This window comes from Cucumis sativus, chromosome 3 (assembly GCF_000004075.3).
Source record: "Cucumis sativus cultivar 9930 chromosome 3, Cucumber_9930_V3, whole genome shotgun sequence".
Taxonomy (NCBI): domain Eukaryota; kingdom Viridiplantae; phylum Streptophyta; class Magnoliopsida; order Cucurbitales; family Cucurbitaceae; genus Cucumis; species Cucumis sativus.
This window is the reverse complement of record NC_026657.2, coordinates 17,307,949-17,380,037: the sequence shown is the minus strand read 5'-3', so window position 1 is coordinate 17,380,037 and position 72,089 is coordinate 17,307,949. Positions and strand designations below refer to the sequence as shown.

Genomic DNA, 72,089 nt, shown 5'->3' with positions numbered 1-72,089 from the left:
ACTAAGTCTTTTACTTACGTTTTAAGTTTTTTCCCTCATCAGGTTGTTAGGCGTTGAAGCCAAGTAAGGGATGGGATTCAGGCATGGAAACCAAGTAAGTGAGAAGGTAGAGGGCGGTTGTGTAGTAGTGTGCAAGCCGTGTCATCCTAACTCACATTTAAGGAGCCAATTGGTAAGTGCACCGCTCCTTAACGCCTAAAGCTTAGTTCAGAGGGAAGGTAGTGCTACACCTAGGTTGGTAAGGCCAAGGCTGAAGAGCAATAGAGTTAGAATGAGCCAGGGAAAGGAAGCTCTTAAGCTTTTCCTTGAGTTGGATTGGTTGGGCGACCAAGGAGAAGGATAAAAGGAAAACCTTACACCTCCAAGTACCTCGCCTCAAGATATAGCATTAGGCAGTGGACGAGAAAAGTGGATAAGACGTTAGCTTTAATTTTATGTTCTACGAGAAAAAGAAATGTAATTTGTATTGCATGAACCTTATAAAGGTGTAAAGTTAATAAAGAGAAGTAGTTATATATTCCGTTGTTTTATTTTCTCTTGAAACTATCATCTAGGAGTTAAAGTTCATTCGTGTTATATAACTGTACTAGGCGGGGGAGTAAGCTTCAAAAGTTGTAAGTTTCCACTATAATGAGAAAGTCTAAATTTGAGGCAAGGGCTTCACAAAAGGACAAGTTAAATAAGATGTTCTGCTTAATAAGCATTAAGTATGTTATCTCGCAAAGAGGTACGGGGTGAGTGTCTAGGCAGCATGCCTCCCATCTGGTTGTAAGAAGTGTCATTTAGGGCAATGGGTGACATCTGTCATGTTCTAGATTCATTAATGACAACATGTTGTGTTGGAATATCAATCTTTGATGGGACATTTGCAGCTGCTATTTGTGATTTAGTTACTTTCTTTGCATCTCAAATGCATCTAGTAACTGATTTGCTATATTTTGCAAATGAAGTATTTTCTAAACTTCAAGTTCACATTGATCTGTACGAGGATCTAAATGAGACAATAATGATACATTCCATGTAATTTCTTTTTCCAACTTCTTAATTTCTCCCACTAATGTTGGAAAATTTATCTCATTAAAATGACAATAAACAAATTGTGTAGTAAATACATCACCCATCAGGAGTTTAAGATATTTAATAATTTATGGGGAATCAAATCCAACATATATTCCTAGCTTTATTTGAGGATCCATCTTAGTAGGTTATGCTGGAGAAATTGGAACATTGATAACTTGTAGAAATACAAGTTATTATGGCCTTTTAGGTAGAGTAATGGGACCAAAACGTGTAGCTTCTAGTGCAAATTCATAACTACTAGAAAATACATCTTACATAAGTCTTTATGCCTGTTTTACCCTGGTTTTCAGTGTTTTAACACAAGATTAATAAGAAAAGAAGAATAGTGAGTCACAGAGGAGCGCGTGTGCAAAGAATTATGTGATAAGAACCTTGTCTGGCGAGTATAATCCCTAGGTGAGGAGCTATGTCATCTCTCGAGGAAGTTTCACTATAAGACAAGAAGGCAGTTGGAGTTTATGTTACTTAAAAAGGCTGCAATCAGAGCTGACATGATCAGAAGAATAGAAGTTTTCCGTTGAAAGTTGACTATAAAATGACTTCATCCCTACCAAATAAAGTGGCCAGCTTTGAAAGAAGTCAGACATCTAAAACCCTAGAGAATTGGTAGAAAGGACTAGCCTTTCCGCTGTCTGTAAAAGTTATTATTCTTCTTCTTCGACCAGTTTGTGAATGAGAGCTTAGGGACAGAGTAAAGAAGATTCCACAATCTCCTCCCCCCAACTTGTAATGTTCATTCTCTTTACTTTCCATTTTTATATTTCTTTGTAATGTATGTTGTTCATATTGTACAGTGGTCTAAGACATATATTCTTTAATACATAACATGTTTATACCTTTTCATTTTTCAATCCAATATTCTTTTACTGTTCATTTGTCAATGTGTTATATGTAGTTTAGGCTTGTGATAAGTTCTTGATAAAAAAAATCTATCTTATAAAGCTTATTGTGTTAGTTGAGCTATAGTCATTGCTTGGCCAGTGCCAACTACTCGAGAGAGTAAGTAGCAAGGATAAGGTTAATGCGTGCAAGGAAGAGTTTGGAGATAAACTTTAACTAAGCGAGATAACTTCCATCACTTGTGTCTTGAAAGGAGAACAAATGTTGGTGTTTGGCGCCGAGAGGTTGTCACCCTTAAAAGAGAAGTGCTATAAGTCTTGTACGTAAACACTTTTAGATAGATCTCACTTAACCAAGCTTAATTGGTTGCATCTCGAGAGGCGAGCAAGTACAATGTTTAAGGCACTGAGAGGCGCTCGCCTTAATCAAAAGTTAGTTGACTGACCACTATCACATCAAGGCTGCTGAAATGGTTTAATCACTTAATAATACGTAGACATTCCTTCACTCTTAATATAAATTAGTTCACATTTCCATCTCACCACTATTCTTATCACCTTTTACAAATTCTCTAGTGTAGATAGTAGCTTAGCTTAAATACATACTTTACTTTATAATGTATAGATTATGTATATCGTCTAGATGAAGAAGTACACCTTAGAACTAAGCTTTGATATCAATTCTATGTGTTCGATCCTAGATTACCCATGAAACCTATTGTTTTGCTTACACTTTGACAAGCAATAGGAAAACTTGTACTCTGCGAGGATTTAGTAACTATGCGAGAGCTAGAGACATAACGAGCATCTCACGTGAGAAGGTTAGCGATATGAATTCAACTTGTATATCTTAATCGCATAAGCATATAGCTGAAATTAGAACATTGAATCCACAAAATCTAAATTTCGAAATTAAACGACCAAACATATATTACACATCCAAAAATTCTCAAATGATAAATATTTGGCTCATGGCCATATGCTAATTGAAATGACGAGTAGTTATGATAAACTGTTGGTCTAATACGCACAAGTGACGCAACATGCAAAATAACATGTCTCCATAGAGATATAGGAAATTTAACTATCATAAGTAATGGTCTAACAATTAATTGCAAACGTTTTATAAATGATTTTGCTAAACGATTTTGTGTATGAACATGAGCTACATGATGTTCAACACTTATCCCAATAGACATACAATAATTATCAAATGTTTGAGTGTAAATTCACCAGCATTATCAAGTACAATGTTCTTAATTGTATAATAAGGAAACTATGTTATAATTATTTGAGTAAGTAATTTTGCAAATACAAGATTTCGACTTGATAATAAGCACACATGCGATCATCTGCATGATGCATCTACTAAGACCATAAAATACTTAAATGGTCCACTTGGTGAGTTAATTGATCCATAAATATGACTATGAATTTGTTCAAAAAATGTAGATGGTTTGATTCCCACTTTAGTTGGTGATGGTCTAATTATAAATTTTCCTTGAGAGCAAGCATCACATGATAATTCATTAGATTGAAAAATCTTCTCGTTTTTCAATGGACGTTCATGTGAATTTTCAATAATTCTTCTCATCATTATAGATTCTAGATGACTCAATCAATTATGCCAAATTGTAAATATGCCTGGATTCATGAACTTCAGGTTCATTGTTGCACATGTTTCAATTAGAGGCACTTGCAAAAATGGCAAAACAAGTTATAATAATTAAGTCCATAGCATATATGCTTTATTATTTGTGAAAATGGCAAAAACAAAGTCCAACCCACGCAAGAGGTAAAATGTCACAAATACCCTCGTTTCTAATATACGTTTGATACACCTTATACACATTTGATACACCTGATACCCTTTGATACACCTGATACTTCTTGATACATCTGATATATTTGATTGATACACTTGATGCACCTGATATTCTTTGATACACTCGATACATTTTGATACACATCTGAAACATCTTGATACACACAATACTCCTCGTTACACTTGATTCTTCTTGATACCCCTTAGGCCTTGATACACTTGATTAGTTTGATACACTTAAATACTTCACTTATAAGATTGATACACCGCTAATAAACTTGTTATGCTTCATTGGTACACTCAACAAATTTGATACGTTTGATGTACATGATATGTTTGATACACCCGATGCACTGCAGATACACTTAGTATTCTTCACTTATATATTTGATTGATTAAATACACTTGATATGCTTGAAGTTCTAGTTGTACACTTGATATACTATTGATATACACTTGTAAACTTGATTCATATACTTGATAATGATTCACTTTACTGATATTCTTTAACAATATATTGTTCATATACTTGATAATGATACACCGAGTTACATCATTCATATACTTAATAATACTCTAATGAACTGCATAAAATTTGAAAAAACAAAAATCACGTAGTAAGTATGTTAACCAACTAATACATATAATATAAGTATATCACAACACTGATATACAAAACTGAGACAAAGTAAAACCAAAACAAAATCAATGTAAAAAAAAATAATTTGGAATGAGATTCAACTGAAAATACATGTACACTTAGAAGAAAACAAGAAAAAAACACAAATGAAGTTAAATTACTCAAATCAACAACCATTATATTTCATATTGCAATTATTGTACTATTGATATTCTAAAATCAAGATTAAGAGAAAGTTTTCTCTAAGAATAATCAAATAATTAAGGCCTTAAAAGTGGGAGAATAAATAAATAATGAGTAGCGCATTAAAAAGAGAAAGATAAATAAATTATTGAAGGGTAAATTAGGAATAATAACAAATTTAAGATGGAAAGTATTTTTATAAGTGAAAATATTGTCATATTTGCAAAATTCTAAAACAATGTGTTGTATTTGCTATATCATATTCTAAAAATGCTACCCTGTGTAATTTTTCTTTGAATTACTTGTATATGAGTATAATATAATCCAAAAGATAAAACAGATAACCTTTCTAATATACGTTTTCATTTAAGACCTTGGATATATTATAAAGATATTATATTCCATTCTTTCTATCATGGCAATCTCAATATGATAACTATTGTAACGTATATCTTTAAAACTCAATAGATTTTTTCTTTGATTGACTTAGAGAACAATGTATTATCAATTGTGAATTTTGTTTATCCGGCAAAAAATCTATAAAAGTTAACTGTTGAAATTATAAGTAGATTGAAATAAGTGACTTTATCAAAATTAAATTAGTTATTGTGTGAGTTGAATAGTAATTTAAAGTTTTTAAAATTTGTATATATTTGTGAACAAGAGATCTCGGGTTCAAATCCTCAACTTCAAGCTCATGAGCTCGTGGGCTTTTTTCATTTTCTCTTAAAAGGTCCGAAAAAGCTTTTTTTCCTGTCATCTCCTTGTTAAAATTGTGCATCTATTAGAAAAGGTTTTCATATTCATTGTAATTTAGCATAAATTAGATCATACTTTCTATCAGGCCTTAGCTTTTCTAGAATGGAGGCTCTCAACAACTTTGGCATTAATATCACTCTACATCTCTATTTACTTCAACTTTCTAATGCTTTAATTTATAATATAAGTTATTCCTTGAGTAACAAATTGAGGATTCCACAATAGTCCAACACTTTTCAAAACTGTCCTCCAATTGTCTTTCAGGTAATTTTTTTATCATTAGAATTTAAATAAAAGTAACTTTTTATTTAAATCAAATTATTGTCTTCAAATTCCTTCTTGTAAACCTATTCAATCAAGAAGATTGAATAGCAAAATCAGTGTTGTTGATGTATTTTTCAAGAATGAGAATAGGAAGGTTATCTGATGCATGAAATTATTGATATGCCAAACACCTACGTTATTTTATTTATATTATTTGGTGGTATTATCTATGGACTATTATTCTAACCCCATTTCCTTTCCATTCTTTCATGGACAAAACCCACCTTCCACACTTAAGCAAACGACTTCAACTTTAGAACAAGAAAGAGAAATAAAAAAAATTCGTTTTTGTTTAAATTATATCAAATCAAGATTTTAGCTAGGTATATAATGACATTCAGAGAATGTGCGTCAAGAACAAATAACTTTTAATGACACATTTTCTTATTCCTACGTGTAATTGAAGCCCATAGTTGTGATAGTGATATTTTTTACCTCCCTAATCTTTGAAATTAAGAAAAAGTGTCATAAAAGTTGTTTCCATAAGTTTTTATTTAAAATCTGATGGAGCATATATACAACCTAATATTGATACATATCAACATTAAATCATATATGGAAAAATACACAAATCATATATGCATGGACATATATTTCCTAATAAAAGGTTTGATCTAATCCCCAACATATTTACAACAATTTGCCTTAATAGACATTGATTCATTTGACCTATGATAAGCTTTTTATGTCAAAATAAAATTATTGAATTGGTGAAAATTTAAGAGAAAATGTCACTTAAAATAAGTAAACGTTAATCTTCTTTTAAATACCAATCGATTTGGAGCCAATAAAATTGAGAAGAATTTTTTTTAGTTCTTTCATAATTAAGTTCCTCATTTCTCAAATGTCCATAGATTCTACTTCTTTTTTTAAAGTTAATACACTACAAATCAACCCAATGTGATTCTCTTATGCAAAATTACTAACAGTAAGGGAATTAAATAGATTATTATAATTGATATATTTGGTGTTTTGAAAAGGAATCAAAGATTATAATCTTTGAATTGTTATTATCCAATAAAACTAGATTAGTGCAGTATCATAGAGAACAAATAAACAAATATTAAACATATAGTTTCTCATATACAAGTTAATGAACAGAGAAAAGGTAAATATACATCATTATTAGGTACTATCTTAGAAAAGAAAAGAAAAAAGAATGAAGGCCAATCTATTATTTACCATTCATGAATGTGTCAAAGAACTTGTTGTTTACTCCTGTTCTAAAAATGAGCAACTCAACTTCACTTGTTAGATTAATCTCAGTTTCAGCAGGTACGAAGAGGACGTCTCCTTCACTAATTACATCGCTTTTAAGTGATTCTTCATTCAGCAACATCATCCCCTTTCCTCCGGCAACCAGAAATATCGACGGTCCGGGGCTCGCTGGAAATAAGACAGATGTCCCCATGGGAAGAGCACAACGATCTACCTCAAATTCGTCAAATGGTGGAACATACTTCGTTATGTATGGATTCACGGGCACTCCTTGGAGGATTTCAGGAAATCCCTGCAGATTAGCATATAAACATGTCAAAACTTTTGAGCTCTGACCTTTTCCTCTTTTTTTTTCGCTCCACATAAGAAAAACTTCATACCGAAACTTTTAAACACGGGAAATTGTTGGACTGGTTCAATGGAAAAGTTTACCTGTTTGTAAGTGAGCATGGCACAGAGAGTTTGAACATCACGAAACTTGGGAGTTAGACCAGCCCGAACAACGTTATCAGATGTCGCCATGCACTCGATACACTCACCCTTTATATATGCATGAGGCTCATTTGCCCCAAGGTATAGAGCTTCTCCAGGACTAAGCTTCACATAATTTAAGAAAAAGGCTGCTATAACGCCCACGTCATCTGGATATTGCTTTTCAAGATTTAAAACCAAAACTTCCTTGGCTGTTAATTGCCTCACCTGAAGAAAGATAAAGAATACAAAACAAGGAGCAACTAGATGAGCACAGATCATAAACATGTATTCGTTGCTCCGAAAGTCTAGAAGCAAGTCTACTTAAAAATGAAGAAATAAGTGTTTACAAAGTTCCATAAAAAAGTATACTTCATAACATACAGTTCAATTTAAAATCAAGTAAAAATCAAATTGCATTCGTAGTGTTATGGTCATGCTTTACGTAGAGCAGAAATAGAGGTTAAAAAAGAGGCTCTTTTATCTTTCTTTCCATAGAAAACAAAACTACAGAGCATATGGAAAGGAAGCACAAACCCTTCATCGGTGAATGCTGCCTATAACAAAAACAATAAAGAGTGTTGGTCTTAGATAAAGTTTGCTTCCTACATTCTCTAAGAAAAAAGGATAGATCACTTGAAGAAGAAAGTTCCCATACAAAAACCAAGTAAAGCATTGCATAGTCACCTCACTTTCAGAGTGCAGTCGCCTTGTCAATTCTGATATCACTTTTGATATCAACAATGTGGGAGCCGACATCAACCGGGTGAAAGCCAACCTTAGAGCAGACTTGAGATCTTCTTCCTCGTCTTCGTCATCTAACAACAATAGTCTGTTTGTGGCTGCAGTGCCAATCATTTCTACACTCTCAGGAACAGTATGAAGAACATCTTTCAACTCCTGGAAAGAAAAGAAAATTAAACACGAGATGGTGTGCATCTAAACAAGACAAAAAAAAAAAAAAAAAATCTTTTTAACATGAGAAGAAAAATAATGGACTTCTCTTGGGGGGGGAGCAACTGAGAAGCAAAAAGTTATCTAAAATCCAGAGAAAAAAGAAGTATTTGTTTTCCCTAGTTAAATCTTGTGAGACATTTGAAAAAGTTTGCTTATCATTTTATTCACCACAAATTTCTTTCATCACCCACATATTGAAAAGTCATACTCAAAAAGTGAAAAGCAATCTTTCTGCTTAAAAGAACAAATCAAATCAAGCCACAAAAATTAAGGACATACATGACATTTCACTACATCAAAACAGAACAATGAATTCAACTGTTCTAACCATCATACACATAAAATATTTTATTACTGGTCACATCAAGATTAACAAGTCTAAAAGAAGGTTATGTCAAAGAAGAAAAAGAAAAGTATAAAGAAGATTGAGCATAAGCCTGACGAAAGAGACCTTTATAATATAATAGTTTAAATAGAATCCAAGCGAATTGAAATCAGATAACATTAAGAAATCAGATAAACATTCTATTTAAAACTGAAAAAAGTTCAAACAAAACGAAAGTAGACAACATCAAGAGAGTATCATTAAAATAATGATTCGATGGCAGCAAAAACTTATCAGAAATTAAACAAATCTAAACAAACAAACAGATCCATGGAACTTCAATAACTCACAGATGTTTGGAAGATTTGGGGTTCCCAATAATTTACCTCGAGACTGATGAATCCACACAAAGCCTCAAAATCAGTAATGGCGAGAGCCATTTCAGGTTTGTGATTTGCATCTCTATAAACTTTAGGGTGCAAGATATGAAGTTCTTTGGCCAATTCCTTATCAGGATGAGCCTGAATCGACAATGGTTTTGCCACAGAAAGAACCTAAAACGAAAAATCGAAATGAGAAAGAAGAGGAATTCATTCATTTGATTAACCAAACACCAACATCGACACCAACACCAACACCAACACCAACACCGACACCCCAGCACGATGTTCATACCTTGAACAGAAAGGGGATATCGGAACCCCATTTCTGAACGACCTTATCACCGAGAACATTGGGATTTTCCAACACCCATGACTTCAAAGAAGTTGAATAGGAGTCAATCCGGCCGCCATTCTCAACAGCAGGAGGAATTAAGAAGGAGGGTCCGGAATCGTGGGTTCCCATCCAGAATTCAGCGTAGGGTTTATCAGGATCGATAAGGGATCCAGAGTTCAAAGCGAAGAGCCTAGCAACAAGAGAATCTTGGCCTCTGATTCCCCAATCGTAAGTCTGAACAGAGCACTTCAATTGGAATACATTGCTCTGTTTCTTGGTGGGAAGAGCGTCAGACTCCATGAAAATTGGAGAGAGAGAGAAAGAGAAGATGGGAAGTGAAGAAGAAGGTATGGGAAATTCAGAGAAGGTTAAAGGGGTATAAATGGAAGTGGAAAGCCATGGGAGAGGGCAAAGAAAATGGAATTTTGCTGGTTTTTGAAGGAGTTTGGAAGAGAGGGAAACAAAGTACCGGAATGGGAGTATGAGAGAGAAAGAGTAAAGATGACGGTTCTCAAAATAAGTCAAATTGTTGACTTTTTTTTTAGAGTTTTCTTTTAAAATTCACTTTCATATTTTCACGAGAAGCTTTGCCGATATATTGTCTCCACATTTCGTCATAATACCAAGTGGTGAGAAGTCCTTCAAAATTGAATTCTCAATCTCTTTGATGTTTCACGTGTCACTATTTTTGTATTAATAATTATTTCACTAAAATCTAAAAGGAAAAAAAGAAAAAAAAGGATCAAATGGAAACAATTAGGACGAAAAAGTAGTTTGTGTTGAATTGGTAAATTTTGTTTGTTTCTAACCATAGTTAGTTCATAACTAGAGGCAGTTAACTTAAGAAGTATTAGTTCTTCCTTTTGACCTCATCTTGTCTCTCAATAACTAATGTTTGTTTGGGTTAGTGAAGGAAAGTTATTAATCCACTAGTTTTTTACTTCTTGTATTTGTACACTTCATTAACTCACTGCCTATAATATACCATCCTACCAATCATCCTATTACATTTAACTAAACTTGTTAAATTAAATCTCAACTCCATTTCTCCTCCCCTAAAAAACAACAACTTCATTTCCTCTACGCTTCACATTAACTGAACGCACCACATAGCTTTACAAATGTAACCATTGTAAACCGACTTCCTTCATCACCCTACTAGTTGAAACACAATTCAGATACATGTGGCTTGAGATGACGTTTATTCCTTATTTGTAAGAATAGATGTTGAGAACAATTGATGTGCCACGGATGAATCATTGTCCTAAAAGTAATTATGATGCGATCGTGGTACTAATTTTGATGTCGATTGCTCCCCAACGTTAACATAATAACTTCCAAATTATGGTGTGCACTCACCAAAATATAGACTAGAACAAGATAAGTGCTCACAACAATAAGAAAGAAATACAAAGGAAAGCATGTGTAGAGAAATTGAGATTTGTATTTTTCATCGTATATGCTAGATTAATAAAACGATCTAAAATTACTAGGGTTACAACAAAAATAAAACGTAAAATGTTATTTCAACTATTAAATCAAACGAATACTTTTAATATAAAGAGTTAATATAATGGCACCTGTTTGTGGACATGGTTATTTATACTATCACCACCAACACAGTTTGAACTCACTACTATCATGCCTTAGTATTTATATGGATAAATGAAACTACCTCAATCACGTTTGAGAACTCCTCTTTATTCTAGGTGAACACCCACAACAGTAATAAGAATAACCCCAATTAAACAAATAGTTAAGTAACCCCAAGAAAGCTAAACAAATTTTGGCTTGGAAAAATTGATCAAAGATCAAGAAGAAAAGAGATCTCGTTCTTAACTTCAAGATTTTGAACTCTCCACGATCTAATTGATCAAACTAGATTGAAAATCTTAAACATGTATTCTAACACAAAAATACAAAGAAAATCATAAAGCTTGAGAGATAACACTTTCATTCAAATACAAGTTGTATTCTTCAAAATGTAGAAATTCGTTAGCTTTCCATAAGTCTTTCATTTTAAATGTGATGACAAAAACATCTTGGTGTTATTATTTCTATGCTTGTTTCAAAGATGAGAATATCATCAACATACAAACATATCATCACACATTTAGCTTCAAACAACTTTGAATAAACACACGTATAAGAGGAGTTTACCTTAAAATCATTGTTTATCAAAGTACCATTAAATTTTTCATACTATTGTTTGGAATCTTATTTAAGACCATCAAAAGATTTTTTAAGTTTAAATATACTTTATTTTCCTGACCAGTAATTGTAAAGTCTTTAGGTTGTATCGTATAAATCTCTTCCTTTTGATCACCATTAAGGAATGTTGTTTTTAGGGTTTACATCCATTTGGTGTACTAAGAGACTATGAATGGCAAATAATGCTATAAAAGCTCTAATTATAGCTATCTTTGTTTTATGGGAATACGTGCCAAAGTAGTCAATACTTTGTTCTTGTGTATACCCTACTACTACTAGTCTAACTCTTGTATCTTTCAATTGAAATATATGGCTTAGTTTTTTTTTTTTTTTTTGAAAATCCGCTTGTACTTAATAGGTTTATTTTCTTTAGGAGTTTGGTTCATGGTTAGAGAATCTAGTTCACTCTTAACAACAAAGTTTAAAGTTTCTTTGTATGTTTTAAGATCCTCATCTATTATATACATATATGCAATCTGAGAGTCAATATCATTTGGTCTCTTTATTAGAAAAGTAGTAAAAAAATCAAAACTATTTTTTTTCTCAGTTCTTTGTTTCTTACCTCTTCTAGGTTATATTCCATGTATTCCATTAAAAATGTTAACATTTTCCGTTTCAAGAATACTACTAGAAGCTATACTGGTTGTAGTTTCATGCATATTACCTGAACCTTGATCAACTTCATTTTCACGCCTACTATTAGATGAAAGAAGGCATAGAAACAATTAATACATTTTCATGATTAGATTTTCTAACACGAAAAACGTGCTTAAAGAATTAATTATGCATCCTTATATTCACATATGGATTTATCATTCAAACACACAAAGTCTATATGCAACAATTATTATGAGCATAACCAATAAATAGACAATAAAAATATTTAGATCCTAACCATAAATTTCTTGAATGCAGGATATGGTATCTTAGCCAAACATCCCAAATCCTCATGTAAGTAGGATTAGGTGCATAGTCTTTCCAAAGTTTATAAGGTGTTTTATCTAGTTCTTTGTGAGGTACTCTGTTACCAATAAAACAGGTAAAAAACACTGCTTTCCTCTACAAATTGTCAAATAACCAAGAACTTAAGAGCATGACATTCAACATTCCGTTAAGAGTTCTATTCTTACATTTTGTTATACTTTTTTTTTTTTTTTTGTGAATAAGGTGTAGTAAATTCATGAATAATGTCATTTGATTCAAAAATTATTTAAAGGAAATTATCATTGTATTCACCACCTCTATTTGACCTTAACCCTTTAATCTTTTTATCTAATTGATTATCTACTTGTGCTTTATATTTTAAAAACATACTACTAGCTCCATCCTTTGTTCTTATAAGTTAAATTTTAGTGCATATAAAAAAGTATCAATAAAATATATGTATAGTAATTTTTTCCAACTCTACTTGTAGTATTATATTTTTTAAATTAGCTAAATCAGAATCAATCAATCAATTCAAGTAATTTTGTACTTCTAGATGTGACAGATTTAAAAAGTTTGTGGTCAAATTTTGTTTATGCACAAACAAACATTTACTAGTTTCATGTGTTTTAGATGCATTAATCAATTTTAATTTCTTAAGTTTCTTAACCGATGCAATATTCATATAATCTAGACTACCATGTCACATATTAACGGATTCAACTATGTAAGCAAATTTAGAAGTACTTGCATGCATCACAACAATATTCAATAGAAAAGACCATTAGTCAAATACCTATTACCAACAAAGAGTCCGCTTTTGGTGAACCTTATTAGCTTCTAGCACAACCTTAAGCCGAGTCCAATTCAATAGTTCGAGTACAACCTTAAGTCCAACCCAATTCAATAGACTTTTAGACACCAAGTTCCTACGTAGTGAAGGTACGTACAATACATTACTTAAGAATAAAGTTTTTTTCATAAGTTAGTTTTAAAAGAACATGTTGGGTTTTATATCCTAAAACTCATGATTTGTGAATGTTAAAGTATTCTATTATTTAATAAAGTATTTGAAGAATTGTTCAATAAATTATTGTTGATTAAGAGATTTGCTTATGATAAAACATAGAAAGTATGAATATACTTGAACTTTACGTAAAGACATAAACGTGGATCAAATTCGAGTAATAGTCTAAATGGTCTATAGTATAGAAATAAGATTGGACGTTTTATTCTAAGGACTATATATGACAGTCTACATTATAGTTAAACTATAGAAACGCGTGAATAGGGAAATCATATACAATAATAATATTATTGTATAAGATTTGATCATGAAATTAAATACTCACTTCTTTTACCTTATAACAAAGTTAACTGATTAACATATTCTGTCAAACTCAAACAGCAACCTCACAAAAGCAGTAAGTAGCACCAAACTGTTTAGGAATAAATAATAGCACAGCAGAAATAAGAAAAAAATATCCACACAAATAATTGGGAGGGTGTGTCATCAAGAAAAACATCTTAGAGAATAAGTTAATTAAAATAATTAAGGAAAGAAATATTATGGAGAATTAGCAACATGGAGAAAAAACTCTAAAACAAAACCACCCGATAAAGAAAAACGAGGATATAACTCCAACAAGTCCAAACGAAGCCAAAATGGCAGGAGGAGACTTAAACAAATGTATTTAATAAATATCGTGTGTGCTAATTGTCATAATCATAGCGTTTCAACCTCGGAACGGACAATTATACGACACTTGTTCTAACTCGATGAACAAGTCAGTCGATCAAAATTCGAAAGTTGGAGACAAATAGGGTTGTTAATTTAATTTAAATCTTTAACCATTCATAGTCTATATATAAAATAAAATATAATTTAATTTATATAAATGAAGACTTGTTAAACTTGTTTGGCCATAAAATATGTATATGTTTTATGTTTTGATTGGATGGTAAATAATATGGAATAAGATAAATTGGCTTTATTCACATTTATATATATATATATATATGATAAAAAGGCCTTAGAGACAGAAGAATTTGAAGGAATGTATTGTGTGTGTTTGGGTAGGGGAGAACAAATCCTAATTCCTTCTCCTTTATACTATAATTCAACTTGCACAATGGAAGTTCATAAAAGAGAATTAGGCATCTTTTCTTTACTTTTCTTTTTTTCATATCCATTTCTCTTTTATCCTAAAATCTTAAATTGTTAAATCTAGACCATTTCCTTTTCACGAGCACATTGCCTGCCTTTCCGATACGGTTCAATATCCATTTGCTTTAATGGGATCGCATTCTCAACATATATAAAAGTAATAATGCAATTTTTTTAATACAACAACTGCGGAGTGAAAAATCGAACTCCCCATGTCTAAGATGAAAAGTCATGTTAATGACGGTTGATTTAAACTCACTTTGACGATTATATATACCAGTATTAATATATGATAATATTTATTTAATATTATTTTAGCCATTTTATTAAAATAAGTGAAAGCTTTGTAGAGCATATTTGGAAGGTTGAGATAAGTTTGGCTATTTCCTCTAAAGTAAAAAAAAAAAGAAAAGTTTGTATTGTATCGCCACGTACATACAATTTCACCATACAATCTCTTTTTCATGAATTTCGAAAAACCAATTTGATCAAAGAATTTCACAATTTGAGGAAATTATTATAATTATGAATTTTAAGATTTAAATGATCCTCTGCCATAATTTACGTAAGTGTAACGAAACTAAAAAATATTTACGGACTTTATAACAAAGAAAACAAAAATCCATGAAGCCAGTAAAATATTTTCATAATTTTCATATTTGCCCTTAAATATGGCAGATGATTCATCACTTATCTTTCTTCTTCATTCTGTGTTATTTTTTCTTTTTCAGATTTTCTTTCTTCTATTTTTAAACAATTTATTCTTTTGTTTAAATCTCATATTTTTTATTCATTATTTTCGTCAAGATTCTTTTGAAGTTATTTCACAATTGTTTCAATATTCCTTTTCATCTTTCTCGTATTCGAGAACATCGAGATTGTTTAAATATCATTTTAAATGATCAACACGATTGTTTACCATAATCAACATGATCGTTTACCCTAGTCAACAAGATCGTTTAAATTTGAAGTTTTTTTTTTTATCGTTTAAAAAGAACTATACGATCGTGTATCATGATTTAAACGATTGTAGATAATATTCACTTAGACTGTGTCATATACCGTCATTTAGAATAATATTACTAATGTGCGCGTGTAATTGATTAATAACGTGTTTATTGGGGTATTTGTAGTATTTTTTATTGTGGGTTTGTGGACATTTTTCGTTTTCAAAATTATTGTATACAATGTAAATATTTTACGGATTCGTTATCTTTTTTTAAAAACCCCCAATATTTTACTTAAATATACAAATATGACTTTCTTTAATAACATATTTCCAACCGATGTCAATTTTTCTTTTTTTATATTAATTTATATGTGGTCTCTATTCCTTCGTAAATCTATCAACGTTTTCTATTTGTAGGCATCGATTCCTCATACGACCCTGATTTTTCATGGAACAGACGTATGTGTGTGTATATATATATATATTTGTCAGTAATTTGTGGAACCCTTACTTTATGCAAGAACAGTGGTTGGGAGGGAAGATGTCCTTCATCTAAAGTTACTTTCCATGTGAGATTCTTTCATTCTGTTGGCGTACATGAAGAGATAAAAGCTTTTAGCAGAAGTCATTGTTGAATTGGATGTCCTCACTCAATTATTCATAAAGCTAAAGTGATCTTCAATCCAAAACGCATGTGAAAATTTGAGCATATATGCGTGCAACTAAAATCTAGTCTTTTGGACCTAACTTTCAAAGGCTTTGTGTGCAGTTTCCGTACTATATGAACATCTTCCCTTTTAATTTTAACATCTTTTTAAATAGAATAGAAGTTGGAAGATTTTAATCTAAATTGGCAAACAGGTAACCATTTTTTTTAAAATTTAATTTATAAGGTTTAATAGTCTTTCTCTCCAAAAGTGCAATATAAATCTTCACATAATCATGCAAAGTCTTCAAAATAAACATCATCCCTGTACAATAATTGCCAACTATAAGTAGCAACGAGAGTTTTCTCCCCCTTTCCAAATAAAACATAAAACTCAACTTTCACCCGCATTTCCAAAAGAACTAGATGATGAAATGATATGATCGGCATATTTTTTCGCTTCTTGAAGATGTACAATATATACATATCTTTTTAAAGATAAAAAAATATTTTAAAATGTCCCTAAAATACAATAAGGATCTTTTGTAACAACAATTAATAGTCTTCAAGAGCATATAATTCCAATAGGAAATTACAGTAATCAACAACACCATCCCGTTCAAAATTTTAGCACTAGCAACATCTTATGAATTCATAAAAAACAGCAAACCTAATTTAGTTCAAAATTTCATCAACCAACACACTGAGTCAATTTCTCCCCCAACTTGGCATTTTTCACCGACTGAATCAGAGTTTATTTGCAACGATGGTATCCTTAGAATAACATCTTTTAAATTTAGAGAAAAAGAATCTATTTCCAGTCATATAACTTGAACATCCACTATCGATTGAAATGACAAATGATTTCATACGAGCCTTTCAATATGCAAAATTTGATCCATCTATAACTGGAGGATGAGTTGTTGATCCACCTTCTAATAGATGCCATTGAAAACTCAATGAACCTGCGCTTACCCGCTCTGATACCAATTGAAAAATAGGTGAGATGATAAATAATATCCTCCAGCTATGACTAATGTTATTAACTTCAGGAATAACTAACATAACAAAACGAACAAATGTAACAAAACGAACAAATAACACATAAGACTTTGATAACCCAGTTCGAAAAATACGACCTACATTTGGGAAGCTTCTTTGCTCAGATAAGAAATATTATTGAGATTAAAAAACTTGTAACTTAACTTCAAAGTTACATTAACAAGTTATCACCATAACTTAACCGTATAAATTAGGGATTTAGTGTTTATTTTTGTTGTGGAAGATTCCCGAAGATATAAAGTAGAGGTTAAATAAATTATATATTTAATAAATGATTAAATGAAAAGTTGGGGGAAATTGGAATTGGAAAATTTTGGAAAAGAAAAAGGAAAATTTTTAATTTTAGAAGCTGGAGAAAATTGGAAAAAAAGAGGAAAATTTTTGTTTTTAGAAAACGGAGAAAAAACATATTACTTGAAATTTAAAAAATATCAAGTAATTAAAATTAATCTTGACGCTTCAAATCTGTCAAGTATTGAAAATAAAAAATAAGAAATTATGCATTTTTTCACTTTTGATTATTCTTGACGTTTTTTCTTGATTTCAAAACTAGAGACATCAAGTATTGCTAGTTTTGTAGTATTGATTGTTTGGTAACTATTTTTTTAAAAAAAAATTAACTCTCTTTTCTCTTCATTTTTAAAATAATTTGTATATTTCTTTAGTAAAATGGTTTGAACTCTTAGCTAAACTAATTTTTAAAATTTTAAAATTATTTATTTGTTTCTAAAATATTGGTAAAACATAGATAATAAAACAATAATTTTAGAGTATTTATGAACATAATTTCTAAAAACTAAAAACTAATTAAGGGTTGGTTTGATAATCATTCTATTTTTTTTAAAAAAATTAAGTTTATTTTAGTATATACCCTTTTTAGTTCTAAAACTTAGTTTTAAAAATGGTTAATTTTCATAAATATAACAAATCGACAAAATATTTACGACTTGCGTAACAAAATAAAAAATTCCATGAAAACTAGCCACGTAACAAAATGAAAAATTCCATGAAAAACTAGCCATTTTTTAAAAAATATTTCAAGTTTGTCTTTTCTTTTCATCGTTTTTTTTTTTCTCTTCCTTCCTCTTTTGCGATTTTTTTTTTCTTTCCATCGTCTTTTTCTCTTTTTCTACTACAATTTTTTTTTTCAAACTATAATTTGGTTCAAGATTGTGTACCAAATATAAAAGATTTTTTTTTCAAAAGGTTGTTTGGTTGTTCAAAATATAGAAAATCGTGAAAAAAAATTGATGGGATATTGGACAGCTAAATCTAAACCATTGTGTATAAAAAATAGTCAAACTTAAAGATCGTGTACAAAGAATCATAAAAAATCATTTATATTTGAGTAGCCAAATTTAAACGATTAAATCTAAACGACCGTAGTCCAAATATAAACAATGGTGTACAAAATCTAAACGACCGTTTTCCAAATATAAACTCGATTGTACCAAAATTTTTTGAAAAAGTGGTTAAGATTTGGCTACCCAAATTTAAACGAACAAATCTAAATGATTATGTACCAAAAAATGTTGACATTTAGATTTTTGGGTAGCCAAATCTAAACAATCTAAACACTCGTGTAAGAAAGAATAACCATTATGCTCGTTGGATGCCAATTAATCATGGGGTATTTTTGGTATTTTCCATTGTGGATCTGTGAACCTTTTTCGTTTTCGAAATTGTTATTTAACGTGTAAATATTTTATCGTTTTGTTATATTTTTTAAAAGATACCTTTTAAAAATGGGTTTTTTATAAAAAAAAAAATAGAACAAAGAGAGAAAATATTTACACTGTATAGCACAATTTTAAAAAAGAAAAAAGCTCATAGGCCTACAACATGAAATATATAACAAAAATGCCCTACAATTAATTGGTCACACACGCGTGAAAAAAAGATTTTGTACCAAGTCTAAACAATCTCGTAACGAGTCTAAACGATATTGTACTCTTGTACCAAGTCTAAATGATCTTGTATCCTTGTTTAAAGTCTAAGCGATATTGTATCATTGTATCTAGTATAAACGATCTGGTATCAAATCTAAATGGTCTTTTAGTGATAGGGGTCTATCTTTATCTATCTGGGATAAAGAACTGATCATTTAGATATCGGTACACGATCGTTTAGATCATGCACCAACATTCTTTTAAATATTGTACCAAGAAGGAAAAAAGAAGATGAGATATGAAGAAGATCAAGGAAGAAAATCTTGAAGAGGAAATGAAAAAATTAGCAAATATTTACATAAATAATCATGATATTATAAACCGAAGAAAAAAGTAATAATATGAAGAGGAGATGAATAAATCGTAAACAAAAAGAAGAAAAAGAAATTAAAAATCGTCCACATTGTTTAAGGGCAAACCTGAAATTTATGAAAATATCATGAGTTTTTTATTTTATTATGTAAATCTTAAAGATTTTGGCATTTTGTTATATTTACGAAAAATTAACCATTAAAATTTTGGTTTGGTTTTAAAAACAGTAATCCAAAAATGCAAATCCAACCAACTAATGAAGGAATGATTTGTGGACTTAATTTTCAAAAATCATATAGTTAACAAATGGGAGGATACAAAAAAAAAAAAGAAGAAGACGTAAAAGATGGTTTAATTTGAATGCCTACTAATTCACACACTAATTTAATTTGGAAAGATGTAATGTTAACTGTATAGTTTAGTTAGTATATATAAAAGTTAGTAGGAGGGGAGAAATTAAATAAATTCTCCTCATTTTGCATGTCAAAGATGATACAATAATCAAAATCCATTGCATTTATAGGGTGAGACAATGATATGATGTATTAATTAGATTTGAATCCAAATAAATTCCAAAAATTTATGTCCAAACAATCTATTAGTTAGATTAATATTTGAATAGCAGACATATTTATCAATAATTCAGGGGCACGTGTCCTCTCTTACGTTATCGATTTTTATATTTTAATATTAATTTTGATGTGTTAGATTACAATATATATTAAGTTTAACTTCATTTTGCCTAAATTTACATATGTTGTAGTGGTTGTACTCCCTGCACTGTGAGTTCAAATTTGTCTCTTACAATTACTTTTACGAAATAGTTTTTATTCCAAATATCAATAATTTTCTTTTCTCAAATATCGATAGTTTTCAAAATAGATTTTATTTCAAACATCAATAATTTTTGTCCCAAAATGTTAAATTTCTTTCTAAATTTCAATCATTTCCTAAAATAAAGATATCAAAATTCTTCCAAAATTTCATGTATTTTCTAAAATGAAGATAATTTGATTTTCTAAAAGAAAAATAATTTTTTAAGAAGAGGAAAAAAAAACTCATCTAAGATAAAACTCTAACTTATTTTCAAGCTTTTATTTGTTATCTAGTAAAAATTAAAAAAAAATGCAACAAAGTATTCAAACTTCTGTTCTCTCAACAATATTTAATAAAAAATGTATTATTCTTTCTTCTTCATTTTTTTATGGAAATTTTAAAGTCACATATTTAATTACAAAAAAAATCAAGTGAAAATTGCCGGTATTTCTTTATTGCTACAAACGTAGTGAATGTTATTGAAGCATCACTAAAACATCAACATATTTTTTAAATATTTTTTAATGTATTTATTATACAGGGGTGGACGTTGTGATTTATGGATGGGTGCACATGATATAATGTGGTAAGGAATTTAATTGAAAAGGTGAAGATCATGTTAAACATGGAAATATTTTATGATTGAAATATTGTATAGAAAAGGCAGACCCACCACCCCAGCGAACACGTTCCCATAACAAGTTGTGTTCTTTCTTAAATCACACCAACTTAATACACCCTTTTTTTTTCTTATATATATATATATTTATTGGACCACTTCTAATATTGACAAAATGCCTTATAAATATTATAATTGTGTTATTATCATATTTTGTCAATTAAAAAAATGCCTTACATTGATTTGTTGATCCTATGAAATTTGATTGGATATTGGTTGCTACCATTGCTAATGATACATATTGCTATTTTTTTTTATTATTATTCGATATTAATTTCCCACTATACCATTTATTATTTTATTTTTTACTTCCCTTTCAATTACTTAAACTTTCCCTTTTTTTTTCTTTTTATTTACTTTTACAAAATTTGTCCTTTCATCTCTTTGATGCCCTCCTTCGTTAACATCTTATTTCTTAATTAGTAATTTCTAATATTGATATATGATTGACTTTTGATTGTTCTCACTCTATAGAATTCTATTATATATCATTCACCAAGTTAATTATCTAATTTAATATATGATTTTGCTATTACATGGTTATCTGATAGTTATCAAAACACTATTAGACAATTCTTGAGTCACATATCAATGTAATCATATAGCAATTCAATGGTAATCTAATATACATATATTAGATTAATATACAATGGGTTGGACCTTGATTTTGTTTTTAAGACCCAAATGGAAGGAGACTTAAAATCCGAATGGAACTCAGAGGTCAATGGAGAAATTTCATCGTTGCAGATGTGATGAATCATGTGTGGATAAGAATGGGTCCTTTTTGCATTCAATTTTAGTTTTACAATATGTATTTTACAAGAAAATGAAAAGCTTGCTCTTCCTCACATTTTTCTCTCCCAGATCTCTCTAACTCTCTCTACGTAATTGTATGGCGATTTTGCAAGGGAAATGGAAGAACAACACATACATCAGAAGATGAAGTTTCTGATTGTAGAGAAGAAAAAGAAAAAAGAGTAGCCAAGAAAAATAATTAAGAAGAAGAAGAAGAAGAAGGTGAAGAACGTGTTCTATGAATTGATCAAAACTCAGCTCCTTTAAAATTCCATGAGGACGCCTTGTATCAATTTCATCGTTAACAGCAAACGTAAGAAAGGTGAGATGCCGGGAGACAGTGGCTGAAACTGGGATAAGAGTTGTGAGGGAGAGAGAGCTAGCCATGAATTCTTGCAAAAAAAAGAAGAAAAAACGAAAATTATCATTTGCCTTAGCTCTTTTGAAAAATCTAAAATCTCCAAAACACACTTCTAAATAGTAAAAAAGTATTATCCTTCATTAGCCAAACAATTTTACAAAAATATATGGCTCAGCAAAAATAATCAAAATAAACTATTATAATTAATCTCAATTTTAGGATCAACATTAATTTGTATACAGTGAGAGAGATGATTATGTCTTCGTATACTCAAAACTCATCTCATTCAAAAATGAGTTGAAATGATAGGAAGAATCCAACTTTCAATTTTAAGTCAAAAATAGGTGGGATGATAAATAATATTCTTCAGCTATGACTAATGTTATTAACTTAAGCAATAGCTAACATAACGAAACGAACAGATAATACATAAGGTTTTGATAACCCAGTTCAACAAATACAACCTACATCTAGAGAGTTTCTTTGCTCGGATAAGAAATATTATTAAGATCAAAAAATGTGTAACTTAACCCTAAAGTTAAATTAACAAGTTATCACCATAAACTTAACCGAATAAACTCAGGCTCCCCCTGACGGCAAACTTGAATCTCCTCGAAGACAAATTCAGGCTCCCCTGAATTCACTGACCACAGTACAATTATCTTAGCCTTCATTCATATTTCTTATCAATTGATACTCGGTCAAATCTCTTGACGATCTTCAGTAATCTGTCATAATGTAGAAAGTAACCGGCTTACCTTTGTACAGATTCTTCACCAAAAATATAAACTTCTAAACAGTAGCTGTGAAGAATGAACTTTATATATGAGAACTTCTCCTTTTTAAAGAGCAAAAAAGAAGAACTTTTTTACCATAAAATGTTCCTAAATATGAGAAATATCTTTTATCTTTTTCTTTAAGAAGATCTTTTAACTCCTTATTTATAAATGATCCTAAAAATAAGGAAGACATATTTTTTTCTTTCTTTAAATAAAAAATAAAACTGATTTCATATTTGTCAAATAATCTACAGGTAAAGTTATAAAATGAAGTTTAAAAACTGATAACATAAAATTATAGAGAAAAAATAAATATTTTGAAGATAAAAGTTAAATAATTAAGTTTTAGAGACTAAAATAAATGATTTTTTTTAAAAATATAACAAAGTAGCAAAATATTTACATTGTGTAGAATAATTTTGAAAACGGAAAACAGTTCACATGCCCACAACGAAAAATACCAAAAAGGTCTCAATCAACACGTGATTAATTGACCACTTGTGCGCGTAATACTTTTGGTACAGATCTTGTATTACCATCGTTTAGGTTTGGCTACACAATCGTTTAATAATTTTTTTCAAGATTGTTTTGGTATAGATCGTTTAGATTTGGCCTAAATCTAAACGATCATGTTCCAACATCTCTACGATTTATTTTCAAGATCTTTTACATTTGCTAGGATTTTGGTACACCAAATCTAAACTATAGACCGTTTAATTTGGCCTAAATCTAAACAATCATGTACCAACATCTCTACGTTTTCTTTCCCAATATCTTTTACATTTGTTACCAAATCTAAATATATATCTAACGATTTTTGTTCAGATTGGATACCAATTTATATTTGGTACATGATCTTAAACCAAATAACACTTTGAAAAAAAATATAAGATTTATGATTGATTGAAAATAAAAATCATTATTTTAAAAATATAAAAGAAAAAAATGCAAAAGAAGAGAAAAAACAATGAAAAGGAAAAAAAAAATTTGCATAAGAGAAGAAAAAAAGGTCAAACTTGAAATATTTAAAAAAAATGACCGATTTTATGGGTTTTTTGATTTTGATACACGGATCGTAAATATTTTGATGTTTTGTTATATTTATGAAAATTAACCCTGGAACGAACATTGAACTTAGAATCTTTAAATAAGATTTTTAGAGATGATAAAATATCAATAATATTTAAAAGAAAAATATGAACTTTTTTTAATGCTCTTGTCAAATTGATATATGGGTGAGAGAAAAATTATTATGTGTGTTTTTTTTATAAGAAAATGAAAACTAGAAAATGGAGACGGTTAAGATAAAAAAAAAAGTAAAAATAACTAAAATTATGAAACATTTTTTAAAATAGCAAAATAAATTAAAATATTTAACAGTTGTAACAAAATTTTGGATTCTATCAATATAGAAACTAGTAGACTTCTAGCATTGTTTATCAATACTACTAGTAGAAGTATATCAATGTGTATTATTAATAGAATCTGAAAACTTTACTATATGTTGTAAGTATTTTGTTAAAACTTTTTTATATAATTATATAAATTATTTATTAACTAATATGTTTTTGGTTTGCTTAATATTTATTACATCGTAGTGTTCGAGAATAAAATATTTGTATATATAGAATAATTGTCATAGGTATAAAAAATTGAAACTATTTAAAATATATATATATATATATATATATATATATAAATTATTTATAAAATATAACAAAAATACTTAAATACACAAATTCTATATATTATTATATATTTGCATTTTAAGGTTTTTTAGAGGATGTTTTAAAAAATATAACAAAACAATTTTTTTCCTCAATATTTTATGTTTGTCACACGATCTAAACAATCAAATAAATTTTTTTAAAAAAGTTCTTTATATTTAGTACACAACCTTGAACCAAGTAACCATTTGCATTTTAAAAAAAGAAAAAAAGAAAAAGATGATGAAAAGAAGAAAAAAAATCGTAGAAAGGAAGAAGAGAAGAAAGACGATGAAAGAAAAGACAAAGCTGAAATATTTTAAAAAATGATCGACTAAATGAATATTTTGATTTTGTTATATAGACGTAAATATTTTGTAAAAATGAAGTTTGGTGTATTATAAAAATCATTTAAACTAAAAGAGTGACATTTGACGTGTATAATTACATATATATATATACATAGAAAGAAGAAAGTTAGGGTAGTAGACGTGATTTGAAAGGCATGATCCCATCACATTCATTTTATCCCATACCAAAATGATAAATTAAATATTCAAATTATCGTGACAAAATGAAAGAATGATGAAACTTGGAACGGAAAGATAACGCCGCTAATATTAAAGGATGTCGGTGGGGGGAGGTTGAGTTGGTTCCGTTTTCTCATTCACATTCTACATTACGTGAATACAAGAAAAAGTAAATCAATATATGTTTTAAATTACAATATGGGTTAGCTAAGCTTACGTGTGAATAGAAATTACGTGTAACTTTATCCATGCATTTCTTTAAAGTCCTTGGTCAAAACCAAATGCCACGTCTTCTCCCTCTACTCCTATTTCTATTATTGCTTTACACCACCATACATCCATCGTATTAAATATGATATGGAATCCACTACCTTTCCCACCCAAATAAAAATAGTTTCACCATAAATACTCTTAGCTGCAAATCACAATCTTAAGATCCTTCTTCTTTGCTCTCGAGTTTTCTGCAATATAGACTGTGTTTTGGGTGTTTCTTTGTATTTTTAAGTTGACAGTATACATTAATTTTGAATCAATCACCTACCTTATCTTCAGAAGATTATTCACGGCCGGGCGTAAAGATTAACTTGGGACTGAGTTTTACGATTTCATGTGATTGGATTTTGCGATTTTGTTATACCATTTTGTGCGATTTCCCCAAGTTTGGTTAGACAGAGAAGGTATCTATCTTAGACAGAGAAGGTAAGAAAGGGAAATGAATTGCTTTCCAATCAATCAATGATGAAGACTCCCTTAACAAGGATAAACCTTTTAATGATAATATTAATGATACCATACCCATGCTTACAAATAAAATTTCAAAAGTTGTTAAAAAATTTAGAAAATCAAACAACTATATGGTAGTAACAGCCGAGATTGAAATAATTATGCGAACAGAAGGAAGGATACTGATAAATCTTCCTTCAAAGCAGACAGGTCGTTTAAGTACAAAGAATGTGAAGGTTATGGCCAACTATCAAGCTGTAACTTTCCAAAAATTAAGATAATTTTTGGAGTTAATTATCTTAGTTTTGTTTAATTAAGTTTAAATTTATCAAGCATTTGTTTAGACAATGAAATTAATTAGATATTTGTTTGATGAGAATTTAATTAATTAGAAGATTTGAATTTATGGTGTTTGTTGAGAGTTTAATTTAGGACGCTCAACTATTTTTGAAAATTATTTGATTTTATGAAAATTGAAATAGTGAAAATTTTGTTAAGATTGGATAACAATATATATATAAATAAAATTATTATGAAAAAGAAAAAGATAAATATGTTTGTTAAAATATAACTATTTAAGAGAAATACATTGTATTTTGTAGAGAAGTCCAACATAAACTACTTGTGGGAGGATAATTATTTGAAGAGAGGATATTTGTTTAGAAAGAAAAAGAAAATAATAAGAAAACATGCTAAAAAGAATAAAGTTGATTGGATTCGATAATATTTAAGGAAGAAAGAAAAAAATTGATTGTTTAGAAAGATAAAAGTTGATTTAATAAAAGATTTAATGGAAGAAAGAGAATGTGAATTTTATATGAATTAAATATCAAAATAAAGTTGTTTTTATCATTTAAATATTTATATTTATCTTTTCTATCCTTTTCTTAATTATTTATTTTTAAAAAATGTAAAATTTATTTTTAAATTATTATATATATGTTTTAAAATAATTTTTTAAAAAGAAAATTTGATTTAAAATATTTTAGATTCATTTTTAATACTAATATCGTTTTCCAAACAAATAAGACCAAAAAGTGAAGAAAAATATCATATTAGAAAATTTATATCATGATAATGAAAATTTCTTATAAACTATTGATGTAATGTGAAGATACCAAATCTAAATGATTTTGTTAAACGATCGTTTAGACTTATAATGACAAAAGAAGAAGGATAAAATACCTGATAATGAAAATATAATAAGATGATATCAAAGATGAGAAATGACAAAAAAAGAAGAAAAATTATGGAAGAAGAGATGAAAAAATGATGAATAAGAATATGTGAGAATATGAAGAAGGTGAGGTACTGATATGAAAAAGATGCAGAAGCATTTAAAGCAAAAAGCAAAACCAACCAGACAATGACAAGCAAATATGTGTCATTTATGTTGTTTACAATTAGTCATATTTGAGCATAAACTTAATTAGAACGATCTAATTTGAGCATAAACTTAAATGCAGAATGAGTGTGCGATGATAAAGAAATGATAACTAACAATAAATATAGAGACTTTAAAACAAAGATTGGTGATGAATTCAAAGAGATGGGCTTCGATGGTCATGAACATGAATTTCCTTCAAATATATTCAATGAGTTAGACATGAATACACTAGGTAGCGTTTGGGGACACTATTCATTTATAGTCCCAATGGTGATTGACATGGAATTATGTAAGGGAATGATTTGTGAAGACAAATAATGCTATAATATATGGTCAAATGCTTTGTTATTAAAACTCACACACATGTGAAGTAGTGGAGTCAACATCGACAAAGTGGGTCATTCAATATTAGTCGGTAGGAGGAGAAAAATAAATTAGTTAAAATGGGAGAGAAAATGGATTTTTCCGTGAGAGGAATAAAAATAAATTAGTATTAAATTGAAAAATATAATGAATTAAAATGTGAGTAAAGATTAAATTAGTTAAAATAAGAATGAATTCAAATAATTAGTATTTAAAACGACTACCACGACCATTTTTTTTAATTCAAATCCTTATTTTTTAATTCAAATTTTTATTTTTTAAATTAAATTCTTAATTTAACCCATTTTAACATTCACAGGTCACATTTTAAATAAGTCTTTAAAACTCTTTCCTCACATTTTAACTAGTTCTTTAAAAAAAATTCATCACGTTTTAATTAAATTAAAAATAACTATAAGGATGGAGAAAAAATTGGAAAGAAATAGAATCAAGACTCCACCAACCAGGAAGAACAAAAACCCCATTATTTCAGTAAATAATTTTGAAAGAGCACTAATTTGTTAAATTGTTTTTGGAAAATTAATATACACATAAATTGTTTTTTCATCCCCTCTTTCATAATTTTTTCCTTCTTTACAATTTCTCATCTTCAATGTCATCGTCTTATTCTTTTTTTATTATCGGGTATTGTGTACTTCTTCTTTCATTATAAGTCTAAACAATCGTTCAACAAGATCATTTAGATTACGTACCCTCACATTACATCAATAGTGTCTAAGTCCGTAAGAAAATTGAATATTAGAGAAAAAGTAAGAAATTATTAAATAGCTCGTATGGAACCATTATAGGTGATTTAAGTCAAATTTATTTTGATTCTACAAAAATTAGGATATAAATTTTTTAATATCTGATAGGCTAGGATCAAATTTGATATTTTCTTCACTTTTTTGACCTCATTTACTCGGTAAACAATATTAATATTAATAATGATTCTAAAATATTTAAAATCAATTTTTTAAAAAATTAAAAAAATTTATATAATAATTAAAAAATAAATTGTACATATTTTGAAAAAGTAAATAATTAAGAAAATAATAGAAAAGATAAATATAAATATTTAAATAAAACTTATTTAAATGATACCAAAAAAAACTTTTAAACAAAAGTTGGGGAGGGCGAGTCTTCACTACTTTTTTTAAAAAACTTCAAAATCAACACCATTTATATAAAAGGTTTCAAAATTACGCTATTTTGGTAATAAGTTTTCAAAACAACTTTATTTTAGTATTTAATCCATGAAATATAACCGATGAAAAATAAGATAATTAATAAAGAGAGATGATTGATTTGATTGAACGAGAAAAGATGATAGATTTGATTAAGAGAGAATAATGATGTAAATAAATATATATGTTTATTATATATATTTTGGTGAGAGAATAATAATAATAGAAGTATTATTATTATTATTTATGGTTATAAATGTTTAATATTTTGTGCACTTAAGAAATTTATTGGGAAAAGTAATATGAATAAAAATATATGTATATATTGGTATTAATATATATATCCTAAAAAGAAAAAAAATGATAGATATTATTATTTGAGTCTATAAATTAAATAGCATTGGATGCTTAAATTGAAAAGCAAAGGAAAAGGAAAAGAAATTCATAGTCTTCTCTAAGATAACCATCTGCATGTCTTTGGAAAGTTCCTTTGACAAATCTTGAAAATTTTAAAATAACAAATTTTTTCCATTAAGGTCGAATTAGTTTCAACCTTAATTTTGGATGAGTTAATTTGAGAGAACTTTTGGATGAAAGTCAATTGCTAATTTTATTAATTAAGATACTGAAATTTTCTCTTATGGGTAGGACCGATTTAATTGAAGAATTTTTACTGTCAGCTAGAGAGTATTTTGTCTGACTAATTTCTCATGTAAGAGATTTTACTACTAGACATTCGAAAATAGATTAAAGAGCTTCCATGTATTTTCTATTATGTGCTGATACAACTAAAATGCATAATATGATTGATAAGGATGATAGGTTATAACTATGTGTTACAACTGATGTGTTATGACTGAGATGACTGATACTGTATGAAGCATGGTATGTTAATAACATGATAAGAACGTTATGGTTAATCTTCATGCCATGTTAGGATGTTAATGATATATTACATGCTATGGACTGTGGTGTTCTGTTAACTTTGTGTGTTAGGGTTGTACCCATATGGGTGTACCTCGGGATAACCACCTATTTATGCTTGTGTGGCTTGTGTTTGTGTGGCATGTGCTTGTGTGGTTTATAGCTGTGTGGTTAACTTTTATAAGTGGTTCGACGAAATCACTTACAACCCGATTCTCTTAGGTGTTTCCTTCAGATTCACTGAGACTCTAGACGTGTTCCTATGGGATCACTGGATAACGTGTGTTGAGAGCACGATAGTTTGAGGTACTTCCTTATGGAACCCTAATTGGAAGTTAACAGACACCTAATAGGACTAGTAGTGGACCCTTTACTGAGTATATGTTTATACTCATCATTTTCTATGTTTAATATTTTAGGCAAAGGTAAAGATAGAGGAAAGTTGTGTTGGAATTTATGTCCTAAAACTCGTAGTTTGTATTCAAAATTCTATTTAATAAAATCGTCTTATTGATACTATAATTTGAAAGCCAATAAACTAATGTTCTAAGGCTATTATGTAGACTTAAACTTTATGTACAGACATAAAGTGGATCAAGTTTGAGTCATAGCCTAAATGGTCTATAGTATATGGATAAGGTTGGGCACCTTATTCAGGAGATACTATTGATGCGGCCTACTTTGTAGTTAGTACAAACGATGTGATCCTAAATCGTTCTCATATAGAGACAGGAAAGTGGGGGCATCCTATATAAAAAGTTTACACAAGACTGGAACCATGAAATAATCATTTTTAAGTTATCACACTGTTAACTTTGTAAAATTGACTATTTCATTTATAGATATCAAACGTAACTTAATCTTAATCCTGAGCTAACTATGAATTTCTGTTCACACGAAATTGTCTTTAGATTTGCATAGGTGAGGGAAGCTCAATGGCGTTGGCCTAATAAGCCTCCCATTTCAAGGGTAAGATCAGGTAGATAGCTAGGGACATAGGGTGCAAGATGGAATTCACTCCTACCCACTCTAGGGTTAGTAGATAGGTTGTTCTCTTAAGGACTGAATCCAAGTCTTGAACAAGGGGCCCCACCCTCTCATTGGCCCGAGAGGGATTCAGTTTAAAGGTTGGACCTTAAACCAATTGTTCAATAGTGAATTCGAGGGTAAAATGGTACGTTGACCCAACCGAGATTATGAACAACCTGTGAAGGATTAACTTACTTATCATGGTTATATCACATGGATACAAATATATCTATAGTGAGGGAAATGCAACTACGGGACATTAGTGGAATGACCCGTTAGTTAATAAAGGTTGATTAACTCGATCTAAAAAGTTTAGTCAGTTAATCTCAGATCGTTAGAGCCCATTTTTTTTCTTAATGAATTTCGTTGAAGAAAACTATTTTCTTCTAGATATTTATAACTCTTTTTCTTTCTTGGAATATGAAAAAGAGTAGAAGAGAATCCCGAGATTCTTAATATCAAATCTACTAATTAATTAACAATTAATCAATTAGTTAATAATTAATTAAATCATACTTAATTAATATTTCATTCAAATCTTATTTGAATAAATATCTCTCAAATATCTTATACATTTATATTAATATAATTAATTAATTCAAATCTTATTTTGAATGAATATCTCTGTAATATTATTTTATAAATTTAATTTAATTAAATAAAACTAATTATTAATTAGTTCTCTAATTAATTAATAGCTAAGTTAAATATCTTATATTTAACTTAAATTAAATTTGAATCATATTGAAATATAAGGTTCTCTCGTAATAATTATAATATGAATCCAATTCACATTAAATTAATATTTGAACTCATTCAAATATTTTATCTCTCATAAATTAATTTTGAATCCTATCCAAAAGTAAATTTATGTAATAAAGTTTCACAAACTTTATATTATAATGTATCACTATACATTAAACTAATTTCCTAAGTAAATTTAAACATTTCAAATTACAACCGATAGAAATAAATCTCATTACCCTTTATGAGCTAGGAAGGGGACCTAATGGACCTATAGATCAAAAGCTACAACGATATGAGAATAATTGGCTAAACTCATTAACCACATTAATCAATATTTGTTAACTGTGTGTACACTCCACTAAAGACTCACAGTTGAACTCTTCTCACTATAGATATATTTCTGTGTCCACGGATATATACCAATAACAGTAAGTTAGTCCTTCACGAGTGTTCGTAACACCAGTTAGGTCAATTTACCGTTTTACCCCTGGGTTACCTCTAATCCTTAAATACCAGTTCTCCTCCAATGAACAACCTGTTTATGGTCCTACCAATAAACAAAAATCCCTCTCGTGCCATGGAGAGGGTAGGGCCCTTTGTTCAAGTCATCTTGTGTAATTATGTTCCCAGCTTCCCACACAGTCTTGTCCCCAAAATGATAAGCTTATTGAGTTGGCGATCTGGCCACTCTCACCCATACAAATCAAAGGACAATCCCTCGCGAACAGAAGTTCATAACACACTCAGGATTAAGACTAAGTTACCTAGGTCATCCTAATGAAATAGAAACATAACTAGTTAACAGAGTTACATCTAGTGGTTACTAATTCGCGATCCGATCTTATGCAAACTCATTGCATAGGATACCCCCACTCATATGTCAACTACGTGAACGCGTTGGATCATTGTGTTTGTATCAAATACAAAGTAAGTCGTATCAATAGTGTTATTAAGATAAGGTACCCAACCTTATCCCTATACTATAGATCCTTCAAGCTGATTTTGAACATCGATCCCTATATATCTCTACATATTGTTCAAGACTCATTAAACAACTTAGGATGTTAGTTTATTAGATTTGGGTTATTAAGACAAAACTAATAATTTAATCAATAACAATTATTACAATAATAACACTTTATTAATAACGGTCAATGAATTATATTTACAATCTATAAGTTTTAGGACATAAATCCCAACAGAGATTACAAAAAAGGAAAAGCATCAAATGTGAGGTTTTTCTTTCAACCCTATCTTTGTTATTTTAGGGGTTTTATGCATGTTAATCACTAAACTAGTTTAGTTGCAATTAGAGTAAAGTTTTGATCCTAATTCCACTGCGCATGTTTACCATTTTCATCATGTGGTATTAGAGCATGCTTAATTTTACTCAATTGCATATGGTGGATTTTGTAAATTTATGCCTACACATGGTCACATGAAGTGATCTTGGGATGGGGTGTGACAAAAAGACATAATTGACTATGCCAAATTAATTGCTAATATTTGCTATACTCCACCTATTGAATTAACTTTTGTAAATGAAGCTCTTCAAGATGATTTATGGATTAATGCTATGCATGATGAACTCTTGCAATTTTTAAAAAATAATATATAGAATTTAGTTCTAAAACCTTGTTTAGAAAATATTATTGAAACTAAATGGATTTTAAAAAATAAGACAAATGAAAGAGACTTAGTCCCCAAGAATAAAGTCAGACTTGTTGCTCAAGTGTACTTTCAAATTGAAGGAATTGATTTCGAAGAAACTTTTGCCCCCATAGCCAGACTTGAAGTCATCCGTCTTTTACTTAGCATATCATGTCTCAAGAAGTTCAAATTATATCAAATGGATGTGAAAAGTGCCGTTCTTAATGGGTACTTAAAAGAAGTGGTTTATGTTGCTGAACCCAAAGGATTTATAGATACTGATCATCGACAATATGTCTATAAATTAAACAAAGCTCGATCTGGTTTCAAACAAGAGCTTGGTATGAACGACTTACAATATTTCTAGCTCATAAAGGATATGCTTGATGGAACAAATAAAACCTTATTTATAAATAAATTTGATAAGGGTTTTATAGTTACTCAGATTTATGTTGATGACATAATCTTTGGAGGATTTCATGAAGAAATTGTGAACAATTTCATCCAAAACATGCAATCAGAATTTGAGATGAGCATAGTTGGAGAATTAACATTTTCTTTTTTTGGTTTGCTAATAAAAAAAGAAAAGAATGAAATCTTTATTTCTCAAAAAAAATATGTAAAAGTATTGTCAAGAAATTTGGTCTTGATAAATCTGAGTTAAAGAGAACTCCATCTGCCACACATCTAAAGTTAACTAAAGATTCTAAAGCAAAATTTATTGACAACAAACTTTATAGAAGTATGATTAGAAGCTTATTATACTTAACAACAAATAGACTTGATATAGCCTATGCAGTAGGAGTTTGTGCTCGTTTTCAATCAGATCCACAAATATCTCATCTTACAATAGTTAAAAAAATTATAAAGTATGTACATGGAACAAGTGAGTTTGGAATTTTATACTTCTATGATACAAATTCAACTTTAGTTGGATACTGTGATGTAGTTTGCTTTTTATTTTTGCTTGGGTTGTAGTTTGTTTGTTTGTATGTTTGTATGTTTGGTCCGGTTTGTACGAGTCAATCCCACTCAACCATGCCTTCAACCTGACCTAGTTGGTCAACTCCACGGATTTAATGATGACTCTTATTATAAACAACAAAGGTTTGACGACATGGGAAATAGGGTCGTTATTTATGTTGGTATAGTATATGTGTCTATTTAATTCTTCATGATGTGTCATTGATTCAAAATCATTGCATGCAAAGTGCACTACAAGAATCTTTTCATCATGTGAGTGAATATGATCATTGCATGCAAAATGCTCTCCTTGTCCTCACCACATACTTCTAATTAAGTCTTCATTTGCAAGTTTTCTTATTGGTTACCTAAGTATAAGCGAAGCAACAGGCTTCCCTGAGTGATCCAGGGTCAAACACAGTGAATTGATATCAAAGCTTAGTTCTAGATCTTCAATCAAGTGGTATAAAAGAATAGATTATAAAGTATGAAAGAATGTAAGAAAAGCTATGACTAGCTACTTATGTACACCTAGAAAATTTGTAAGATAATTTAATGAGGGTGGTTGAAATGGTTGAAGTGTGGATGAACTAACTTGCATTAAAGAAGAGGTGAAGGAAGGTCTATTGCTACTAGGCGATTAAGCTATATGAAAGCCTTGATGTGATACAACTTGATTAACTAGCTTATGATTAAGACATGCTCCTCTCGAAGTCGTTAAATGCCCCACTTGGTCTCCTTTCGGGATCAAAATGACTCAGCCTAACTAAACAAGTTAAATCTAAAAGTACTCACGTATAAAACTTATAGAGCTCTGCTATTAAAGGCAGTAATCTCTCGATGCCTAACGCCTACACTTGTTCTCTTGTTGAAATACAAATGATGGAAGTTATCTCGCCAAGATGAAGTTTATCTCCAAACTCCTCCTTACGTGCACTAGCTTTATTCTTGCTACATGCCCTCTCAGGTAGTTGGTGATGTACACTGGTCAAGTGATGAATATAGCTAAGCTAAAGCTAGAAGAGTTATAAACAAGACTTATTATCAAGAACTAATCACAAACCTAAACTACAAATAACACAAGGATAAGTGAATAGTAAAGACATGGATGGATTTAAAAAGGTATAAGTATACATTATACTAAATAATGTAGGCCTTCAACCATTGTACAATATGAACAACATACAATGTAAAGAAATACAAAAATATAAGAAATAGAAATGACATTACAAGTTAGTGAGAGATGAGGATGAGATCTTCTTCACTCATACTACAAGCTTTCACATTACATTCTAACTAGAGAAGATGAAAAGAACTTTACAAACGGTGGAAATGCTACTCCTTCCCACCAACTCTCTAAGACTCTACCTACCTCTTCAGGTGAGTGAGTAGTCTATTCAGACCTTTTCGGCCCATGCAGGTGTAGTTTTCTTTTATGGTGATAGATCTCTTCTATAGGCAGATTTAGGCAAAAAAATTTAATCTTGTGAACATGTCAACGCTGAAAGCTGCTTCTATTGTCAAGTCAAATCATCTCCATCTACCACTTTTGTCTTCTAGCGAATCTCTTCTTGTGTTATAATATGGTCTTCTCGCCTAGTCTTTGCACGAGTTCCTCTGTAGTTCGCCAACTTATTCTTTTGTACTGAAAACTAAAGCAGAGTAGACATAATGCTTATGTAAAGTGTATTTTCAAAAATTTATGCATTTACAACATAGTCTGTGTGTTTTGATACACTTCTCTTACATTTTGGTTCCATTATTCTACCTAAAAAGCTATAATAACTTGTGTTTCTATAAGTTATCACAGACTAGGCAAGACGTTCTTATGGTAGAAAAACCACTTCAGGAGGATGCTTCTTTTTAGGAAACAATCTTATATCCTGGTTCAATAAAAAGTATAAAACTTGTTTCCTTGTCTACAACAGAAGCTTAATTTATGTCAACTGGAAGCTGAATATATATAAGTTGGAAGCAGTTGCACTCAGTTAATATGGATGAAACAAAAGCTTCTCGAATGTGGAATTCAACAAGATACAATGACACTATGTTGTGATAATATGAGTGTCAATGATATTTCTAAAAATCATGTTCAACATAGCAGAACAAAGCATATTGATATAAGACGTCACTAAAGTAGAGAAATTGTTGAAAATAAAGTTCTTTCTCCAGAACATGTAAGAACTTCTCTTCAATTAATAGATATTTTCACTAAACCACTTGATGCAATATCTTTTGAAAATCGTAGCGATGGTTTAGGAGTTTGTAAATTTAGCCAATATTAATTCCAAGCCCAAAGCAAAAAAGAAACCGATCGGTTTTTAGTCCATATTTTTTCTTGGCTCAAAATTTTTTCTGAAAATTTCAAATAAAAAGCAGGAGAAAGTCTTTCCAGAAACTCCTTCATCTTCCTTCAACATCTGATACTCATGGTAATGCAGATGAAACATGACTTTCCTATTTTTATGCAAAAGGGGGAGAAACCTCTGTTTGCTAGTGATTGATTATGAAGATAGCTTGTTGATGATCGCTATTGAAAACTGTTCGTGATTGTTTATGAAGAAATGACTTATATTTGGTTGATTTTTTTAAAAGACATGTTTTATGTTACTATTTTTTTAATGACTTATTTTTTTATGAAGACTTATTATTTTTTTCCTTTGTAAACTTGAAGATAACTGTTTTGTGATATTCAAGATTATATTATAAAGTTTTTGCTTTTAGCGTTTTAAAGTTTCAAGAAGAAAACATATTATTTTCAAGTTTAAGATTTCTCAAGATTATCAAATGTCGTGCATGAAAAGAAAATTAATCGTACTTTTTCAAAAGGGAGAGTTTGTTACATCTCTTTTACAAATATGTATTTAGGTTTTTTTTTTTTTTTTAAAGAATGAGAAAAAGATCTTCCTTTATCTTTAAGGGATTTTATTGATATCTTTTATATCTCTAAAAAAGATATTTTTAAAAGATAGATTCTTTGCTTCATGGAACAGATTTTAAATTGCCTGTAACATATTTCTTTGAACAACCGTTAAAGCTCTTTAATCAGTATCCTTTTCCTTTTCCGATTCTATGTTTCTTGTCATTATGGAAGGAGAGTTTCTTTACTCTTCAAGGTATTATCTGAAGACGTCTCTCAAGCTCCAAGTTCATGAAGAATATTTATGAAGGTAAGTTATTACCATTTTAGACATTACCTAAAGATTGTTTTATATCTTCATAGATGATTCCAAGTGTATTCGTGATAAGAGATTTAAAGAAGATTGTGTAAGTTGATATTAGGACAATTATTTAAAGGGAGCCTATTTTTCTTTATTAGATTCAAATACAATTTAGGTGGAGTTCGATTATTTTTAGTTTGCAGAAAATAACTATAATGAGTACCTAGTTCTAGGGGGAGTGACTTCTAGATTGTTGAAAAGTGTTACGTTCGTTTGAATTTTAATAAAATCTACTTATCTTAGCTATAAAAGCTCTCTAGACAAAGGTGGGTGCCATCGAACTAGATTAACAAAGTTTATGTGTTATTTTCTTTTATTGTTCCCTTAGCTATTTTACTAGTTGTTTAAATAAGGAAATAGCTAAAGGAAAACTCATATTATTTTACTTTTTCATCCCCACAGATATAATGTAAGACATCCGAAGATTAATCTTCAAGCATCATATAATATCTTTAAAAAAGTAATCTCAACTAGAGTTTTTGATGCTTTCCTAAAACATGGAATCATGGATTCCATGATTAGGACATCAACCTCTACTTTTCTTAACTCTTTACTTTCCATACATATATAAATATTATTCTTTTTTTATTTTTGTTTTAACTGAAATAAAATTGGTCAACAATGTATTTTTTTTTGGTTAGATTACAGTTGTTTTTATTTTTATAAAATGGACATTAAAATTTATTGTATAAAAAATATTTTTAAAAATATTTACAAAATACAATAAAATTTTAAATCTATCAATTAAATTTGCTACTTTTCCAATTTAGAAAATATAGCAACATGAGCCATAGTATCATAAATTGTTTGTAATTTTTGCAAGGGCCCCAAAAATTAAAGCACATGAAGGCACCATTGTTTTTTTTCCTTAAATTTCGTAATTGCCTTTTGTTGTTTTTTAATATTGCGGACCATTTTCACATCATTTCTTTTTCTTCTTCCTTGCCATTTATTATTCTCCTCTTTATATTATTAATTTCATATTATTACTTCTCATTCTTCATATTCTCATTTCTTGTTTGCAATTTCTTTATTTTCTCTTCTAGAATTTCTTCATTCTTCTTCATCTCTCATCTTCTTGTTTTCTTCCTGGTACAAGATCTAAACGATATTGGTACATGATCTAAATAATTGTTGATAACTTCTATAAATACAAGTTATTGTGGCCTTTTAGGTAAAATATTGGAGTCAAAACGCAAGATAAATGACTAAAACGTGTAGCTTTTGGTTCAATTTTATAATGTCAAGAGAATGCACCTTACATAAGTCACCATGCCCAATTAATTATGCTTTTATGTGTTCTTACATGCAAGATGGCAAAAAGAAGAAGTGAAACAAGTCACAAGAAGATCTCATACAAGAACTCAACAATAGGAAGTTGCTTGGCGATTCGAAAGGTGAGATGCCAACACATCATTATGCGAGATAATTTCCTAAAAGACAAGAGTGGTAGTTGGATCTGATGTGACAGGAAACGTCTACTTTCTATGTTGACAATTTTAGAAAGGATGGATGTGCAGTGTAGCATAATTAATTTCTTGCCTAAGTATGCTTATAAAAGACTCCATCTCCACCATAAGCAAGGGATCTAAGGAGGTTCTCCCTTAAAGAAGATCGGTGAAAGGATGAGTTTTAGAGTCTTTCTCCATCTTTAGTAGTAGTTCTTCGTCTTCCATGTCTGCTCTAATCTACATATGAGTGGGAGCTTAGAGAGAGATTATAGAGGAAAAACTCACCCACAGTTTACTTTCCATTTTTCTATTTTGTAATGTCTTATTTGACTATAAGATTCTCATGACCGAGATGCCTACATTTATCAATACATGTGTATGTTTATCCACTGTCATTCTCTCATCGCTTTATTGTTCATCATCTAGTAGAAGTATTTTAAGTAGTTTAAGTATGTGATTATATGCTGGATAAGGTTTATTTAATTATAAGACTCATCGAGTTTAGCCTGTGCTTAACTTAATCACTTGGTTAGTGTCCGTCGCCAATAAATCGAGCGAGTAAGTAGCAAAGACCTTGCTAAACATGTGTAGAAGCAAGTTTTGTGTGAGGCCCTGATCCAAAAAATGGAATCTTATTAAAGAGGAGTCTTGTTGAGAAAAGTCATTTTGACTAAGTATATATAAGAGGAAGTCTACAATGAAGGATGCATTTAAGGAAAGGTGACATGAGGAGAGATGCTTGCATTTACTATTGAGTTGAAATAAGGCAACATAATAGGATTGACTGGCGAGGAAGAGAGAACTCGTTTTATGCAAAGAACTAGGCATTCTATGTAGTAACGAAGGGAGAAGTACCCACGTTTAAGTGTTATTGCTATGAAGTAGGCATTCTGATTGAAAGGATGGATGTTTGTTTGAGGGGAAGTAGGTGCTATTATTTTTTGAGAAGAGAGTTGGAAGATAAAGAATTTATCATTCCAAGAAGATAAGGTTAACACTTCAAGGGAAATGTCTTATCACAAGTGACAACTAGCAACGTGTGAAAATTATGTTGGTTGCATGACCTGATGAGTTGTAGCTTGACATGTGTAAAGCGTGAAAATGACCCATTGATATGAAAGGTCACTACAAATAGGACCAAAAAGGTAGGAAGAAAGAAGGCATAAGATGCAAAACGTTCTGATAAATTGTTAGAAGAAAGTGTTAAGTGTTGAAAGGTCGGTTTAGAGAGTCACTTGACGAGAAGAGAAAGCGAAAAGTAAAATGGAGAAATAGTTGAGGCTAAATATTTTCGTGAGTGATGTTTATAAATAAATGAATGTTTATGAACTATCTTTTATAAACAAAAGAGATGTCTCTGTTATGGTTCTCATGAATAAAAGAAGTAGTGATTTATGAATGATTGTATTGCAAAGTATTTTTCCTTTCTAATCTTATGTTTGACGCTTGTCATATGAGATTGTTATCAACGTGATGTTATGTGTTAAAAGTAAGTTGTTGGACCAACCCTTCTTATTTGTTGACTACAATGACTGTGTATTATGTTGCGTTGTATGACCAATCGTAAGACTCTGGTGGAAATCCCAAGTTTAACCCAAGACGCTCATGAAAGTGAATCTCAGGTCTAGGCGGGTAAACACTGATGAAGTGAATCCCAGGTCTAGGCGAGGAATGAGTGGTGTTCTTGATAGCCAGATGCTGGTGGAAGTGAAGCTAAGTAAAGAAAGGATGTCGAGCGTAGAAGCCAAGTAAAGGAGGGTAAGATGGGTTGTTATGTAAACTTGTGCAGCGGTCAGGCTGTGCCTTTATATTTCATGTTTAAGGAGTTTGTATACAATTCTTATACTTCCAAACGCCAAGGGCTACAATTCAATGGACTGTTTTTTCAACCGTCAAACGAGAGGACAAAGTTGGAAGCCGAGAAGAAAGAAGTTGAGGCTAAGTATCTTCTGTGAGTGACAAAATGAATTATATGTTTTGCTTGTGATTGATGCACTACTTTACGAGTATTGTTTGAAAGCAATAAACGATATTTCTAAACGTTTCCTACGATTGATTAATTTTCTGTAAATAATCAATTACGTTTGATATGTTCTATTGCTTAAGTGATAAGATTTATTTTACAAATGATTGTGAACAATTACACATTTTCTGTGAATAAAAATGGGCATCATTTCCTATGTGATTGTGTTTATAAGATTCTTTACTAATCTGTAATAATTTGTGCTAAATGTAAGTGGTGAGCCATTGCTCCCTTATTGTATTTGTGTGGTTGCAGAATGTGATGTATTCATGAGACGCGACGCTAATTGAGTATGACCTCCAGGTCTAAGAATGATTGAATGTGGTGGGAGGCTAGTGGAAATCTCAGGTAACTCCTGTGATACTGTTGAGTACGAATCCCAAGTCTAAACGTGGGAAGAATTCCAGATCTCATAATTGAGCTTGTTGTGAAATGAATCTAGCGTATGATGTTGTAGCGCTCGTTGTGCAAAGTCTGAGCAAGTTGGTGATGAGACACTGATTGAGCGTGACTTCGAGGTCTGAGAATGATTGAATGTGGCTGGACGCTGTTGGAAATCCCAAGTAACTTGCATGATACTGGTGAGAGCGAATCTCAGGTTTAGAAAAGGGAAAAATCCCAAGTCTAAGAGTTGAGCTTGTTGCAAAATGCGATGTGCGTATCACTTAATGCTCGTTGGCGTTGTAGTGCTCGCTGTGTGATTGTTGATTGATTATGGATGATGCGATGTGCGTTAATTGTTATGGTTTGATGGGACGTACTTTTTTGTTGTGGCTTGACATTATTGTTATAGATTCTATGCATTTTTTCGAAAAATGTTTTCTTAAAACCCGTTGCTCACTAAGTCCGTTTGACTTATGCTTTAAATGTTTTCCATCTCCAGGTTGTCAGACATTGAAGCCATGTGAAGGTTGGTTCTGAGTCATTGTAACCTAGTTAAGGAGAGAAGTTAGAGTTACTCTGTAGTTTTACATGGCGTGCTAGCCATGACATCTCATCATACGTTCAAGGAGTCGGTTAGTAAAGTTGACTCTCCTTAATGCTCAAACCTCAATTAAACTAGAAAGAGAGAGGGTAAGAGCTGAAGAACTGAGGGAGAGAAAGGAAATCCTGAAGATTGTCTTCTAACTTGAGGGGTTGGGTGAACGAGGTAAAGAAGGAAAGAAGATTTTTATACCTCTAAGTACCCCACCTCAAGGAAGCAATTGAACGAGTGAAGGAGGGAAAGGAAGAACCCCAAAGATGTCCTTGAGATTGATTGTGAACGCCAAAGGAAAAAAGGAAGAGATCAGAGTATTTTCTACCATGGCAGAAAAGGCTGCAACTTGGTGGGAAGAAGAAGGATGCGAGAAGATCAAAGTTGGTTTATTTTATGCAAAGCAAAGTTGTAACTTGTAATTTGTACTTCTAAAAGTGTTAAATTAATAAAGAGGAGTTTTAAGTTATTCCGCTGTGTTATATGTAGAGTTGTTTCTGCTGCAAACGATGTGAAGATCTCTAAGGCTCAATGGAAGAGCTTTGCGAAGAGACAAGGACAAGAGTTGTTTTGCTCACTAGGTGTTCGACATGTTATCTTGAAAGAGGTATGTGTTGAATGTCTAGGTGGCACGCCCTCCATTTGGTTGCAGGGTGTGACATTTGGGGCGGGGTGTGACAAGTTGTACTTGGTGTAAAGAGTTAAGTTAATAAAAAGAAGAAGTTATGTTTATTTTGCTGCTTTATTATTGTTTGTGCTTATCGCCTAGTAGTTAGAAGTCATTTTCAATCATGGAAGTCTAGGCGACAGAACTAAGTCTAAATTTTTTCTTTTCATTGTGATACTATGGCGATCTCTAAAGTTCAAAGTACAAGCTTTGCGATGAGACAAGTTTAAGAAGTTGTTCCTCTTACTAGGCATTTAGCGCCTCGTCTCACGGTGAGATACATGAAGGGTGTTTAAGCGTCACGCTTCCATCTGGTCGTATGGAGCGGCATTTGGGGCAGGACATGACATTTGGAAACAAAACTTCATTCTTACGTTTTTCCTCCAATCATTTGTGTTCGAAAAGGAGAACGAGTGTAGTGTTTAGGTGCTGAGAGATTGTGAGCCTAAATAGAGAGGAAATATGAGGTTTATAGGTAAGAAAACCTAGATATATATCACTCTATCTATCTTTGTCATTTTTGTCCCGAAAGAAGAACAAGTGTGGTATTTAGGCGTCGAGAGGTATCTTGCCTTAAATAGAGAGGATGGTTAATTTATCTATATTGCATCAAGGATGTCTCACATGGCTTAAATCGTTTACAATCCATAGACTTTCCTTCATCTTTCTTAATGCAAGTTCGTTAGTTCACATTCTATAATCATTCCATTCCATTTCCCTTCTACATTATCCTTAATGTAAATAATTGGATTACTATAACTTTACATTTATACTATATAGAATTTATACCGCCTAGAATTAAAAGTAGGCTTTACAACTAAGTTTGATAGAAATTTCCTGTGTTCGACCTTGAGTTGCCCAGGAAATCTTTCACTTTGTTTACAATTGGACAAGTGAGAGGAAAACTTATCTTCAACACAAAAGTAGAAGAAATATCAATGCTCGGCGAGGAAGTGTATCTTTTATAACATGATCCTCACATGAAGGTAAAGTTAGCGCTTTTTATTGCATAACTCAGTCTACTCACGTTGCAAGTCACATAGATAGACCTTTGAATGATGAATCAACGAAGTATAATTAAGAGGATGAGAGGTGCAAAACTAATTTACGTACTCCATCTTGCGTGCACTCTACGAAGAGAATGTATAAAAATAATCTTCTAACAAGCAATTGTGTACCAGTATCTAAACGATCAGTTGGTTATCGTAGATAGATAGAGATCACTAATCGATTGTTTAGATTTGGTACAAGATCGTTTAGACTGGATAAAGATCGTTTAGATTAGGTACATGGGTACAAGATCGGGTACAAGGGTACAAGAATGTGTAGCAAAATCGTTTAGATTTGGTACAAGATTTTTTAGGCTAGATACAAGGGTACAAGATCGTTTAGGCTGGGTACAAGGGTACAAAAATCATTTAGACTGGGTACATGGGTACAAGATTGTTAGGGTGGTACAAGGTCGTTTATACTAGATCTGAGGGTACAAGATTGTTTAGACTAGATATAAGGGTACAAGATCGTTTAGACTGGATACAAAATCATTTTTAATCATTTATTCACACATATGTAATAGATTAATCATAAAGTATCTTTGTTATTTCACGTTGTGGGCTTTTTCATTTTTCAAAATTTTTCTATACAATGTAAATATTTTTGCGATTTGTTCTATTTTTAAACTTCCTTGATTTAAAGAAAAATACAAATTAATAAAAATAAAGATGTTATATAGGTTCAAGTTATATTAAATTAATTAAAAATTAATGCAGTCATAAGGATGAAATATTATGTAAATTGAGGGCAACCAAAATCTTACCAACCCAACATAGTTATCTAAATTACTCTAAAATATCCTTAAAAGAAGCCACAAAGCAAATATGGTTTGCCTCACAATGTTAAACATTAGTAATTAATTTTGAACATCTACAATTTTCGAATCAAAATATTTTGTTTACTTACTCCCCAAAAACAAATGACACCCAAAAAAATTGTTTGGGTACAAAGTTAAGTTGAGTTTGATAATAATAGTAAAAATTTCATATGAACTACAAAAAAAAAAAATTTGTGTTTGAAATGAAAAGTTGGTGAAAGTTTCTTCTTTTCTTTTCTTTTGTAATTTAAGTAATTCCGTATTTCTATTGCTTAACTTTATTTTGAACAATTCAATTCCACACATAGTTTTCCAAATTTCAAGAATCAATTGAAATGTTGATGTAAAAATTTTAAATATATTTTATAATTCTGTCCCTATAATCATTCTATGTAAGGATAGACAAAAATATACTTAATATCAACAAAGTTTTAGATTTGTGTAATGCATCAATCAAAGAATGTGTACAAAAAGTAAGGTAGGTCATCAAACAAGTTGAGTATAACGATTCATTCCACTTTGGAGGGTTAATTTTATTTATTAAAGAAAATTTAGTTGACAATTATTTTTCAAAAAAATAATGTTTTATACAATAAAATGTTATAAAAAAACCAAACTTTAATATTGATCTCTATATCTTTTTATTAAAATATTCTACAATATTATGATTTACCTTTCACATTCTTTGAAAGGGTTCAAGTCAGCACTGAGTTGGAATTCTCATCACCTCAATTTTCTTTCCATATTAATAAAATGTATATCTTCTTGGATTGTAGAATGGGTTAATTTGATCTATTGGTCAACTCTACCTAACTATCCATTTAATCAATAAAGTTCAAATAAAATACTTTCATCCCACAAACTAACAATTTAGTCTTCACCAACAAAAAAAATTAATTAAAAAATAATTGATTTTCTTTTTTTCTTTTTAGATTTCTACACTTCCTCTCTCCTTCTTGAGAGGAATTTAAAAAACAATTTTTTTTCAAATTAATGAAAAAAAATAAGGTAGTTATGAAAAAAAGAAAAAAACAGAAATGGAGTTAGAGTTGAAACTATTGTAAAAAATAAGGTGAATTTTGTGTCGATGGTATCCAACTTCCTTTAATCCAATCATAACCTACATGGTTAAAGACGGAGTCAAATGTTGTAAATTGAAGCAATGTTTGTTGACTTTAGTTTGGAAAATTTGAATTAGTACTTTGTTTATTTATTGAAGCAATGCATGAGGTATGTGAATGATATGCTTATTCTTGTTTGGTAAGGATGGATAAGGAATGACCAATATGTATCAATTTGATTTTGTTTCTTTTTTCTTTAAGCTTCTTAGGGTTATCTTTCTAGCTCAAACTAGATTACTTCTATAATTTTGTTATTGTTTTCCTTAAGTTTCTTATATGTCCATAGTTTTGGTGCAAACAAGAATGCAATTTTGTATAGTTTTATATTGAAAATTGAAGTTCATATGAATTAAAAATTTGAAATACAAACTAAGCATGATCCTGATCTCCCTTTAGAACATCCTCGTTGTGTGTCATAGTCGTATACGTCGAATACGTCTTCGATTCATGTTTGATGAATAATATGTTCTACATTTACCAAGTTTTGATCACACATTGAACTCAAATCTTGTAAATCGTGTTCTACCAAGTAATTGTGTACATCATTACATAATGTTCGTGTTATTGTTGAAACTTATGTCCTAAAACTCGTAGTTTATATGTTAAATTATACTATATTCAATAAAGTGGTTATTGAGGACTTATTAATGAAAATGGTGTACTATAATCTTGAATCAAATAAACTAAGGTCCCCAGGCTATATAGTGTAGACTCACTTTATGTATATACAAAATGTGAATCAAGTTCAAGTATATAGCCCAAATGGCCTATAATGTATGAATAATGTTGGGCACCTTATTTTGGAGACATTGGGATGCGACCCACTTTGTAGTTAGTACAAACAATGTGATCTTGAATCGTTCTTATCGAGACATGAAAGTGAGGACATCTTTGTAAAGAGTTTACATTAAATTGGAACCAGGAAATAGTCACTTTTAAGTTATAACACTGTTGACTGTATACAGCTAACTTTTGCGATTATTGATGACCTAGGTAACTTAATTTTCATCCTGATATAACTATAAACTAATGTTCAAATAGAATTATCCTTAGATCCAATACGCCTCTCTTTTCAGGGGTAAGACCGAGTGGATGCCTTGGGACATAGGGTGTAAGACATAGTTCACTCCTACCCACTTTAGGGTTAGTAGATAGGTGATTTCCATAAGGACTGAATCCAAGCATTGAACAAGGGGCCCCTCCATCTTACTGGCTCGAGAGAGATTTGGTTTATAAGTTGGACCTTAAATCAACTGTTCAATAGTAGATCAGTTGGACTTAAGAAGAAAAATGTAGTATAAGGGGTAAAATGATATTTTGACCTAGTTGAGGTTACGAACAACCTGTGAAGGATTAACTTACTGATACTGGTCATATTAGATGGACACAAATATATCTATAGTGAGATGAGTGCACTAATGGAACTTTAGTGGAATGACCCGTTAGTTAACGAATGTTGATTAACTCGGTCTAAAATGGTTTAGCTAGTTAATCTTGGATCGTTGGAGCCCATGGTTTATAGGTCCATTACATGTTCTCCTGCTAGCTCATTTCAAATTAACTTAGAATAATATGTTGGAATAATTCGAATTGTTTGAATTAGGTAAAAAAAGAGAAACTGAAGAATGTATTTGATATAACCGTAGGTTATAAATTTGAGATAGAGCTTTATGTTTAAATGTGATTTAAATATTAAAAACATGAATACAGACTTATATTTGCAAGCTCTGAATTGATGAAAATTGTCAAAATTGTAAAAACTCAAAATATTTATTTTTTTACTTTCAAAAGTCAAAATTTGATCGGATTTATATTAAAATGTGATTTGAATTTTAGAAAAGTGAATGCAGAGTCATGCTTGAAAAGTCAAAATTAGTGAAGACGAAAAAAGTAATAAAAATTCAAAATGTTGACTTTTGGCTTGAAAAGTCAAAATTTGATTTTGACTTGAATGGTCAAATGACCATATAGCCCTTGGATTGAAATTATTGGGAAAATTCAACATTTTGTTTAATAATTCTACTAGCACTTAGTGGTAAAGGTGGCAACATAAGATGAAGACACCTAGCCCACTAAATTTCGCTAATTGGTTAGTGAAATGTGAAGTGTTAAAATTTGAAGGAAAACTTTTGCCAAAAATTGTAATTTTGAATTACAAAATTTTCCCAAAATGATTTCTTTCCTAAATCTCAAACCTAAATCTCACCTTTCATTTTCCTTCATTCTCTCCCAGTTTCTTTCACTTAACATGTCCCACAACCCGCTTCTAAGTCCGGAGAATAGAGGATCAACACTAGTGGTGGTCCTTGATTTGAGTTCATGAGGATATTACAAGGAACAAGAAGCTACAAAGATACGTTTTCTATGAACCTTAATTTCATTTAATTACAGATATTTTTGCATGTTAATCTCTAAACTTGTTTAGTTTCAATTAGAGTAAAATAGATTCGTTAATTTCACTGTGTTTGTACTACTTTTCCTCATGTGGTACTAAAGCATGCTTAAATTTTACTCAACTGCATAGGGTGAGTTTCAACTTATTTGATAAATTGTGTGTTGAACTAAAATTTATATTTTATGGTTTTGGCTCTGAATTAGATGTTTTGTTGTAATAGTCATTTTATTTGGCCTGATTTTATGGCTTAATTATTGTTGCAATGGGTCTGTAATTTTATTAAAGTCACTAGAGTTGAAATTAGATTGTAATTGCTTCAATCGGAAGAAAGAAAAGCTAGAAATTTGAAAAACGGTGAGGAAAAACTCGTAAACCTTTCTCAGATCTGACGATCCGATCTATAAACCTCAAAGAAACCCAGCTGCCCCGCCTAGCCTTCAATTGTGTCCATTTCGACCTACACATCGCGCACCGCCCACCAAATTTGGCCTAAGCCTATGCGTTTTGTATGGTTTTTCTCATGCTCGGTACTCAACCTGGCTTTACCCATCCATGCCCACTCGGTGTCATGTCTCACCCCAAAAGTCACTTTTAACGACTTAGTGGAGGCGTGCCGCCTAGACCCTTACCTTGTTCTTCTCCCGAGGTAACGCGGGGAATATCTATTGAGTGAAATAACTTATCTCTTTGTCACACAGCTTAAACACCAAACTTTCTTATCACACAAGGAAGCGGAATAGGACACTTAAACTTTTGCTAATGTATCGTTGATATTGCATTCTCTTTAACCATGAACTAACTAACTAACTAAGCGATAAACACACTAAGTTACAACAGAAAGAATACAAAGCTTCTCTTTATTAACCTAACACTTTTACAATATTTGAAAATTACAAATATAACTTCCTTAAACTCTCTTGACACTGATACTTGGCTACCAATTGCCCAATGCCTTTATCTTTCCTTGCCTACCACCTAGTGTTACTTATTGAAACGGTTACTTAAATGTGTGATACCTTCTTTTCTTCAACTCGATTCTTTGAATCTTTTGCTTTCTAAGATCAAAGCCAGCTTCTTTATGTCACTAACGCTACTCTTTGTAGAGAGTATCTAAAGATCTAAAGGTGGCACTTCCTCCTATTCATAGGTTGCCCAACTGCCTCTCTCAGCATACCGCGTTAGAGTTATGGACTAACTTTAAGTACGGACTTAGTAGTTTCACATTTGTATAATACAATTACAATACGTCACTAAGCAGATTCATTGCGCTTAAGATGCTCACTATATCATTTCGTATCGTGTGATTAGTTATATGCGATAAGTCATGGGTCATGATCATGACATGCAAAATGTTCACTATATCCCTCTTCATCGCGTAATAGTTAAGTCGTTGTTGAATACAAGTTTTCCTCTTGTTAGCCCAAGTGCAAGCAAAACAATAGGTTTACCTGGGAGATCTAGGGTGAAACACAGGGAATTGATTCAAGACATTAGTTCTAGAAATTACTCTTTATTTAAGCTAAGTGAAAGAATTAAAGAATAACAAATGCAAGAAGTATTAGACTAAACTCAATGACTAAACTAAGCAACGAGAGTCTGTAAAGAGGGCATAAAGAAGTGATATGGTAATGCAAACTAACTTGTATCAAGGAAATGGAGGAAGGAATGTCTACGCATTATCATGGGAATAAGTAATGAGATAATCTTGATGTGATGTAACTACTAAACCATACATATAATTAAGGCTTGCTTCTCTCGAAGTTATTATATGCCACACATGGTCGCTTTCAAAGATCCATATGATTAAGTACGAATTGGCGAGTTATGTCTAGAAGGGGTTACCTATAAGTCGTATAGAATTTCGCAATTAAGGACTGCAACCTCTCGTTGCCCACTGTCCACAATTATCTCCTTTCCGGATACAAATGTTGGAAATGATCTCACGAGGAAAGACGAAACTCCTTCATGCGCGCTTTAGTTAGTTCTTACCTACTTTCCATTTTTGGTAGTGGCCGACTTACGCTAGCCAGATGATGAGAATAACTCGACTAACCCGAAAAAACTTATAAGCAACACTTCTTATCAAGAACTTATCATCTACCTAAGCTACAAATAACACATTGGTTGGTGGAAAGTAAAGGAATGTTAGATGAAAAAGGGATAAACATGTAATATATACAAAGAATGTAGGCGGTAGGCCAACGTCCAATATGCGCAGTACACATTACAAAGAATACAAAAATGGAAGACAAGACAATTAAACAGTATTATTAGTTAGGGTACAAAAGGGGATGACCTTATTCTCTACCCAAGCATCGAGCTTCACTCATAGCATGACCGTAGAAGAAGAATAAACTCTTTACACTTGTAGTTCATCTGGACACGCTCTTTCATGGTCTATCCAGACCCCTAGCTGGCCCATACAAGTCCCTATCTTTCTTGGTGTGGATGTACTTTTATAAGCAACTTTTGGCCAGAAACTTCTATACCTCTAAGACTATCAACGCAGACTTCAGTCGTATGAAGTCACACCAAGTAGAAGTACCATTTTTGTCTTCTAGTGAGCATTCCTTGTGTGATGACGTGAGTCCTCGCTTGGAGATGATATTCGCCAGGCGAGTTCCTATCGCGTTGTCTATGTGCCATATGTCATTAGTTATTTGCTCCTTTCTTCTTGTCCACTTATCATGCGTTTAAACATGAAAACCACGTAAAACAAGCATAATGCTTACGTAAAGTGTATTTCTAAATACTTATGTATTTACAACGTAGGTCACATGCTTTGGTCATCTTCTTATGTGTTTTGACCTCATTATTCTAATAAAAGAGGTTATAATAACGAGCTCATCGAGTTGGTCCTTCACCAATCTGGATAATGCACTCGTCTACCTTTTGAGTTCGGTTGTCCACACTAAGGAGCGATTCTCCTACCAATCAGATTCTCAGGCGTAATAGAAACTTCTTACAGAGACACTATGTCTTCCTTCCTTAACTTGGTTACACTCCTTTCTTCTTTGCTTTTGGACTCCTCTTCTTGTTCGACCTTTCCTTCGGCTAGTTATTGAATATCTCAAGTCTCTCCTTCTCCATTCTACATGGGCAATTCACTTTTCCTTTTTTCCCCTAAAAAACTTCCTTCTTCTTTTAGCCTCTGTCCCTTTTTATAGTGATCTCCCACGTTGAAGAGTTGCTTCACTACTTTACGCGATCCTTTTACCGGTTTTTCATGTCGTGCAACCAAATCGAACTCGACATGTAGGCTAAAATGGTGGGGCGATTAGATATCCCCTTGAGATGTCAATCTTATCTCTTTGAAAAGCCAAACTTCTTTTAAGTCGCCAGACCCTCTTTATCTCCTCGAGAAGCCACAAACATTTATTTCTCTTCATGGTGCCATCTAGTCTTGTAAACAGCACCCCTACAACTTCCCTCAGCACAATGCTTCTTCTCGCATTACGGTATCAAATGCCTAACTTTTAACATTTAATATAAGCCTCTTCTTGCCACTCATTCTTATCGCGTTGCTTATATTTGCTCTATTTGACTTAGAGAAGTATTTCTCTTCGCGTCGTCCTTTTTCCTCCTTTTGTGCTCTTCCTCACACATTGCACTCTTATCCAAGTGACTTCTTCACAATAAACTTCCTCAATCGAACTTCCTTCTTTGGGTCAGGTTGTGTATGCATACCTCTTTCCTGGAGCATATTTTACGTCAAAATTTTCTCCGTTGTATCATCGTCGTAGGGTTTTTGTCATGTTTGGTTGTATGTGATCAAAGCCTTACACCCAGTCCAGCCCATCTACTTCGTTAACCCTCACCTCACCTCATGGTTGAATTGGTAGATTTTGGGTTGGTTTAAGCCCAATATTTGGATTTTGGGCCAATTTAAGGGTTTTTGGGTCGGTTCAAGCAGTTTTGGTTGGTTTTTCAGCTGGTTCAAAGTGTTCAAGAGCTATGTACTACATCAAAGTATAAATGTAATAATTAAATTTTTACGTTAATTTAGAAGCTAAAACCAGTCCATTTTAGGGTGTTTTAATTAATTATGCATGTGATGGAGAACACTATATTAATAATGTACTTTTTAAAACTAATTACCAAAATAGTGTAGTTTTATGTTTCTTTTCTCTTTCATTGGACGATTTTTCGCCCATCTCCATTTGGGTGAGTCTTGAAGACTTGCCCAGTGTTTATATTCTTTTCATTTTATTTTTATTTTAAAATAATTTTTATTTCGTAAAAAAAGAATTTTTATTTGGTAAAACAAATAATCTTTTTTGTTAAAAAATTTAAATTCTTGTTTTTTAAATTTAATATCTATTTATTTTCTCCCTCCTACAAAAAATAAAAAATTTGTTTGTTTTATGAAAATAAATTTTATTGTTATTAAAACTTATTGAAAATGTATGTTCTTTATATTTTCAAATTAATGAAATTTCGTAACTTTTTTTAAATGTTCTGATTTATGTTTATGTTAATTTTTTAGTTTATGAATATTTACGGTTGTAGTCCATTAATTTTGTATTAATTGAAGGACATAAATTTGTAGGAAGTGCTTTGGATTGGAAAATAATTAAATATGAAACAGAATAACTAATGCAATAATTTAACAATTTTCATTCAATGAAAAAACTCAATGTGTTCCACAACCTGGACATCGATGAGTTCTAGCTGGTTGTGTCGTCGACTCTACACTCTTTATTGTTGTATTTTCTCTTGATTCTCTTGTTGTTGTTACTCATCTGATTGCTCGGGTACCGTTGTAGGCGCTTCGTAGTACACATATTCATTATCTTCTTCACGACCGCATCCGTGACCATGCATGCATGAAGATGATGGATCGCTCCCTAACTCATAGTATTGTTGCCCAATGTTTGAAGATGATGGACTTGCCTCTGAATTGTAACCATAATATGTCATTCCAAATGTTGGCATCATCATTACTGGACTAATGTAACCATGCTTGCTTTGTGTCTGTGTCATGGGAGGCAGTTCTTCCACGTGCTGGTCAACTTCTTCAAATTGATCAGGTTCCTGAACTCGAACACGTCTTCTTTGAACTAGAGTAGGTACAATAAGAACATTGTACATAAAGTGATTGTTATCCATTCACTACTTATTATCGTTGCATATATTTAGGACCTGTTGTGGATCATCTGCAACATTCTGAAGTCTATTATTATTCAATCTCTATGAAATATTAAAATGAATCAGAAAACATTAAAAATAAATTTGTACTAAAAATAAGTAGACAATATTTAAATGTGTACCAGATAACCCACAAAAGCTTCCAATTAGGTGATATAGAGCTTTTTTTATATTTTTGTACCTATGGATGTATTATTGAGTTACATCTATATCAAATTGACCAATTGGAGATCTCAAAATAGCAAACCTTCTACGATTTAGCCAGCATATCATTAAATGAGCATCTCTATCTGACTAATTAGCAGTCCTCAAATTAATGTCGTGCAAAAGTATTTCAGTATTACAACCACGTGGAACACCTTGTTGAAGATCAAACTGTTTAAGTCTTCTGTTAGGTTGATGCCACTTACCAATGTAACGGTTCACCATATGTCATGACTGTTTGTACAGAAATGTAGCAAACTATTTATGACAGCTTTGTACGGCTTCCAGATAATCTAAAACACAACATATTGCATGAAACAAATAATATGAAACTTAAAGTTCAAGTTTAACACCACGTACCTAATCAAGATGAAGAAAATCAAAGTTGAACCTATACTAAGAGACTATATGTGTAGTCGACCTAGCCACACAAAAATTGATCTTACCATCTGTATTATTCAACAAATATTTTAGATTTTAAATGTTCTACGTATAAAAAGTTATTGTCAATATAAATTAAATTGAAATAACATACCTTGAACCATAAACTCAACTGTGTAATTGATGGCCATCGACATGTAGAAATGGGGCCACTGTTGGGAATTGTTCCCAAGCCCATATTTGTAACAATATTAATGGGCCAACAATGCCATTTATATCTTATTTGAATGTGTTGCATAATTGTCTATGCAACCATGCCAAACAAGCTCCGCCCTAAGAGTATTACCTCGTGTAGTCCATATTAGCTAACGATGGTAGGAACATTATGTTCACATAACAAGTTGATTTATCTGCGAACATACTCCCACCCATCAATTACAAGATATATGTCTGTGCATATCTTGTGATAGTTTCCTTGTCGGCATCTTCAGTCAATCTAGAAAACTCTACCTCCAACCATGTTAAACTCTATCTTGAACCCCTAATTTGTTAAAGAGGTGGGGTCATATCGAGTAACACCTAGCAAACATGCAACCAATCATCATGGCTCTGTTCGGTAGCAGGCTCTCCATCATCAGGTAATCCCATCAAAAATTCCACATCTTACAACGTAACTGTGCACTCTCCAACCATCATGTTAAATGTATGCGTCTATGGTCTCCATCTTTCAACAAATGCAGTGATGAGATGTCAGTCTAAATGTATGAACCCCAATCTGGCAATTCCATAAAATTCTGAAGCACATTGCAATGGAAGTATGTTGTGGTGTAGTGGGATAATACGATATACAACTGTCTCACGTCCTCTATAGTTTATCTCAGGTGTAGTTTAATCATCCCATACAATTTATGATCAATGAATGTTTTGATCATATAAAACATCTGGATCAATTGATCCTCAGTTTAATGTCATTATCTAGGTAAAAATAATTTATTTGTAGCATTAAGAAGAGAAGAAAGAAAAAGCAAATAAAAGTCAATTTTAATTAAACATAAATTATTTACAACGACAGTAACAAACATTCTAATAAGTGAATATTTACAATAAAAAAAATCTTGAGTACACAACGATTTCTAGTTATTAAGTGCCTATCTCCTTAATAAAGTACACTTTCATTGGTTGTGACCAAGTTGACCACAGAGTGAGTATCGTTGTTAAGCACTTTATTCCATCCAATCCATCTCGTTGTGGTAATATGAACTCTTTGGTCTGCCTAATTTTCTTACCAATGATGGATCAAGATGTAAGACAAGCATACTTGTGGGTGTGCTCTAGTAATCTTTATGTTGTACATGTTGAAACTTAGGAGCGCAACATGTAGCAACATAAGTTGAAATTTTAATAATAGTCCTCAATAAAGTCTTTATAGTTCATGTTGAACCGTGAACAAACCATCATAAAATGTGAGCATGGAATACCGAAGGATTGCCACTTGTTACATGAACAATGATGCTTGGATGCACTTAGCTTTAATATTTGGATATTTTCTCCTTTAGAATTCAACCCGTGACGTTCAGTTTTCACCTGAAAAACTCGTTAACATTGATCATATGATTGTACTCCATGCTTACTTGATTTTGCAACCAATTTCAAAAAAATTTCAACTGTGTACCTAAAAATTGAAGCACTTAGTATAACATGCCCACCATAAAATTTATTGACAAGTTTCAAGTTCAAGCCCAATAGTTTATCTCTACGTTCCAACGCAACTTTTATTTCCTCTCTTATTTTTTTAAATAATTCACATTTGAAGAAAGTAATTTGAGCTAGAGCATTTATCGACAACATTTGAGCTCCTATAAGGACTTCGTTCATGCACTCTGATAAGTTTGTCGTCATCCATCTGTATCGAAATCCTCCTTCATGTGCTTGAGTCCAATTCTCTAGAGGAATGTCATAAAAAAAACTCACACAATTGTTGTTTATTCTCATCAGATCTTGAATTACTTTATCAAACTTTTGGATATGAAATTAGCACTCGGTATGGTAAGTGTAATTCTTCAATGGTGTAAATTTATCTCTTATAGAAATTGTTGACAACATTGCATAAACACAATCTATGATGACAATTCGGTCTTATTCACCCATTGTCCATCACTGATATAATGTCAGTATGTCGATCGAAAACGAAGCATACCTCATCATGGACCACAACTTTCTTTAGATGTTGTAAAAACTATCATCATGAATCTACAGACTCCTCTTCTAAAACGACAAATGTTAATGGCAGAAGATGACAATTCGAATCAACAGCTGTTGTAATTAATAACTTTTCTTGATACTTGCCATACATGTAAGTGTCGTCGATCTAAATAAATGGCGTACATCCACTAAAGGCTCCTATACAGAGACCAAATGTCTAAAATATCGATGATAATATGACATGACCTTCGGTAGGTATGGCCTGTACCCTCCATTCAACAAGTGTTCAAGGATTGGTATGTTTAACATGTACAACTACCTAGGTAATAATTTGTACGACTCATTCCAATAGTCGAACACTTTGGCCATTACTTTTCTTTTACCATCCCAAGCCCTACGGTAAGAAACGTGGTAGCCAAATTTTTCGTTGATGATGGATTGGAGTGATGCAACACTTATTGACTGTTTCTCTCTTATAGGTTCAAAAAACTCTCGTGCAAGCATTGAAGAATCCAACTGCACATGACTTTGACTAATTTCTGAGTAAAAGCATGTATGTTGTTCAGATCTCTTTGTGATCTCAAATAAACCATGAGACTTTTTCATTATTGCACGAAGTGTCCATCTGAAACCTTTGTTAAACTTCTTACATCGGATGGCCCACTATGTTGGTGTTGACTTTACTACTTCATATGGTGCATGACTTTTAATAGCAAAGCACTTGAACATATGTTGTAGCTTTTCTTCGTTTTCACAAATCATTCCCTTATACAATTTTGTGTTGTCGATCACCATTGGAACTATAATTAGATTGTGTTTCCAAATGCTATCTACTACGTTCATGTCTAACCCAGTGAATGTATTTGATGGAACTTGATATTCATGACCATCGAATTCTATCTCTTCGAATTCATCATCAGTTTCTGTTTTGAAGTCTTTGTACTTATTGTTAGCTACCATTTCTTCTTCATCACACACTGGTTGTGTGTCTTACTCCGAATCAACATCAACATATTCTTCAACATATTTTGGTTATATATTTAAGTTTATATACAAATCTATCCTACTCACAATCACATATAGATGCACCATGTTTGAAAACGACATTACAATTGAAAACATGGTGTCATTGCTTGTTTGTTTGAAATAGAGAATGACATAAATCTTCCTAATTCGAATGATGTTAAATTAGGGTGTTTATATATTACCTCTATCTAGCTTGAACTCATATCTACACCAAGTGATAATAATCAACTTCATCGACAACATCAATCATATGGTCATTTGTAAACAATAGAAATGACACATATTTGTCTATCATTTTCTATATATAGAAAAAGAAACAAACAATAAACATAACTAATTACTATAAAAAGACTAGAATAAATTGTGAATCAAAAAAAAAAAAATTTAAATCACATGAATTAAAAAATTAAAATTAAAATAGATTGAATCACTAAAAAAATATACAATCACATCAATCGTATACAAATAAAATCACAAATACTTGAATCTACATAAAAATAAAGTAGAAACGAACAAATAAAATTAATTTAGGTTATTCGAGTTGCCAGCCTAACCAACTTGAAAGTATGACAACTACTTTACACCTCTTATTAAAATAAATAATTAACAACTACAAAATATTTTTTAATTAAAATAAAGATTTGTAGAAAAGAGAAGAAAAAAGAATATCGACAAATATAAATATTTGATAAAACTTGGAGAAAAGAAAATTTGAAAACAAAACATAAGACAATAGGTAAATTTATACGGTAGATATTTTAGATTTTGATTTTTAACATTTGAGTTTTATGAAATTTTAGTTGTAAAAATGTGTTGCACACAAATCTAAGTATATAAATTAATAAAAAATATAATTAAAGAAAGAAAAAACAATAGAAATAAATGACCCATCTTGAAGTGAAATTGAGTTGAGTTGAAGATCTACTAGTTTATTTATATGGCAGATTTGTCCAACTCAAAAAGATAAAAAAAAATGTGTTTAGTCCAACTCAAATGTTTACTTCAAGATGGGTCTAGTCCATGGACCAACGAGGCTTAAGCCCATGAAGCCCACCAGAGAACTATATAAATAGAGGACTTCTTCTCATTTGTAAGTGTTGAAAATTTTTAACTCCAGAAGGTATAAGAGAGAATTCTCTCAAAAGGTAGAAGACTCTCTTACTTCTGAAGTCGACCATCGAAGATTGAAGCTACCCTAACTCCTGAAGTCGACCATCCTCGAAGATTGAAGCTACTTTGAAGATACGAGCTTTCTTTTAAGACTTCAACTTCTATAAGCTTTCTTTCAAGACTCCAACTTCAAGAACATCACGTGCTCTGCTTCCTCAAATCAAACATAAACATTCAATCGAGAGAGAATCAGATGATCAAATTCTAGAGATCGAACAACATCGCATCAAATCAACAAAAATACAACATCAACTCAAGTTCAACACTACAAATCAAATTTATCTGGAAATCTCGTGCGAACAAATACGTTCAAAACAATTATAATTTGAAATTTGTCAAATATTTGAAAAATTAGCAAAATATTTTTAAAAAATTAACAAAATATAGAAATGAAACTGACATTATGATTTATAAAATCTATTTATCTCATTCTTAATTGATAAAACCATTCAAAAATTAATGTAATTGAAATAGAAATTAAGCGGAAGAATTGATAATTTTAAAATAAGATTTGGTAAAGATAACATAATGTTAAGAAAATTCGAAAAGAAGAACGTATGGTATATAAATTTTAAAAAAATATGACAGTAAAAAAGGTTGGGAAGAAAATGGAATGAAAATAATTGATCTTTAAAAAAGTGGAAATTGCAAAATTAATTTTTTAGTTAAAAGTTGAACAAAAAAAACTTGTTGATTAAAATTAGTTGCTACCATATTTTATGAGAAGTTTTTCAAAAATAACAAATTTTATAACATAATTTTAATCTACAGCAAATTTTTTTATTTTTGAATTTTTTGACTGATAGTCACTGCAATGATAAAAGTCTACCGTGACTATAACTCACAAAATCTAACTTTTTTTTATAGCTTGTAAATATTTTAATTTATTTTGCTATTTTAAAAAAGGTTCCTATTTTGTTATCAAATTAATTATTTTTTTTAATAAATCGGTTAGATTTAAATTTTATTTACATAAACTATAGTTCTTCTTATTATTTAGTACTTAAAAGATAAAAGATATGAAATTAGGATACAAACAGTATAAAAAATATATGATTTTGAAAATACATCTATAATAAAAATACAAAATTTTTCATTTTTAAAATTCAAACTAAATCTAGAGAAGATTTATTATCTCATTTATATTTTAAAACTTAAAAAATGTATATGATACGGTAAAACAGTTTTAATTTGAAATTTATCATATAATTAAAAAAGAAATTTATTTGAAAATTATCAAAATATTTGAAAAAATAACCATTTTTATAACAAATTTTGCCTTTTATGAATATAAATAGTTTTATATATTTATTTTTTTTAAAAAAAAACCTTGTAATTTACCCTCAATATATTTTCTAACTAAATTATATTTTAAAAACAATCACAAAAATGTTGTACATAATTAAATCTTAAATATACAAAATCTTGTAAAACTAGACAAATATCAAATATAATATTTAAATCTCTATAAGGTGACTATGACAAATAATAAGGAGAGTATCTGTGCTAATATAGTAGTTACGGACCAAACAAATTTAATGTATGTGAAGACCAAGTCAAGATTTGTTTGTTTGTTTTTATTAAACAAATTTATCAATCATAGTTAATGCTTATAATATAAAATAAACTCTCACCCTAATATACATTTGTTTGTTTGTTTTTATTAAATAAATTTATCAATCATACTTAATGCCAATAAAATGCTAATAATATAAATTAAACTCAAACCACAATATAAATAGCATAATACAACTCCTTAAGTTAATTAAAAAAACCTACAAATTTGAAGGAGGGTTCTTCTACTTTCTTCCAATTGATTCTTTTGTTGTTGCTAATCCAAAACAACGGTACTTCATAAAAAAATGAGAATATGATATATTATTTCTTATATATATATATATAAATATATATATATATATATATAAATTAAATGAATTTGGTTCGAAGAAAATATACCTAAAACTTACAAAATGAATTCTTTTTTTTTTTATTTCTTCCGCAAAATTTGGCACGGGGAATAAAATGAATTTAATGCTCCCCTCTTAACATTACATGTGTATATATACTTCAACTATAGCAAATAGCGGCATAGAGTCTTGCATCTTTCTACATCTCTAGAGGATTTCTAGTTTTACTAAGAATCCCTGTTGTTGGATCGGATTATAACTACCTTTTGGGGAATTTGTACGAAAATCTTTATGAAATTTTATTAAAAAAAAATGCTAAGACAAGATAATAACTAAAATAATGCAAACGTCTATTATGATACAGATATTTCATGTAGTAATTATCTTTTTCCAACAACAACAAAAATATCTGAAAATATAATACTAGTCAAAGTTTATATAAATAAATTAGAAAAAACTGAATTTAACTAATACAAATAAATTTCAAACCCTCAATTTGTTGGGAGGAGATGAGCGAAATCCCAAAATTAATGGGAAAGTGATGGAGAATGGATGGGAGAAGAATGAACGAGATGAAAATAATGATGGGGATTTGAGGGAAAGTGGAAAGGAAAATGGAGAGATAATTTGAAGGATGGGTTCTTGTGGGTCATGCCGAGAGGGTTTTCGAGGGGTGAGGAATGCTGCAAATGAATGTGAGAAGAATTTAAAGAAGAAGGAGAATTAAAGAAGAAGGGTGAGTCTCGTCCTTCATTCACGAGAAAGCTTTGACATGGCCTCCAATGCATACCTCTGCCCGCCTCTGCCTTCTGCCCTAATTGTCATCTATCCATGCATGTGAACGAAATGGTAGGTTTTCTTTTTTTTTTAAATAGACTCGTCCCCTTTCTTTTTTTCTTTTTAAATAAAAGTCAAAATCAACGACATTTATGTAAAAAGTTTCAAAACCAGGGCTCATTCTGGGAGCGTACTAGAAAGAAGAATTTCTAAGTTCTCTTGATATAAAAATGTTTCAAAACCACCGTATTTTGGTAATAAGTTTTCAAAAAAGCATTATTTTGGTATTTAATCCCATGTGTGTTGGGATTTCTGTCCTAAAACTCGTTGATAATAAATAAAATTCATTGATCGTTATTAATTAATAAAATGTTAATATTATAATTTCAATAAATGATATTTATCATATTATTAGTTTTATCTTAATAACAAAAATCCAATAAACCTACATCCTAAGTTGTTTGATGAGTATTGAACAGTATGTAGAGACATACATGGATCAATATAAGAAGCAAGGGAATGAATGACATACAAAAGCGCTGACGAAGGATGAAAAACATGTCGGCCAAACTATTACTAATGCAATTTGAAACGTTGCAACAATGTCGAGAACAATACATCAGTAAAACATTGGCCCACTTCGTATATGGCCCACATCGATGAATCCTTATCATTGACGCAGGGATTATCGACGCAAGGAGGACATCGGTAAATAGCTAAAGCCGACGTAATTGTTGAACATCAGAATAGTGAATATCGACGTCACATCGGAAGAAGTGTTTTCCTGACGCATGGTCAAGACGTCGGAGAAGGTGACTTATACCGACGTCGACCATGCGTCGATAAAAACTTAATTTTTATTTTTTAAAATTATTTATTATTTATTTTGTTATTGTTATTGTTGATTATTGTTCTCGGTTCCCCATTTGGCAAGAAACATATGAAGGGATAAAAGCCCATGGCAGCGGAAGATTTTACATAACCATTCCTCAAATTAATTTAAAAATTTCAAAATACCAATACATTGACAAAAAATAATTAAGAAACTATTTTTTTTAAGCATGCTTTAATAATAATAGATTAGAGGAAGAAAAACTTACATAGCTTGACACCTCTGAATCTAAAAAAAAAAATCTCCAAATTGGGGCACTACCCATTGGAGACCTTCCTATCCTCTCGGATGAGATTGGTTTGTGAGAACCAATTGGGATGGAAAAAGTTTTTTTTTAGAGAGACAAATGTGACAGTGGTCTTTTCTCAATTTAGGGCTAGGACTTGAGAGTTTTCGTTGCGATGAATGCAAATGCAATACATCATCGTGTTAGGTCATTGCATGTAATGGCCTCATTGTACCTCTCTATATCACATGCTTCCCTAGTAGGCGATGGGTCATAGGGTATGATCATAGCATATGAGGAGCTCATAATTCCCTCCTTATCGCATGACTCTTAAGTCTCGTTGAGTACAAACTTTTCTACTGCTTGCCTAAGTGCAAGCGAAACAGTAGGTTTACCTAGGTGATCTAGAGTCAAACACAAAGAATTGTTTTTAGACATTAGTTCTAGCGAATTACTCACTAGTTGGGCATTATGAGAATTAACTAAAAAGGCATAAAAGAATCAAAACTAGGATCAAAACTACTCATGCAGACCTAGAGAATCTGTAAAGGGAGAAAATGGAATTGTATGTGAACTAACTTGTAAGTGAGAAAAAGTGATGGAAGGTTTACGCGCCATTAGGCGATTAAGCAATGTGAGGGCTTGATACGATTAAACTTACTCAATCGACATATGATTAAGGGGTATTCCTCTCAGAGTCATTGGATGCCACACATAGTCTTCTTTCGGTATCTACATGACTAAAACTAATTAATTGAGATATATCTAGAAATATTAACTTATAATGCTAATAGAACTTCACAATTAAAAACAGCAACCTCTAGGCGCCTAATGTTCACAATTGTTCTCCTTTCAGGACACAATGATGGAAGTTATCTCGTCAAGGTGAAGTTTATTGTCCAAACTTCTCCTTATGCACATTAGCCTTATCTTTGCTATTTTCCCTCTCGGGTAGTTGGCGATTGACACTGGGTAAGCAATGAATATAGTTCAACTAATGCGATAAGGATTCTAAGCTAGACTTCTTATCAAGAACTATCACAAACTTAAACTACTAATAACACTTTGACGAATGAAAAGTCAGAAATGATGGATTGAAAAGGTATAAACATGTAATATATATAAAGAATGTAGGTCTTAGGCCATTGTACAATATAAACAACAAATATTACAAAGAAGTACAAAAAATGGAGAGAAAAGAGAATGGAAAACTATTACAAGTTAAGAAACAATGAGAGTATGGATTCTTCCTTACTCAGGTGTCAAGCTCTCACTTTTATAACTGATCAGAGAAGAAGAAAAAAATCTTTATAGACGATGGAAAGGCTATTCCTCTCCGCTACTCTCTAGGGTTTTCGCCTATTCAGGCATTGTGTCCATTCAAGCGTCTTCTTTGTAGGTTGACTGAGATGACTTTATATAGACAACAATTGAGAAGGAAACTTCTATCTTCTGAACTTGTCAGCAACATCTGCCAAAAGGAATCTGTCGCATGTCACATCAACTCCAACTACCTCTCTTGTCTTCTAGTGAACCCTTTTCGCGTGACATCTTTGTTCTTTGCCTAGAGACGTTAATCACTGGATGAGTTTCTAGTTGTAGTTCTTATGAGAATTGTTTCTTGCAGTTCATTAGTTTCTTTCTTTATTCAATATCATGTGTTTAGATATTAAAATCACGTGAAATAGACATAACACTTGTGTAAAGAATATTTCCAAGTACGTATATGTTTACCACACAAGTTATGCGTCATGATTATCTTCTTGTGCGTTTTAACCTCATTATTCTAATAAAAGGATCTATAATAATGGATATTTGTACACGCTATCAAGCAGCAAGCTTATCAACGAGTGCTTTAATTCGAGAGGTATATTATTCGATGGTTTTTTTGCTCGTTTTTCGCCCACATTATCTTCTAGTGGGCTCATTTCATCTACTTCTTTTACAAACTCCTCGCAAAACTCTTCGAGGGTTTCTCTTTACCCTTGTCCTTCTCCACAGAGAGAGCTAATTTCTCTGATGTGTTGAGGAGATTTTACCGCTCCCTTAACTTTCTTTCCTTATTCTTTTCCACCAAGGCCTTAATGCCTTTTGCTTGGTCTTTCAGTTTCTGAAGCTCAAACTTCAAATTTTCCTTCTTTTTCTAAGCTTCTATTTCCAATCACCCAAACTCAATTTCTATGATAGGCGAGTAAGGTTCTTTCTCGCATTCGTCATCTTCAGAACTTGCTTGTTCTTCCCCCTTGCTTATCTCCTCTATTTCCTTTCTTTTTCCTTTTTCTTCCTCCCCTACTTTCTTTTTCGCCTCCATAAGTTTCTCTCAATTTTTCTCTTCTCTTATTTTCTTCCAAAAACAAACCCAACATAATTTCTAAATTCTCCGCTGTCATTGATATTTCTCTACCCTGGAAATTGAAGGGATTGAAGCCCTCTGCACCAAAAATATCACTTGAACTGGGTAGGGTTTGGACGAAACTGGGTTGGGCTTGCTCCGACATACGACCGTCTGAGCGGACCACTTCCAGTTCACTCTTCTCAGATTTCTCAACTGCTTTCTCTCCGGCCATTGCTTTGAAAATAGAAACGTGAAGTGGCTAGAACGTTTAGATAGGGGGTAGGATTCCTACTTGTTTGTCGGAATGCTTGAGAGAGAATGAAAGCTTGAAATTAGGGCTTTCGAGCGGCTTTTAAAGAGAACGTTAACTCGGGTTATAGAGTGGTTACCACGTGGTTATCATCATGTGTTTCAATTGAGACTTGATATCCTGATATGACGTTTTAGTTTTCAAGGGAACCTTAGCAATCATGACTATTAAAATTTGAATTTTAAAAGAAATGGAACTTTTCAACTTCTCTGAAACTCTAATTAAAGCACTACCTTTTTGCTCGACAGCTTGCGAAGACCACAACGCTTACTGCATTTTGACACAAACTTCCTGCAAGATGGCTTCATCGCTTAAAACCTTAACATTCCCTACGTACTAAAATTTTCTAAACACTCCCGCTCCTAGTGTAAAACTAAAGGATATATATACAACGTTGAATACAAAACTGATTTACAAATCTATAGAAGAACTACTCACAGAGATAAGAGTGTAAGTATATATGTACACTAGTATAAGAATGCAACAAGAGAAATTTGAAGAATTATACATTATAGGTGCATCTATGCATTCAGGTCCTTTGGCGAGGAGCTGTGGTATCATCACTCCTACTCCCATAGCTTTCTGATCGCATCGTTCCTGAACTTCATCGATCATTTGTGTCACGACTCTCAGTGTCCTGATTGTTCATCGCAATAAGTCTTTACTCTCAATCATTCATTAGAATGTTCAAATGATCCTTTTCGGTTTTTGTCGCTTAGCTAACTGAAATTGTGCTTTTTATTAGCTATGTGCGAGAAAACTTCTATTGATGACTTCATGGAGATTCTCATTTTCATTTGCGACCAACCGCATCCGTTGAGATTTCTCTAGGTCATCATTTGAAAGATACATTGACTTGGGGTTGGTTCAAGCATTCACGGATTACTTTGGTAGCTTGAACCTCTTTGCCCGATTTTTGGCTAACGGCGTGATTCCCCAAAATTAAATACTTTGCCCAAACTCAATGTAAGACTCTACTCTAACGTCTAAAAATTAATTCTCCGACAATGACACCAAAAACTTGGTCTTTTCTCAATTTAGTGCTAGGACTTAAGAGTTTCTGTTGTAAAAAATGCAAATGCATCGAGTCAGGTCATTATGTGTAATGTGCTCATCGTACCCTCTCTGTATCACATGCTTCCATTATAGGCAATGGTTCATAGGGTATGATCATAACATATGAGGAGCTAGCAATGTACCTCTTATTGCTCGACTCTTAAGTCTTCGTTGAGTACATGTTTTTCTACTACTTTCCCAAGTGCAAGCGAAATAGTAGGTTTACCTGAGTGATCCAAGGTGGAACACAAAGAATTGTTTTTAGACATTAGTTCTAGCGAATTACTCATCAGTTGGGCATTATGAGAATTAACTACAAAAGGATAAAAGAATTAGAACTAGGATCAAAACTACTCATGCACACCTAGAGAATCTGTAAAGGGGAGGAAATTGATGCGAAATGGAATTGTATGCGAACTAGGCTTGTAAGTGAGAAAAAGTGACAAAAGGTTTATGCGCCATTAGGCGATTAAGCAATGCAGGGGCTTGATGCGATTTAACTTACTCAACCAACTTATGATAATTAAGGTGTGCTCCTCTCAAAGTCATTGGATGCCACATATAGTCTCCTTTCGGGATCTACATGACTAAGTCTAATTAGGTGAGATATATCTAGAAGTATTCATTTAAAATACTTATAGAACTTCGCGATTAAGAACAACAACCTTTAGACGCTAAATGTCCACACTTGTTCTCCTTTCTGGATAGGACTGTTGGAAGTTATCTCGTTAAGATGAAGTTTGTTGCCTAAACTCCTCCTTGCATGCATCAACCTTATCCTTGTTACTTGTCCTCTCGGGTAGTTGGCGATTGACACTAGCCAAACGATGAATATAGCTCAACTAATGTGGTAAGGATTATAAGCTAGACTTCTTATCAAGAACTATCACAAACTTAAACTACCAATAACACTTTGATGAATGAAAAGTAAAAAATGATGGATTGAAAAGGTATAAACATGTAATATATATAAAGAATGTAGACCTTAGGCCATTGTACAATATGAACAACATATATTACAAAGAAGTACAAAAGTGGAGAGAATAGAAAACTATTACAAGTTAGGAAACAATGGGAGTATGAATTCTTCCCTACTCAGAAGTCAAGCTCTCGCTTTTACAACTAATCGGAGAAGAAGAAGAAAATGTTTACAGACTGCGGAAAGAATATTCCTCTCCGCCACTCTCTAGGGTTTTGGCCTATTTAGGCATAGCACCCATTCAAACATCTTCTTTGTAGGTTGACAAAGACGACTTTATATAGGTAGCAATTGGGAGGAAAACTTCTATCTTCTGAACTTGTGAGTGACATCCACCAAAAGGTGTTTGTTACACATCACATCACCTCCACTACTGCTCTTGTCTTCTAGTGACCCTTCTTCGCTTGATACCTTTGTTCCTCGCCTGAAGACGTTAATCGTCCGATGAGTTTCTAGTTGTAGTTCTTGCGCAAAATGTTTCATACGGTTCACTAGTTTCTTTCCTTATTCAATATTCTGCGTTTAGATATTAAAATCTCGTAAAACAGGCATAACACTTGTGTAAAGTATAATTCCAAGTACTTATGCGTTTACAACACAAGTTATGTGTTCTGATTATCTTCTGTGCATTTTAATCTCATTATTCTAATAAAAGAAGCTATAATAACGGGTATTTATGCACGCTATCAAGCATCAAGCTTATCAACGAGTGCTTTAATTCGAGAGGTATATTATTTGATGGTTTTAGAATAACTTTTTTTTAATGGTATAAAGTGCAGATCTTAAGTCAAGGATGTTGAATCTAGTGTTGAAGAAGTACCGTTTGTCTTGAGAAAGCCACAAATCTTGGGCAAGGGAAGAGGACGACAAAGTAGCATTTATTTAGCTTGGCCATGAGAAAGCCATTGGTGAAGCTCTGGACTACTTGTAGGAGTAGCTTTAGCAGTTGGTGATGGTAGATGTTTTAGAGAACAAGGAAGAAAATGATCAATATAGCCAAAAAGAGAATGAGCTTTGAGTCCAAGGAGACTTGGTACTTCTAGACGACATAATTGGTATAATCTAGATGTTGGCACGAGATTGCAAATGTTGGACAACAAGAGGAGAGAGAAGGTGGGAACATATGTGTTTGATGAAGGTGAGGATTCAATGGAAATTAATGGGATTGGTAAGAGTGAGATCGAATTTGGAGCTAGATGTAGCCATTGAAGATATAAGGTCTGTTGAAAAAAAATTAATTTCAAGTTTGCTTTGACACCATTGGAAGGATGTTTTGCTTGTTTATTTCCATCATAATTATTTGGTATAAATATACAATATAAAGGGTTCAATATTATGGAAAGATTACAATATAATGATCTATACAATTAAGGTAAGACTAAGTGACTGAAATTGAAGAGAGAATTATGGATATGTAAATATTCTCTAGTAGGCATGAGGGATTATTAGGGTATTAAGAACATAATAGTAATTAGTTAGGAAGTAAGTTATATTTGTAGTTATAAGTGAATAATTAAGGTTTGAGAGTGATCTCAAGAAAGCAACGTCCAAGTACCTCACATCACTTGGTTTGAGAAAGTCCAAGTACCTCGGATCACTTGATCTATCGTCTAAAGATAAGAGATATTTTTAAATATATATAGCAAAAGATTAAAACTAGTTATAAATATGTCAAAACCTATGAAGTTTTCTACCACTTATTTAGGTTTTTTTTTTTTTACTATATGTAAAATTGTTTTTTTGTCAGTTGGTAACCATTTCTATATATGTCTAAATTAAGAAGCCAATAAGTTAAAATAGTGGAATTTTTATCCACCCTAATAGAAATAGAAACGTTGGGGGTAAAATGATTGTAATCGGTATACACATAAATATATATGAGAAATATATTTTGGAAAGTCAACCTGATAACTATGAGTTGTATTTATGGATTTAAAAAAGATAAACTCAATCCACATTTTCAAGTGACATATAAAAAATTGGGCAATTACTTAATTTAATCAAATCCACCAACCCATCACCCACTTCTTTGTTAATTCTTACACAATTATTGACATTAGACTTTCTTTATTGTCTTTAAACTTTTGCAAATAAGTTTCAATTACATTTCTAAATGGTTCTCACAAAATTTTCTAATTAATTACACCCCATGCTTAATGAGACAGCTGTTTTTTTTCTTTTCTTTTTTCCTTCTTTTCAATAATTGTCATGTCCAACTTATACTTCTTAATATTATATGACATTATTATAGAGAGGTTATTTTATATCAAATTGGTTCCGTCTATCTACGTTCGGCATGAATATGAATGTTCAAATAACTTAAAAATTCAAGCATTTCGGATCCTTCAATCCAAACAATTGGATTGAGTTACTTTTTTATTTTAGGTTGAGTTGGATTGAATTTTTTTATATTTTATTCAAACTGGGTTGGGTTGACTTCGAGTTACATTTTTAAAATTTGAATTGATCTAACTAAACCTAAATTTCTAATATTATTAAATGAATATTATAACTCATACATAATGTTACGAAATTTGCAGTAAATATGTTAGATTTTGATTTTTAACATATAATATTATAACTCATAAATACTGCTATCAAGTTTACCATAGATATTTTAGATTTTGATTTTTAACATTTGAGTTTAATGAAATTTTAGTTGTAAAAATGTGTTGTAAACACATCTAAGTATATAAATTAATAAAAAATATACTTAAAGAAAGAAAAAACATTAGAAATAATGTTGAAGTGAAATTGAGTTGAGTTGAAGATCTACTAGTTTATTTATATGGCAGATTTGTCCAACTCAAAAAGATAAAAAAAAAAATGTGTTTAGTCCAATCCAATTTAATTCAACTCATTTACACCCTCCTCAAATAAACCTCCAACGTATTTTACTTTGTTAGATTATTAAAATGATCGATTTGATTAGTTCCTTTGAATAATCATTACATTATTTATGTTTAAAAAGTTCCAAACCTTAGCTAAGCTTTTGTTTCCAGTACAAATATGTGGGAGAGAGATGAACCTATAAAGTCTTCAACAAATAATACACATCTTAGTTGATTTCATTATATATATATATATATATATCTTTTCAAAATAAATTTAATTTATCGTGAAACGGTCTTTTTTTATTAAGTTTTGAAACTTTCTCAAGAAAGCCAAAACCATGATTGAAATGATCTTTTGATCTCCATTCAAACTTTCTTTTTCTATTAAAATTTTACACCATTCTTATACTTCAAAATGACATTGATGTGAGCTTTTTTTCTTGCCCTCCAAAACTTCTATATTTTCACATCAAAATATTTCTAAATTTTATATTACGTTTTTCATTTCTTTTTAAAATTAGTTTCCATACAATATAATCTAATTGTATTATATATCTTAATGATGATTACAAATGGTCAATTATTTTCTATTTAAGTTAATTAAAATCAAAGATTAATTACATGTGTATGTGTTTAGATAAATTTTTCTAAAATTTCGATCCATATTTAACCACAAAACCTTAATCCAAATCAAATTAGAACCGACCCATAATGAAATATTTGTTTCATTTGATATACTAACCAAAAAAGAATAGAGTAAAAACGAACTGGATGGAATACATGGATGGGATCTTGTTTTCAACTTGAACTTTATAAAAAAAAAGGTATAGATCCCTCAGGAAAGGTAGGTAAGTAATGTGAATATAAGATGATTAAAAATTACAAAATGTTTATTGATTAAAACTAATCAAACATTTGATTGAATATACATAAATATATTTTTATGTGGAAACCCAATTTCAAATGTAGACGAGAGAATTGAGGAAGAGTACAATATTTTGCATTATTAAGGGTAAAGATTTGAGTGAGAAATTATATAGTTATAAGAAGAAAAGAAAAGAAGTGAATAATAGAGAAGGTGTGAATTAAAATTTTCTAACAGGGATTTGCTCGATTGTAGGGGCTACAGTTTGGAGGCGGGGGATTATTTCTTTTCTTGCCGAGACAACTGTCGTAGCGCGGTGGTCGGTCACAACCGCCCCCAGAAGCTTTGTTAGCGTTTGTAGTGGAGGCGGTTTGGTAGTTTTTAGATGACGCTAGAATCCGGCTTATGTGTGATTCCATTAGAAATTCCAACTCCATATCTTCTTCTCCCATCATCAATTTTCCACCATCTGCGTGCGTCAAACCGCTCCAAAATCAACAATTATCAAAATATATAAAAAAAATTCTAGTCTACTCTACTTCCCATATCTAAACTTTTTCAAAACTTACATGAACTGTGGTTGCTGAGAAGTGGTTGGAAAGTGGTAAGAGCATCGCAACTACTTGGAATATGGAGCAGCAGAATCATCGTCACTACGGCGGCCGGTATCATCAGCGCCGACGCACCCATTCCCGTCCTTGATTCCTTTTACGGCGGACAAATGCGATTGGGTTTTATGGGAAAGGAGGAAGACTAGAAATATGGGCATCTGCGTTTGGTCATCTGTCACCTTAATTTATAATGCCTTACTAATTTTATTTATCATTCATTTTTAGGATTACAATATATCATGTCCTAAAAAAATTATATTATTTAGGGACATTTTCACAACTACCAAACTCAAAAAATAAAATATTTTGATGGGATATTTTAACAACTCCCTCCTTAAATATAATTTTCTTTTAAATTAATAAATAAAATATTATAATAACTATTTAACGTTTTCTTTTCACTTTTTAAAAATTAAATTTAGAATCCTCTTAAAAGAAAATGAGAAATTCTTAGGAATAGAAAAAAAAATCAAACAATTTACAAAATAAAAATATATGTAGCAAATCATTTGACGACAAATAGGATAACTATTTAATTAATCAAAAATTTTATATATGAATGAATGAATTAATTAATTAATCAATTAAAATCAACTATTTAAATTTTTTCTTTTTAGTTTCTAGACTCTAAACTGCAATTTAGTAACATCTATATATCAATTGGTAACGTAAATTGTAATTTATTTAATATTGAGAACTTCATTCTTTTAATCCAAGTTAACTAACTCTAAAATTAAAATGCACCATTATTTATTAAAATTGACAAAAAAAAAAAAAAATTGGCATTGGACATTTAATAAAGTAATTGTGGTTCAAAGACAATTTAAGTGAGTCCCCTTAATTTGAGTGTAGTAATTTACCGAAATTTAGAGTTTAATTTTTTGGTTTCATTTCTACTAAGTGAATCAATTTAAACTAGTAATCAATTATTTACATGTATGTTTTAAGTTTTTTTGAAATAGAATTGTTTACTGTTTTAAAAAAATATTTGCAAAAGCACGAATTTGAAGAGTAAGGTTTTAAGCAAGAAAACCATGTGGTTCTATATATCAAGATCTTGACGATTAATGTGCACGGTCAAGAGTATGGGGCTTTGTTGACCATTTAGCCACCTACCATCGAGTTCAAGCAGGATAGTATGAATGTAGCTCTACTATCTTGATCGAGATTATTAGATTAAGCATGGTAGGTCGAGCTAGTTATTATTGTGATCGAGTTTCCAGGATATAGAACTAATAGAGATGA

At 31.2% G+C, this 72,089-nt stretch overlaps 1 protein-coding gene and 3 long non-coding RNA genes across 4 annotated transcripts; 2 read left to right on the top strand and 2 right to left on the bottom strand.

The window, feature by feature from the left end:
- Positions 1-6,635: 6,635 nt before the first annotated feature.
- On the bottom strand, positions 6,636-9,817 carry LOC101223130 (mannose-6-phosphate isomerase 1). The gene is made up of 5 exons (XM_004145804.3): positions 9,297-9,817; positions 9,008-9,175; positions 8,027-8,239; positions 7,301-7,567; positions 6,636-7,160 (listed from the first exon to the last, which is right to left on the bottom strand). The coding sequence occupies exons 1-5, from the start codon at positions 9,636-9,638 to the stop codon at positions 6,825-6,827; spliced, it is 1,326 nt and encodes a 441-aa protein (XP_004145852.1). The 5' UTR covers positions 9,639-9,817; the 3' UTR covers positions 6,636-6,824.
- A 27,380-nt stretch (positions 9,818-37,197) lies between these two features.
- On the top strand, positions 37,198-39,260 carry LOC105434883. The gene is made up of 2 exons (XR_968977.2): positions 37,198-37,367; positions 38,732-39,260. It is a non-coding gene; the product is annotated as an uncharacterized LOC105434883 (long non-coding RNA).
- Positions 39,261-41,125: 1,865 nt separating this feature from the next.
- Positions 41,126-42,600, top strand: LOC116402871. The gene is made up of 2 exons (XR_004215541.1): positions 41,126-41,473; positions 41,776-42,600. It is a non-coding gene; the product is annotated as an uncharacterized LOC116402871 (long non-coding RNA).
- A 27,661-nt stretch (positions 42,601-70,261) lies between these two features.
- LOC101202857 lies at positions 70,262-71,023 on the bottom strand. Its single transcript, XR_968976.2, has 2 exons — positions 70,803-71,023; positions 70,262-70,702 (listed from the first exon to the last, which is right to left on the bottom strand). It is a non-coding gene; the product is annotated as an uncharacterized LOC101202857 (long non-coding RNA).
- Between the last annotated feature and the right edge of the window lie 1,066 nt (positions 71,024-72,089).

Excerpts from the sequence above, each read along its gene's own strand:
- LOC101223130 (XM_004145804.3), bottom strand. The coding sequence starts at position 9,638 with ATGGAGTCTGACGCTCTTCCCACCAAGAAACAGAGCAATGTATTCCAA. Across the intron at positions 9,176-9,296 it reads ATATCCCCTTTCTGTTCAAG|GTTCTTTCTGTGGCAAAACC; the intron begins GTATGAACATCG and ends TTTTCGTTTTAG. Across the intron at positions 8,240-9,007 it reads GTGGATTCATCAGTCTCGAG|GAGTTGAAAGATGTTCTTCA; the intron begins GTAAATTATTGG and ends TTTTCTTTCCAG.